This window comes from Pyrus communis, chromosome 3, assembly GCF_041283825.1.
Source record: "Pyrus communis isolate YQ-2024b chromosome 3, ASM4128382v1, whole genome shotgun sequence".
NCBI classification, from domain to species: domain Eukaryota; kingdom Viridiplantae; phylum Streptophyta; class Magnoliopsida; order Rosales; family Rosaceae; genus Pyrus; species Pyrus communis.
Genome location: NC_142567.1, coordinates 9805640 through 9875172, shown reverse-complemented (window position 1 = coordinate 9875172; position 69533 = coordinate 9805640). Strand labels below are relative to the sequence as shown.

At 37.3% G+C, this 69533-nt stretch overlaps 6 protein-coding genes, 1 long non-coding RNA gene, 1 other non-coding gene and 1 pseudogene across 10 annotated transcripts in view; 5 read left to right on the top strand and 4 right to left on the bottom strand.

The window, feature by feature from the left end:
• The first annotated feature begins 9037 nt into the window (after positions 1 to 9037).
• On the top strand, positions 9038 to 10020 carry LOC148697916 (uncharacterized). The gene is made up of 2 exons (XM_088690239.1): positions 9038 to 9287; positions 9509 to 10020. Exons 1-2 carry the CDS (start codon positions 9084 to 9086, stop codon positions 10010 to 10012), a joined length of 708 nt encoding a protein of 235 aa, XP_088546365.1. The 5' UTR covers positions 9038 to 9083; the 3' UTR covers positions 10013 to 10020.
• A 10258-nt stretch (positions 10021 to 20278) lies between these two features.
• On the top strand, positions 20279 to 27819 carry LOC137715831 (uncharacterized). The gene is made up of 12 exons (XM_068455178.2): positions 20279 to 20725; positions 21007 to 21074; positions 21769 to 21852; positions 22017 to 22310; positions 23107 to 23246; positions 23875 to 23962; positions 24277 to 24459; positions 25444 to 25605; positions 26367 to 26560; positions 26691 to 26841; positions 27095 to 27260; positions 27407 to 27819. The coding sequence occupies exons 1-12, from the start codon at positions 20341 to 20343 to the stop codon at positions 27472 to 27474; spliced, it is 1983 nt and encodes a 660-aa protein (XP_068311279.2). The 5' UTR covers positions 20279 to 20340; the 3' UTR covers positions 27475 to 27819.
• Positions 27820 to 28468: 649 nt separating this feature from the next.
• On the bottom strand, positions 28469 to 35540 carry LOC137716290 (origin of replication complex subunit 1A). The gene is made up of 16 exons (XM_068455725.2): positions 34575 to 35540; positions 34332 to 34467; positions 32756 to 32908; positions 32519 to 32656; positions 32284 to 32435; positions 32094 to 32193; positions 31861 to 31983; positions 31616 to 31777; positions 31401 to 31458; positions 31011 to 31189; positions 30800 to 30914; positions 29804 to 29874; positions 29608 to 29703; positions 29379 to 29455; positions 28834 to 28917; positions 28469 to 28695 (listed from the first exon to the last, which is right to left on the bottom strand). Exons 1-16 carry the CDS (start codon positions 35417 to 35419, stop codon positions 28632 to 28634), a joined length of 2553 nt encoding a protein of 850 aa, XP_068311826.2. The 5' UTR covers positions 35420 to 35540; the 3' UTR covers positions 28469 to 28631.
• Positions 32771 to 32848, bottom strand: LOC137716659 (small nucleolar RNA snoR28). The gene has a single exon (XR_011065724.2). It is a non-coding gene; the product is annotated as a small nucleolar RNA snoR28 (small nucleolar RNA).
• Positions 35541 to 37945: 2405 nt separating the features above from the next.
• LOC137715145 (polyadenylate-binding protein RBP47B') lies at positions 37946 to 43089 on the bottom strand. The gene is made up of 8 exons (XM_068454381.2): positions 42533 to 43089; positions 40447 to 40930; positions 40190 to 40269; positions 39969 to 40099; positions 39577 to 39673; positions 39121 to 39282; positions 38813 to 38910; positions 37946 to 38379 (listed from the first exon to the last, which is right to left on the bottom strand). The coding sequence occupies exons 1-8, from the start codon at positions 42716 to 42718 to the stop codon at positions 38289 to 38291; spliced, it is 1329 nt and encodes a 442-aa protein (XP_068310482.2). The 5' UTR covers positions 42719 to 43089; the 3' UTR covers positions 37946 to 38288.
• A 972-nt stretch (positions 43090 to 44061) lies between these two features.
• On the top strand, positions 44062 to 48859 carry LOC137716384 (1-acyl-sn-glycerol-3-phosphate acyltransferase 3-like). Its single transcript, XM_068455831.2, has 11 exons — positions 44062 to 44302; positions 45058 to 45180; positions 45711 to 45750; positions 45908 to 45981; positions 46359 to 46418; positions 46756 to 46833; positions 46916 to 47074; positions 47224 to 47349; positions 47809 to 47901; positions 48112 to 48198; positions 48359 to 48859. The coding sequence occupies exons 1-11, from the start codon at positions 44120 to 44122 to the stop codon at positions 48578 to 48580; spliced, it is 1245 nt and encodes a 414-aa protein (XP_068311932.2). The 5' UTR covers positions 44062 to 44119; the 3' UTR covers positions 48581 to 48859.
• A 4126-nt stretch (positions 48860 to 52985) lies between these two features.
• Positions 52986 to 61676, top strand: LOC137716630 (1-acyl-sn-glycerol-3-phosphate acyltransferase PLS1-like). 2 transcript variants are annotated; one of them, XR_015960671.1, is made up of 11 exons: positions 52986 to 53176; positions 53273 to 53395; positions 53511 to 53550; positions 55282 to 55355; positions 55502 to 55561; positions 55800 to 55877; positions 56117 to 56275; positions 56387 to 56516; positions 57376 to 57468; positions 61014 to 61100; positions 61191 to 61676. XR_015960671.1 is itself a non-coding variant. In XM_088690974.1 (11 exons), exons 1-11 carry the CDS (start codon positions 53096 to 53098, stop codon positions 61404 to 61406), a joined length of 1137 nt encoding a protein of 378 aa, XP_088547100.1. In that variant the 5' UTR covers positions 53082 to 53095; the 3' UTR covers positions 61407 to 61598. The 2 variants fall into 2 exon arrangements, 1 of the variants encoding a protein (XP_088547100.1); XM_088690974.1 differs by having other exon boundaries at positions 53082 to 53176; positions 56387 to 56512; positions 61191 to 61598.
• LOC148697915 (uncharacterized) lies at positions 58216 to 60586 on the bottom strand. The gene is made up of 3 exons (XR_015960672.1): positions 59665 to 60586; positions 59544 to 59569; positions 58216 to 58543 (listed from the first exon to the last, which is right to left on the bottom strand). It is a non-coding gene; the product is annotated as an uncharacterized LOC148697915 (long non-coding RNA).
• A 5362-nt stretch (positions 61677 to 67038) lies between the features above and the next one.
• The window catches only part of LOC137716462 (xanthine dehydrogenase 1-like), a 6973-nt pseudogene continuing 4478 nt past the window's right edge, over positions 67039 to 69533 (top strand). Inside the window, exons 1-4 of the transcript XR_015960384.1 lie at positions 67039 to 67143; positions 67758 to 68095; positions 68257 to 68416; positions 68561 to 68875. The product of XR_015960384.1 is annotated as a xanthine dehydrogenase 1-like (transcript). The remainder of the gene's footprint in view (positions 67144 to 67757; positions 68096 to 68256; positions 68417 to 68560; positions 68876 to 69533) is intronic.

The window sequence follows — 69533 nt, the reverse complement described above, 5'->3', positions numbered from 1 at the left end:
TGCATTGGTTTATCCTTTGTACTGACAAACTCATTTACTCCAAATTTCTTGGCTACAACCAAATAAATAATGTTTTAAGCGAAAATCTGTTTCTATATTTTCCCACTAAATGGATAAGGATCCTCTCCTGATCCTGTTTGTGAGGATCGTAGGGTTCTCACATCCTATCTCTTCATCGTACATCATGTGGTCAGCTTTCGTTAGGTACTTTCTGTGTTTAATTTTAAATAAAAAAATTCAAAATGATTTCTAATCGTATAATGTACGACGAACAAATAGGATGTGAGGATCCTTACAAAGAGGATTTAGATGGGATCCAAATCACAACTAAACTACCTATTAAATCATGGTAAATCAAATGGACAAAAATTATAAAAACCTTTCTCAAATCTCTTGGGTTTCAAGTCAAACCAAATCATCCGTGACCCCCCTAGAAAATTCTTGCACATTCAGCAACCTAGACAATGCATGTATCAGTATAAATAATGAAGGATTTGGGATCAACTAAATTTGTCCAAACTTACAACGAAGCCAACAGCTTCAAGTCCAAAACAGCAATTGAAGATCCTTTTTACGGTTTCGTTTGAAGTGGCACCCAAACTTGATGTTGGAAAAGAAAATATTCAGCATTTCATCAGCTTTGCCTACATAAGTCAAGACAGTAATGTTTTGGGTTTTGGATTTACCTAAATGTTCGTAACGAAAAAGAATTATCGCTTACTTTGTGCTTTATATTTCTGCAAAACAAAAAAGATTGCAATAAATATGCAAGTTACAGAAAGAATTATAGGTATATGCAAGTCGATCATGAGATCCAATTACTTTAGGTCTCAAAATTCTTTGCACTCGGATTCTAATCTTCTTGTTCGATTGAGAGGGGGTAAGCTAAGCCTAACAATGGGCTACCAATAATGTGGTTTAAATTCGACTTTCACGATAATCGAACCTAAGACCTCTCACTTATAAATAAAGAGGAATGCCACTAAACCATAGTACTAAGGCCATCTCCAACTAAAGGTTGGCCAGAGGGCTCGTTTTAGCCTTCTGGTCCTCCAAGAAATTAATATTTTAATGAACAGTATAGGACCATATTTGCCTCCATCTCCAACCGATGGCCATAGGGCTCGTTTTAGCCATATCACAAAAAAGGGTCTCCAACCGAGGGTCAAAGGGCCATAGGGCCAAACATAATTTATTATTTAAAAACTACAATTTAAATTCAAATCTAACTGCTAAGTGATGTCAGCTAGCCGTTGGATTTGAAATTTTTTTTGCTATAAATAGGGTGGATATTGGGCTATAATTCACACAACTTTGAATTCAATCTCTTTCAATTCAAGATTGCAATGAATACCAACTTTGGATCTTTTTCGGATTCCAACTGGGGGTCCTCATCCAATTCCAAATTGGAAGAAAAATGGGCGCAAATGAGACGAGAAGATAAAGAGTCTGATGAAGAAGTTCAAGTAAGGCGCAACACACAAAACAGAGCAGCAGCTATGGCTGCGACCATGGTGTGTCAGCCAACAGAGGAACAACCTCAATGGGGTAGCTCTGTTGTTGGTCGCTCTTACAAACCATGAAATAGAGCAATGACACATGCCAATCTGATGAACAACTACTTCAAGCCTAACTCGGTGTACACAGAAGAGGATTTCAGACGTCGCTTCCTGATAAGGCGTCATGTCTTCGAGTGTTCACTTCGTGATGTCCAACAGGTCAATTTATACTTTCGACAGAAACAGGACAAAGCATGCCGCCTTGGTTTCTCACCTTATCATAAGGTTACTGTTGCACTCCGAATTATGGCTTATGACTCCCCAACTGATTCAATGGATGAAACCCATGGTATGTCTGAGTCTACATGACTTGGTACTCTTGAACAATTATGTGACACAATTGTTCAGGTTTACAAAGACGAGTACCTCCGCAAGCCAAATCAAGAAGATCTGAATCGGCTCATTCGCAAAGCTAAAGATCGTGGGTTTCCGGGCATGATAGGGTCATTAGACTGCATGCATTGGGATTGGAAGAACTATCCCACCGGATGACAAGGAGGCTTTTGCGGAAGGTCGAGAAAGTCAACTGTTGTGTTAGAAACGGTTGACTCATATGACATATGGATCTGGCATGCTTTCTTTGGAGTCCCTGGATCCCAAAATGACATTACAGTTCTTGGACGTTCACCCCTCTTTAATCGCCTGACGGAAGGTAAAGCACCTCAACTTGACTACTACATCAACGGTCGTTAATACAATATGGGGTATTACTTGGCAAATGACATCTACCCAAAGTGGGTGACATTTATCCAAGCAATTCCAAACCCTAGGAATGACGCAGAAAAGTTGTTTACCTTACACCAAGAGGTATACCAGAAAGATGTTGAGAGAGATTTCGGTATTCTACAAGCATGGTGGAAGATCATCAACGAACCGGTAAGAGCATGAAGTCGAGAAAATTTGGACTTCATCATGATGTCTTGCATCATATTACACAATATGATAGTGGAGGATGAGCGGAGAGTCCGATGACGACTAAGAAGATCCAAATAGGTCAAGAAGGGCTCGTGCAAAAATATATGATGGGCCTAATTTGCCTTTCAATCCAAGAACTGGTAGTATCACTATAAATGAGTACATGAGGCGTTATAGAATGATACGTTCCCGTGCCACAAACAAGTACCTACAACAGGATCTTGTTGCACATCTTTGGGCCAAAAGAAGCATAGAGTAGGCGTTTAAGTTTTATGTTGTTAAATGTTTTTAAAAATGTTGTTTAAGTTTCATGTTGTTAAATGTTTTTTTTATGTTGTATAATTTTTATGTTCGTTAATGGTATTTAATGTTGTTTCATGGTACTTAATTTAATGTTGTATAATGGCTTAGGAAGTTATAGGAAAACAATAGAATTTAAAAAAAAATATGAAACAAATTTTGTAAAATAGAAGTTATAGGAAAAAATAGAATTTAAAATAAATATGAAACAAATTTTGTAAAATAGAAGTTATAGAAAAAAAAAATAGAATTTAAAAATAGAAGTTATAGGAAAAAAAAAATTTGTAAAATAAAAAAATTAAATAAAACTGTAAAAAATAAAAATAAAAAATAACGGCTACATGACGTCTGCTAGTCGTTGCATTTGAAAATTTGGCCTAGCATTTCTGACAAGAATATACATATTCCTGTCGGTTATACCAACAAGAATGCTCACATTTCTGGCCAGCCCGAGGCTGACTAGATTGGGCCAACCCTTTGGCATTTTAGCCCTTTTAGATTTTGTGGGGCCTACAAGCCCTTTGGCCTAGCCCTCGACTAGAGATGGTTTTCGGGCGTTTTTTTTTTTTTTTTTTTTTTTGGAAGTGGGTCAATTTCATTACCAAACACAAAGGAACAGTACAAGGTCCAAAGATACAAAAGCATAAACAAACAAAACAGGATCTGCCAAACTAGCCCAAAAGACTCAACAAATAGTAAAGGCACAAGCCCTAAAATACAACAATAGAAACCCAAGGCTTCCCTTGGAGCACCCGCCGCCGAGCATCCCTACCAGCACAAACCTTCTCCGCCAACCAACCGACGTCACGCCGTTGCAACATCCAACCACGAGCACCTGTCCAAACACAGCCACACAGACGAGAACCAAGAACCATGTAAAGGAAGCTCGTGGGATTCCACGAGCAACACTACCAACAAAGGCAGACAGTGAGAACGTGGTGGTGTTGAACACCCGAGCCGGTGGGAACACCGAAACTCTACACTCCATCTCAAAGTACCACAACAAAGCGCAGTTTTGAAGCGACTGCATATCAAAGCAGAGATAAGCAAGGAGTAACGCCGATGGGGGCATGAAGAAATGGGCATATCAGAAAAGAGAGTAGGGAAAAACAATAAAAATGAAGATAACATAATAATGAAAGCATGACCACCGACCCCAGCAACAGCTAGGATCGGCGACATCGGAGTTGATTGAAAGTGAAACCCTCACACTAGCGGTGGTGAGAAAGGTCTCTCAAGCAAAGAGAAAGTCTCTCACAAGGAGAGAAAGAAAGTTTTTTTAGTTCCGAAATCACATTCCTTACTTTTCTAAGATAGTTGAATATTCTACCAAAAACTATAAGAATATTTGAATAAAATATAACTAAACAAAAATATAATTATTTGTGAAAAAAATTAGAGATCGGAATAGGGGTTAATCCTGAAAACTACTGAGTATAATTTTTATACTTCTCTCTATGGTAGAATTGAGAAAGAAAAGAAAAATTCTCAATTCCAATCAAGAAAATGCAAATTTTATGTGGATATTTAAGCTTTACCTATACATAATCATATACAACCTTATAGAAAACAAATTTATTTTTATTAGTTTGAATTCACAGTTGAAAAAATTTAAATACAAGATCAAATCGCTTACCGGATAGAGCGGAGGTGGAAGTGGAGATTGTGATGGTGATGGAGAGAGATGGAGGGAGATTGAGAATGGCAGCTACTGCAAATGGTCTGCAGTTTATGCCTTTCTCGCGTCAGCCATTTCATAAACCTATTTCAGTGTCATTTTGTAAGAATTTTGAGAAATTCGATATGGCGAAGTTTTCATCTTTCTCAACTTAGATCCAGAAACAATAAAGAAAATATGTATGACTGTTACAAGGAAGATAACGATCATACGAATAGAAATGAGACTAGCAGTATAAGTTTCTACGATAGTAAGCAGGACACATAAATAGAAATGAGACTAGTAGTATAAGTTTCTAAAACAGTATAAGTTGCAATAACGGAACGTAATGCACATGTAAAGTCCGAACAAATATAAAATTGATCTACATTACTTTTATGATGTTACACGAAGTTTTCTAAATTGGCATGGTAGTTGTTTTATTACTATAGTTCGTTCCTCAATCATGAAGAAAATGCTTTACAATTCATAACAACAAAGTGAAGTTGTAACAAGGCATCAAAGCAAGTAAATCAAAATTTTGTTTTAACTCATGAAACATCCCAAAAATTTATTAGCCTTAGAAAAATCAATTCTCTGCTTAAGATAGAGCAGAAGGAGGTGGGACGGAAGTTACAATTGTACAATGATTAAATACTCAGTCAGCCCTACCTTGAATGGCAGTTCTGTTCCCGATGTGTTCATAAGTAAAAGTGTTGTTCACGAAAACATTATAGCACGGTCTTCCCAACACCACAAGAGCCTGACAACTATCGTCACCAGTTTTCAGCCCTTTGAAAATATAGTTGTACACGTCGAATGCACACTTTATGTTGAAATATTTTTTACACCCAACCACGGCCGGCGAGTCATCCAAATGCACCAATGTTGGAAGTGCGCAACTCGCTAGAAGAAAAATGGCCACAAATGGAAACATGCTTAGTCCGGCCATAATGGTGGAAAGAGCGAGTAACTTTTGATTTTCTCAAAAAAATGATCCCTTAGATACATATGAACTTTAACATAATGATTTCTACACTTATAAGGGATGAAGTAAAGGTGCGAGTCATTCATGAAATGAAAAACATTTTCCTTTAAAACGACCTTAGCAATGTATATATTAATGTGAGGTATCAAATACAAGAGTTTCTAAATTTGGTACGATAAAAGCAACTAACAATTTGCAATAAATTGTTTAAATCTCAACAATCACGGAACTATTGATTATTTCGCACAATTATTACTTCTTTGCAAATTAATTGATTGACTATTTTATTACAATAGGGCCCTGTTTGGCACATCGTATAAGACACCGGATAGGACTAATAATACGGTGTACCGTGTTTGGTGACCGTTTGGATTAAATAGGCACCGGATTAAATAATTTGGGCCCACCTTTTTTACCCTACGCTTACCAGCTTACTAATACCGTGCAAATGCACTGTACAACTTAGTCAGCCTTCGGTTGGAGAGACCAGTCTTCTGCGCCCACTCTTCCTCTACAGGTGCTCTCCAGGCGCTCTTTCTTCCCCTCATCCCAGGTTCGTCTTCTCAACTTCTTCTTTTTTGTTTGAATCACAGTTCGTCTTTTCAGATTTCTTCTTCTAGGATTCCGCCCCTCCCTCTATTCTTCCCCCTCCTCCTATTTTTCTTGCAATTTTCTTTCAATTGATTGAATCTAGTTATCATTTTCTCTCTAATTATGCAATTGATTATGTAATTTTGTGTTTTAATTAGAATTTTTGAATTTTAGGGTTTGCTATTGGGGTCGAATTTAGGGTTTGTTGTTGGTGTTGAACTTACAATTTTAACTCTCTGTGTGTGTGTATGCTTGCAATGCAAGAGAAAACCAAGGGTAGCGTGCGCAGCTTGTGTGTGTGTGTGCGCGCTTGCAATGTGCGTAGCTTGTGTGTGTGTGTGTGCGCGCGCGCTTGCAATGCAAGAGAAAACCAAGGGCAGCGTGTGTGTGTGTGTGTGTGTGTATGTGTGTGTGTGCGCGCGCTTGCAATGCAAGAGAAAACCAAGGGCAGCGTGTGCGTGTGTGTGTGTGCGCGCTTGAAATGCAAGAGAAAACCAAGGGCAGCGTGTGTGTCTATGTGTGTGTGTGTGCGCGCTTGCAATGTGCGTAACTTTTGTGTGTGTGCGCGCGCGCGCGTGCACGCTTGCAATGTGCATAGCTTGTGTGTGTGTGTGTGTGTGTGTGTGTGCACTTGCAATGTGCGCAGCTTGTGTGTGTGTGCGCGCGCGTGCATGCTTGCAATGCAAGAGAAAACCAAAGGCAGCGTGTGTGTGTGCGCGCGCGCGCTTACAATGCAAGAGAAAACCAAAGGCAGCGTGTATGTGTGTATGTATGTTTGCAATGTGCGTAGCTTTTGTGTGTGTGTGTGTGTGCGCACGCTTGCAATGCAAGAGAAAACCAAGGGCAGCGTGTGAGTGTGTGTGTGTATGTGTGTGTGTGTGTGCACGCGCTTGCAATGTGCGCAGCTTGTGTGTGTGTGTGCGTGCGCGCTTGCAATGCAAGAGAAAACCAAGGGCAGCGTGCGCAGCTTATTCCATTCAAAGGTGTGCGAAAAGAATAGGCAAGCTGTTTGGGGCTCCCTGGGTTTTCTAGATTGGACACAAATATTATACCGTGGGGCACGAAATCCTTATTCGTGTGTGTGTGTGTGTGTGTGAAAAATTTCGACATTTTTTGGATTATCTGCCTATGACATTTTTTGGTAGGACTTATTATCTGCCTATGACATTTTATTATTTGCCTATGACATTTTTTATTTGCGTATGACATTTTTTGGTAGGACTTATTAACATGCTTCCTTCCGTTTTCAGTGTTATTATGCATGCATGCTCCAGTTACTTAATTTTTTGCCACTATCTAATAATGTTATTTTATATTATCACTAGACATGGATCAAAGAAAGATTGTGGCATGCTTCATTGTTAACGTGTGGTACTTGAATATTGTGACTTGGTTGATGATGTGGTTCATCAAGAATCATAATTCAGCTAGAAGGCGGAATCGGCAACTTGCACTTAGAAATCGCACATTTGTTAGGAGAATGGTAGGGTCAGCCTATTTAGATAGCATAATAGGATATGATGATGTTCAATGTGTGAACCAAATTAGAATGGATAGAAGAACGTTCCACTATTTATGTCAAATGCTTTGTGACCACGATAGAGTAAAATTGGATGGTGTAGTGACAATGGAAGAACAAGTTTGCATGTTTTTGCATATACTTGCACATCATGTCAAGAATCGTACAATTGGGAGTAGATTTTGTCGATCGGGGGAGACCATAAGTAGGTATTTCAATTCCATTCTACACGGAGTGTAAGGCTACAAGGTACACTTTTGAAAGTGCCAGAACCCATTCCTAATGCCTACCCAAATCCTAAATGGAGTTGGTTTGAGGTATTCTTCATATTTTATAAAAATTACTTCTAAAATTTATGTAATTAAATATATTAAGCATACTAATGTTAATGATTTTTTTTTAGAATTGCTTGGGGGCATTGGATGGGACTTACATTAACGTTCATGTCCCTGAGCGAGATAAACCAAGATACCGATCAAGGAAGGGAGAGATTGCGACCAATATGTTGGGAGACTGTAATGTGGACATGAATTTTATATTTGTGTACCCAGGTTGGGAAGGGTCGGCATCTGATTCTAGAGTACTCCGAGATGCGATAAGTAGACCATCGGGATTAAAAGTTCCCACGGGTAACAATAGATTATTTGTTTATATTAGTAATTTGAATCCTCATTTTTCTTATATATAGTAATATACATTTTTTTGTGTGTTAGGGTGTTACTACCTTGTGGATGGTGGGTACACAAATGGTCCAGGATACCTTGCACCGTATAGGGGAGTGCGTTACCATCTCTCGGAGTAGAGAAATAGAAGACTCCCGATTAATCATGAGGAGTATTTCAATATGAAACATGCTCCTAGAAATGTCATTGAGAGATGTTTTGGACGACTGCAGATGTGTTGGAGCATCTTAAGAGGTCCATCATTTTTTCCAATTAAAACACAATTTAGGATTATCACAACCTGCTGCCTATTACATAATCTTATTAGAAGGCATATGTCAGCTGATCAATAGAAAATGAAATCCTAAACTTGGACGAATCTGAAAGTAGTGATGATGATGAAGATATGATTGACAGTGTTCAACCTACACAAGAATGGACTGCATGGAGAAACACTTTGGTTATGAATATGTACAATGAGTGGCGTGCACAAGTGTGATTTGATTAAATTTTTTTACATATGCATGTTGTGATTTGGTTATGGTTTGTTATTTGAACAAATAGTGATTTCTTATGTATTCGGTTATGATACTTTATTCGAACAAAGTGCGACCTAGTTATGTATTTATTTAAAAAGTGTGATGATTTGCTTATGGTTTTTATCACTTACTATTAATTATATGCATTATTGATTATATGTCATAATGCCAATATAAAGGGTGTTCCACATGTTGTGTATGTAATTGTAGGAATGGAAAGTGAACAAAGTAGTCAACCAAAAGGAAGTAAAAGGGTTTGGAAACAACATGAAGAAGATGCATTGCTTTCCATACTTGAGGAGGCAGTTGTTAAGAATTTGCAATATGATAACGGTTGTTTCAAACCCGGAACAATGGCTCAGTTTGAAACAGCTATTAATTTGAAATGTCCTAATGCCAATATAAAGGCAGTTCCACATATTGAGTCCAAAATGAGGAGGTGGAAAAAAGATTATGCAATAGTTTATGACATGGTTAATAAAACTGGTTTTGCATGGAATGATGTACGAAAGTGTATTGAGGTTGATAGCATTGAAGTATGGCAATCCTATGTAAAGGTAATTCTCTAACATAATACTAGAATTTAACTTTACATATTTGATTATTTAACATGTTCCCTTACATACAATTTAATAGTACCAAACCATATCCTTTAGCCCTATTCATTATAACAGCTTAATTAAATTAATGGATGCTTGATTATATCAAGACAGGTTGAAGGGAACAAAATAAGATTGTTTGTATTTTATGGATAGTGTGATTTGTTTTCGCATTGCAGGTTAACAAAGAAGCAGAAGGCTGGCTAGGAATATCGTTTCCATTGTATGACAGATTGAATGTTATTTTTGGGAAAGACCGAGCAACCGGAGTAGGAGCTGCAACTCCTACTGAGATGATGAATAAGCCTAAGCACATTAATGAAGATGAAGATGAGGCGGAGACTAGTTCTCCCTCTGTTGCTCAACAGTCCAGTAGTTCAAGTACCCGAAAAAAGAAGAGAGCTACTAATGATAATGATCTTGCTGTGGCATTTAGAGAAATGCTTTCTAAATCAGTTGATAAGTTGGGTGAAGTTTTACAAGTTGCTTTTGGGAAAGGAGTGGATACAAAACCTGAGATTGTTTCAGAATTGTCAAAGATGGATTTGTCTATTGAGGATCAAATCAAGGCACTAAATATCATTTTCGAAAAGCCACAGAATGAGAGGACATTCTCGTCTTTGGATGGTGCAATGAAAAAAGCCTTTGTACTCATGTTACTTGGACAAAGTAACCCCATTTGACATTTGAAACCAACAACAATATATTTTGTTAAATGCTGTAGCATGCATATAATTTGTTAAAAGTAGCATGCATATATTTTGGCTATCTGGACAAACTGTTTCTTACTGAAACCACCTTGCATTTGTATATTTTATGAACTTGGATATGTGGTTGGATTATTTATCGTAATGATTGTAGTTGTTTTTTGTGAACCTTCTTTTATGTTATTGGAAAATATTTTGAATTTGATGTATGAAATTTACTATTTTTCTTTGTTATTTGAAAATTTATGTGGTTTTCAATAGGCATAAATATGAGAAAAGTTCATCAAACAAAGAAAGATTTGTTAAACTTTTTTTTTTCTCTTGTCCTATCCGGTTCAGTAACAAACACAGTATAAATAATACGGTCATTAATCTGATACTACACCAAACGCCCGACTAATTTAGTCAGTGCTATCCGGTGGCTATATATCCTATCCGACAGAAATAGTCAGTACAGTCCGAGCTGCCAAACGAGGCCTAGAGTTGCAAAAATCGTGATCTGAACTTGAATGTCGTGTTTACGACTATCATAGATGTCCGAATATCATTGTGCGAAAAAGAGACGACAAGTAGGAAAAAGATTGCGACTAGCCTTAATTGTTTTGCAATAAATAGACAAGCATATTTCTCGAGCATTATTATTCCTATCATATCAAAATGGAAATGCGACATAAGAGATTAAATTTGTCAATAAGCGAAGAATTGGTGAAGTGCAATTGATTACATAAATGAGCAATCCTTTTTTGGTAAACCCATTTTAGCACAAATATTATATCACACCCTAGTGTGTGTGTGTGTGTGTATATGGTACAATACACTTGTCTCACATGCCGAATATAACGTCAACGAGATACAGTTGCGTCAATGATAAGTGTCAAATCATTCAACAAATATTCTAGTTTTTGTTATTTAGACCGTAAGGAAAAAAAAAAAAAAAAAAGAGATAATATGTGGAGGTGTGCAAAATGAACACACTTTTACGAAATGTAGTATGTGCATGAGAACTTGATCTTCAACAACCTCAGCTTGGGCAACGCCATCCACTGCTGGCCGAGTCTAGGCATCATCCTCACCAATTATCTAGCCAAAAGTGGCTTCGCAAGAAAAGGTTAGTAGATCCTCTAGAGAAACGGATAAAGTCTTGAAGTCTTTCCTGGTAAACTCATAATCCGACGATCTACCGAAGATATGATCTACATAGTCCAACTTGTAGAAATCGGCCTGACCGTGAGCATGTCAAGCCTCGAGACTAACCTTTTCGCCCTTTAGCTACTCGTTCTCTTCATGCAGAACAACATGAACACGCTGCAACTCATCCACTTCCTTCTTCTGAACCTTATTGATCTCCAGTGGACCTTGAAGCACCAACTCCTTTGGTTTAAGCCTATTGACGATCTTCTGAAATTGGATTACCTAATTATAAGCAGTGATCATCTCTTCATCCTTTGCATAGCCGGCAGAACGAAGCTCCGAAATGGCACACTCAAGATCCTGAGTGTAAGGTATGTAGTCCCCAATCTTATTCTTTGCAGCACCCTACTTCGCATCAAGCCTAGCCTTCAAGTCATCAATCTCTTGGCGAGCAGCCTCAAGTTGTAGAGAAGTGGAGAAAGAGACATTGACCCCTTCAAGACAACAACTTCGGACTCTAACTCTTTGATTTTCTTAGTAGTTGAATGAGCTTTAGCTACCGTAAGCAACTTCATCTTCCTAGCAGCCTTGCTTCATTGTGGTTAATACGTATAGACTCCGCTGCCAAAATTGCAATCTTTTGCATCAAAGAAAGAAGAGAACTCCTCCTAGAATGGGTCATATGTTTCGCATAGGAACTCGAGTTGACAACCTTCCCAACGCCATCAACAAACTTAGTGCATGCATCCGTGTCCTCGAGCAAATCAAGTTTCAACTGTGCAACAATTTCAGGAAACTCTCCAACGGCAAGCTTGGTGGATCTCTCACAACTGCTCCCAAGAGCAGACTCCTCTTTCCCAACAATAAGAGGAACAAGCCTATGTGCCATTTTTCCCGCTCTTCATGGCAGCAAGCCTCTCCAAAGCTAAACCAGACTTTTGTCGCAACACAGACTCAAGAACTAGGCGCACAACAAAACCTTTACGCTGTGCAATCATGTCAGCAATCGTTCTAGCCACCTTCGGAGCAGCTGGTTTCACAGGCTCACACCCAGTATCCTTCTTCTTCCTCTTGGAAAAAGTTAAATCAATCACGAGCTTCTCAACAATGGGCAGACCCTCAAGGGTGGTAGAAAAAGTCTTCAACTTTGTCTCAACTGGAAAATTTTGAAAAAGTGGCAACGACTTATTCTTCCCACTTTCGTTCACAGTAGGCTCCACGACAGTGATTGGATAACCTAGCACCTCAGTCTTGATCCGCTTTATCTCCTCCCTCAGGGACAGTTGATGAGTCGATATTATACTATATATTTTACCCTAATGTTAGTATTAATTTATTAGTTATTTTGTAAGAATTTTGATACTTTGAATTATATTTCTAATGTAGGACATTCAACTTTCTCTAGAGCAAAAAGTTGTCAAACGGACGAATTTTAGAGTGATTCAAATTAGAGGATGTTCATGAGTCCCTCAACTTGTTCGTATCAAAGTTTCAGATTTTTCCTCCAAGCGGTTTATTTATGGCAATGAAATAAAGGAGCAGTGCACAGTGCTGTCAAACTGACTTTTTGGGCTTCTTTGGGCTTTTTGGCGTCCAAGATGATGTCTTTTGGGTTCGAGACCTTATGCAATTATGTTCAGGACATTTCAATCTTTAATTCAAGTCGTTTGAACCTGTTTTGGAGCCCTGAAAGTCCAAAAACGTGGCTGATTCGTGGTTGGGCAGATTTCCCATATTTGATTAGGATTATGTTTCCTAATTTCTTTTAAGTTATTATGTTTCCTAGTTTTTAGAAGATCCTTTTTTCTTTTTTTATTTCGAAAAACTGATATTATCTACACTAAGAGCACTTCCACCATGGGAAACCCTCCCCCAGGCTATTCACTATTTAATCCACCCAATAAACAGTAACTGCCCTTAATGAATAGTAACCACATTTTGCATATCCACCGTTGCACTTGAATAGCCCTGGCAATAGGCAATAAAATAATAATAATAATAATAATAATAATAATATTATTATTATTATTATTTTAAATAATACAAAATAATTTTATTTGTAATTTCGGATTGGATTTTTAATCGATCTCGTTGTACCACTTTCTATTAAAAAATTTATTTTTATTTTTTTTCATTTTTTCTTTTCACATGGTGCAAAACCTTTGTTATTTTCACATGGTGCCGATGCACCATTCCAAAACCAATTTTTTTTTTTTCTTCTTTTCACATGGTGCCAACGCACCATTCTGTGTGTTTTTCTTTCTTTCTTTTTCAAGCTCAGCAGCTCTCTCTCACTTGATTTTCAACCCACACCCAGATTTTCAACCCATGTCCCCCCCAACGCACCCAAACCCTCCTCGCCTCCCTTCCTCCATCTTCACCACCCCACCGCCGCCTCTCTTCCTCCATCTTCACCATCCCACCCACCTCAGCCTCCATCAATTGTCCCGATCTTCCTCGCTCCCTAACCAACCTCTCTCTCTCTCCTCTTTCCCCCAAAAACAAATCCCAAATCGTGCGATCTGGGCACGCCAGTGGAAGGAGGAGGATCGCGAGTGTGTGGGGGCGAAGGCGGTGTGGGGTGCGGCGGCAGTTGCGCCGGAGGATGATCTCTGCCTTTTGTCTGTGGGTGTTCATCAACCTCGGCGAGAGCCGTTAAGTACGAAGCCTGGGTTTTACAATTTTTTTTATTTTTTTAATTAATATTTTATATTTTTATTAATTTTATATTATGGCTGACGTCACCCTGACGTCAGCCCACATCACGTTGCCTTCGGGCTCTCTGGCTAGCAACTCGTGTCGGGCCTTTCCCTCATGCCTGCTCAGACTCCATCGCCAGCACACGCTGGGCTTGGTTGGTCGAGCTCTCTGCCACTGTTCGCGGGCCTGTCCCTTGGGGGAGAGCACATGCTGGAAATGCTCTAAGGGGAGGGGGTGGGCTTAGCGTCACAATGAGTTAGTAATAATGTGGTTCAAACTCGCTTTTGGCGAGAGTCGAACTTAAGACCTCTCACTTACAAGTGAAGAAAAATATCACTAGACCGGTGTACTAAGTGGCTAGAAGACATTTTCTAGTTAAGATTTTATTTTGTGGTAGTATAAATAAAGCTTATTAGCCATTAGAGAGGAAAATGAGAGAGAACGCACACAGTAATTTGGAGAATTGCCTTTGATGATTCGAGTTTATTTTCAAGGTGTTTTCTATCCATGTTTTCAATAATATTTTGTTGGGTAAATCTCAGTTTACTACCCTCAAGTTTCGTGGTTTTCAACATTTAGTACATAAAGTTTTTTTCACCCCAGAACCATACCTAAAGTGTTAATTTTGGGATAGTCTCATACATTTATTAGTCTGGCTATTAAGTCTCCCGTTAACTGATGACGTGGCGCCCATGTGGACAATAATTAGGCACCACATGTCATTAAGGGATCCATGTGGAAATTAAAAATTAAAAAAAAAAATTCTTCCCCAAATTTAAAATATTAAAATAATTAATTAAATAAAATAAAGTATTAAAAAAAAAAAAAAAAAAAAAACCCCTTCGTTTTCCCTACCTGACATCCCTCCATCCCCTCCACCCCTTGCCCACCCAAGCCACCCCTTCTCCCGTCACCAACCTCATCCCCCAATTTTTCCCCCCCAGACCATCACATCCTTTTCTTTTCCCGCTCTCCTCCCGCTACAACATCTCCTCCATCGGCAGAACCCTAAACCCCAAAAAATCCAATCCCAGGCTTCTCTCCAACCCAAATTCTCCATCCTCTTAGTACACCACACCCATGGCCACAAGCACTAGTGATAGACACCCAGATCAACATCGACCTCCTTAAACCCCTCACCACACCATTCGTTACAGAGATAGAGGTCAAGAATTATGGCAAGCTTAACATAAGTGGTAGATCAGCCATCGAGCAAAACGGGTCATGTGGCTCCCACCGTTATGGACGTCGATTTGGGTAATCGGAGCTACCCGATTTACATCAGATCCGGATTGGGAAGGTGAAGAGAGTAGAGGAGAGGGGGAAGGTGGGTCAAGGAGGTAAAGAGGGAAGAATGCATCAGAGAAGACATGGGATTTAGGGTTTGGGTTAGGGGAGGGGGTGGAGCCGTGGAGGGGATTGAGGGGTGTTGGGTGGGGAAGACGAAGAGGGTTCTAGTTTTTTTTTTTTTTTTTAATACTTTTGTTTAATTAATTATTTTAATATTTTAAATTTGGGCAGGAATTTTTTTTTAATTTTTAATTTCCACGTGGACCCCTTAATGACATGTGGTTCCTAGTCATTATCCACATGGATGCCACATCATTAGTTAACAAGAGACTTAACAGCCTGACTAACGGATGTATTAGGTTATCCCAAAATTAACACTTTAGGTATGACTCTGGGAAAAAAAAAACTTCATGTACTAAATGTTGAAAACCACGAAACTTGAGGGTAGTGAACTGAGATTTACCCTATTTTGTTTTATGATTGTTCGTAACTAATTTCATTTGTTAGGGCGAGGCCACGAGCCTTAGCAAGAATGTGTAGTTTCTTTTCAATTTACTTATGATATTATGCATGCAAGTTTTGAATTATTAATCACTGTGTTTAAATTATAAATGTTTTAGTGATTGGCCAACATTAGGATATTTAGAAAAGTAATTTGATGCAATTTTTGCGGAGGTTGTCCCTGAAATTGACTAAGGCTTCTTGTGGTTAATATGTGTAACTTCTTAGGATGGACGACACGTCTTAAGGGTTGTATGGTTTTTCAAAAGGCTTTTACAAAACTTAATGAGTCTTGCATGTTCACATTCGATTTAGACGCCACGAACGGGTTGCATGTTAAATATACGTTCTATGTTGGAGGTTCCAAGTGAGGCATATATTAGGAAAACCTAACCTTCAAAATATGCATGGGTAATTCATAAGTGATTGGAAGAACTACGTAGGATTGTTAAGGTGACAGAGGAACCCTAGTGCGTAAATAGATTTTCAAAACTATTTTCTTTTGTTTTCTTTACTTTTCCAATTTATTTTATTGTTCTTAGTTAAATTCGTTTTTATTATTTTAGGTCATAAAATCAATATTTTCCAAACTTTGTTTTCAAATAATTAATTAAGATTTGGTATTTACATAAGTTATTCACTCAATCCCTATGGAGAACAACCTTGCTAGAGCTGCTATACTACAATTACCTTGTACTCTAGCAAGTATTTTAAGTGTTTTTATCCCTACTTTGGTAGGTGGTAAAAATCCTATCAGCAGTCCACCTTTCTCCCGACGAAGATGACTAAGCAACCAGCACTATTCATGGGACTCAACAAGGATACCCAGAGAAATATGCGTCTTCTTCATATCCAGCGAAGTCTTAGGAGTTGAGCCAAATTTCGAATCTGCATAAACAGAGGAGGACATTCAGTAAATCAAATAGTAGCTCAACAAAAAAAGCATAAAGCAGCCTAAAGACGAAACGGTTCACTTCTCATCAATAAAAGCAGTCAGAACGAGCCTAGGTGAGGAGTTGGATTCCCACTCTCCTCCAATTTCTAGGGTTTCCCTAGCCCAGTCATGGTCCCATTTGCTTGAATGGTCAAAGAGCCTATGGCGGGATCTCAGCTACCCAACTTCTTCAATGTGGTCCGTGTCAAAAAAGTATTAGAATTCGTTGACAGTCAGGTCCAAGTCAAAGAACTTGCTCAGATTATGGAACCCCACCATCACGCGAACCGCGTTCGGAGAACAATGAGCAAAAGCACACTTCATGGAGCAGACAGCCTCCTAAAAAAATATATGGCATAGGAAAGTTGAACCCCAATACAAAGTAGTAACGGTGAAACTTGATAGCCTTCCTAGATCCATATGCCTACAACTGCTCCCTTCCTTAGCTCGCTCCACGAGACTCCACACAAAATTGCGTGCTTGTACACCTCTAGGAAGTCCTTAAACATCTCATCAAAATTAATCTTGACGTGAGCAGCTTTGAAGTAGCCCACTTTACTTATGGACCTGCCCTAACGATACCACAGCAAAACAAATTCATCATTCTTATAGCTTGAAAGAGACATGCTCAAAAAATTCCTACAAAAACTCAAGGAAAAATTAGACGGCTACACACAAAAGAAAAGAAAAGAAAAGAAAAAAAATTGCATGGAGCAATGAGCCAAGCCGCAGCCCAACTGGCTGCCTCACGAACCAACCTAGGCACTACTCTCACCTTCTCGGGTTAAAAGGCCTTTGCGGCCCAAACCAATTTGAGGGGGGCTAGCGCCCCCGTGCCTCCTTTTCTCTATGTCACCAGCACAGGCCCGAGCCCAGCAGCCTAGGACCAATGCCCCACACCTTGTCTCCTCTGCCCAAGCCGAGCTGCAATTAGCCAACAACATCAGCATAACAACCTCGTGGCTGCTATGTCCCTCTTCCTCGACCCTCACCGAGCCAATTTTCAAACCCGAAGTTCCCAAAAAAATCAAGAAGAAGAAAAATTAATTTTTTCTTACCTTGGTGCGGCGTGAAGATGAAGAAAAGCAGTGGAAGATGGTTCTTTGCACGGGCATGCGAAGAAGAATGCTAAGGGAGGGGGAATAAATATCTTCTAGCTTTCTCTCTTTCTTGTAGGGATAAATAATTGCTCTCGAAAGTTAATTTAATCATCTACTTAACGTAGGCTTAAATAGGCTTTGGTGGCAATTTATCTCTCTTTCCTAGAAGAATCTAATTCCAAGTCAAAGTGAGAATCTACATCAAATTAGGAAACAATTTTATGTTTCCCTAAGCAGCTTGGGATCTCTACACTTATTGTCATTTCCTACGAGCAGCCCAACAGGTGTAGGGGCATTTGTGGAGCCAAAATAATCCCAAAAATTATGGAGGCCACACGTGGATTTTTAGACAAGAAAAATGAGATTACCCTCATTAGATGGGCGAGGCACACCCGAATTCTCACGCTCATGCAACGCACAATAACGGCTCAAAATCCCTCCATCCATGGAAGAGTTAAAGGTTATTATGAAATTTATTCAAATTCCACTCATCATTCCCTCATTAATTTCATTCAGTAATGTAACTCCCAAAATTCCTTATTTATTATAGAATAAATGTCAAAATAATTTCATGATATTATTTCACATAATATCTTGAATTACTGCAACCAATTTCAGGAAATATGGCCGGCCATTCCCAACCCTAATGGTTAGCCACCCTCCTATGAATAACCCACTTATCCCACTAAAATGTTAAGCCATTGGCTACCCACAAGCTTCTAAAATTATATTCTTTTCAGAATATTAACTTTGGCATCGGAAATTCTTCAGCCAAGAGCCCCTATTCATCTTGGGCACATGAGGCTTTTGGCATTAAGTGGATGTGTTATTATTTTGCAAGTGCATTTTCATCAAAGCAAGAGGCGGAGGAAATTTGCATCCACAAACAATGTATAACATTCACAACACATGTCAATAAGTTTTCATAACAATACATCTACAATGAACAAACCTTCATGACTTAAGTAATATCAACTTAATTCATAAAATTAACATAGATTTCAACGACACAAATCATTCCCAAATCATTCCCAACTCAATAATATAACTTCAAAAAAAATTTGAATGACCTATCCCTTATACATGACCTATCAACAACATTTCATAAACCCACATTCCACCGAAATTCCCAAAAATTCCCCAAATATCCACCAATTTTAGATAATTTTACCTACCAACAGGCATAATTAATCAAATTAATGAATTTTACAAAAATAACAAAATTTATTTCTAGGGTTCCATATTTTCAAAACTCACCAAATTTCAAATTTACTTTGGGGAATGAAGTATGACGTCGACTATTGGGAAATCAACAACTTTGAAACCAACTCAAATCAAACAAGCACCATGTACTTTTCTATGGAACCGACTGCTCACCCTTGAAACAAACTCGCCTGAGTTTTTAAACTTCTGTGTGGAAGTGCAATAAGGCCGGAGATGACAGCACAACAGAACTACGACTGGGTTTCGAAGGGCAACGAAATTTTCGAACAGTAAACAACTTTTCGACGGAAAGGATGTTTTAGGACTGGCGGGAGATCGAGAGTTTTGCAAGGAAAAGGCAAATTTAAGATGGTAACTGTTGATGTGGGGGGGGGGGGGTTGGGGAATTTAAATTCCAAACATTTTGAATTGATGTTGGGTACCATTTTGAATTAGTGAGCTGCACCCCAAGCTCATTTTGATTGATGGTTTTCAGCCGTTCAGATTTCATCCAACGATTCACATTTGGTCTGTACGGGCAGTCCACAAAACTTCATCCACACCTTTAAAACGCGTTGCTGAGTTAGGTGTTCCGTGAGTCATACCATGCATGCATGTCCAATATGTGAACTAGCAGAGCCGTGTACACTCTAGTTGTCGAATGTATCTGCTCCAGTTCATTTCTTTCTTTATTGTTTTTATGTTTTATTAAGAGTGTATTTTTCTCACCGACATTAACCTTAATGCATGTTCACCCTACACTTATTTGTTTGTCATATGTCTCGTCTCTTAATTATTAATCATTAATTAACTTCTTATCTTAAATATATACTATATATTAAGAGAACACACCTTGTCAACCTTTTTGCCCACTTTTTCCAATTTTACCCCTTACTTTTGATACACAATGTTGAGATGCGGAGGGCAAAATAGTAATTTTGTTCATTTTGATAAAATGACAGTCATATCCTCTTTTTTTTCCTTATTTTGCCCTCACTTTTGATACACAATATTTACATAAAGAGGGCAAAATAGTAATTTTGTATCAAAATATTTACATAAGATAAAAATATACACTTATTAAGAGAAATTGTCTCACCATCATTTTTTCATACATGTAAGTGAAATCATGATGTTTTTGTTTGTAGTTTGAATGAATTGAAGCAGTTGCCCTTGAGGAGAACGTGGAAGGAGGTGAGCGGTTGCGGTTGCGCTTTAGGAGAAAGTGGAAGGAAGTGGGCAGTTATTCACACACACAAATATGTGCTCTTTGCTAGTATAAAACTAAAAATAAATATGTTCTAAAAATAAATTTTAAGTTAAAACTCATATTTGGCTAACGATTAATTGTATTTAACAATTTATAAAATAAGCATAAACCCCAAAATGGAATTGGATAAACCTCCCACCCGCCAAACCCCGAAAACGAAGTCTCACACAAAAAAATGGCAGCCCCCTCGAAGCTCTTGTGCTACAGAGGAACCACCACTTCTCCCTCTCTCTCCAAAACTCTCTCTCTCCTCTCTTCCCCATTTCCAATTCCCACATATTTCTCTCGCAGTCTCCGCACTCCTTCCCTTTCTCTCCACACTTCTCTTCACACTCTTCCTCGCTTCGTTTCCCGCCTCCCTGCCAACAAATTCAAGATCTCCTCCACAGCAGATGACCAACAACAACAAGAAGGCGATGGCGAAGAGGAGGAGGAGCTCGTTGACGAGTCCGACGGCGGCGGCGGCGAGTTATTGACGGCCGACGTCGATGACCTGGAAGAAGACGCTCGATACTTAGTTGAAGAGTTCTCTTCCTCTTTGTCCACCCAACTCAGAATTGGTGTGTTTTTTCTTGCGAATGGAAAAACCCAGTTCATAATTTGATTGCATTTGCAAAACCCAATTCGTAATTCGATCGAGTTATTCCGAAAGCTGCTGAATTTTTCCCAAAATTTCTGCTTTAAGTAGTGGGTGTCAAAATATTTATTTTAAAAAGATTTTCATTAAGAATTTTACTCCTTTAAACTTTGACAAAATAGTGAACTTGGGTTTTGGTGGAATTTTCTCGTTTAGTTTGGGATTGTTGATGGCTAAGTTTCTAATGTGTCTTGATGGTTTCAGAAGATGACAAAGATGACCAAGAAAAAGTTGGTCGAAAGCAGAGGAATCAGAAAAGTTCAGTTAAAACTGTGAGTATCTTCTCATGGTTATTTCATTATTTATTTATTCAGAAGAAACTAATGAGAGTTCATGTTTGGTTAATGCTCACGGATAATGGTATTACCGATATCCTTCTAAAATTTTGGTGTTATTAAGATTGAGATGTCAGAACCATAAAGCATATTCGAGCTGCTATTAAGAATGAGATATCAGAACCATAAACTGTAAGAAGTTAGTTAAAACTTGCAACAGATGTAGGGTGCCCGAGGTCTCCAGGCATGACCAAGCTAGTTTAAATGAGTTCAAGATCTTCACGTTACAGTGGTTACCATGCTTTCAGCACTTAGGACCGTAGGCCCTTTATCTTAGGAATTGACAAAAATAAATATACTTCACTTGAAAGATCATAAGTAGGTGGGTTCACTTGAAAGATCATAAGTAGGTGGGACTTCAAAAAATTACTGCAGCCATTGTTTTGATTAATCGTTTTTCGCAAATAGGTATCATGAGCAATTTTTTGGAGTGAGACTTTGCATATGCCCTCAGTTCTGTTTATCTTATACTTCTGGAGAACTTTATTATATTTTTCTTTTTATATTCCAAGTGTACTGTTGATTATAGGATCAAATCAAATATTATTTTCCAATGATGTAAGTTGGGGAGTCATTGTGTTGGAATGAAGGAAAACAATAACTCTCTAAACCTTTCAAATTTCAATTACAGATCCCTGACCATCTTCTTCCAAGGGTTGCAATTGTTGGAAGACCGAATGTTGGCAAATCAGCATTATTTAATCGTCTTGTCTCGGTACTTACCAGAATCTGCCCTTTCATTTTCTAGTCATCATCAATTCTTTTATACAATTAACAATTTCAAGCTTCCAGATGTAACTATATCTATGTTTGTACCTCTATAAATTGACTTCCCTTCTGCTTTCCTTTTCCTATTTCTATATTTGTTATGTATCCCAGGGGAACAAGGCAATTGTAGTGGATGAGCCAGGGGTTACTAGGGATCGCCTGTATGGTAGATCCTTTTGGGGTGACCATGAATTTATGGTGGTGGATACTGGTGGTGTACTTACAGTTTCAAAGTCCCAGGCTAATGTCATGGAAGAATTAGCTATTTCAACAACCATTGGTATGGATGGAATCCCACTTGCCTCAAGGGAGGCAGCTGTTGCTAGGATGCCCTCAATGATCGAGAAACAAGCTACTGCTGCTGTTGAAGAATCATCTGTCATTATATTCCTCGTTGATGGCCAGGTACAGTTTTTGGTAACTACATGCAGGACAACTGCAATGTGCCTTTTAGTTTCGGCTTTCTGCTTCTTTGTGTTGAAAAAGAATATAACCTTAAATTCCTTTGAAATTCTAAATATATTCATATTCAAGCATTGGCAAGTGATACTGGTCCGAAAACTTTTTAAAAGTTAACAAGTACATTTTAATATTGAAAATACTGAATAAAGTTGATCGTAGAAATTGTACAATAGTATAAAATTACACATGATACAGGTTTACGATAATAAGGTGGAGGAAGTCAATTGACCTTTTTTTTTTTTTTCAAGACTTGACTTTTGGATGTCATTAAATAGCTTGGTTTTGGCGATCTGTGTGAAAGACTTTTAAATTTCTTTTAAGTGCAATTGATTTGATTGGTGGGACTTTGAGTTGAGTGCAACGTGGTTTTGCTTGAGTTATGTCGTTTTGATTATGATAGATTTTCCCATCATGCTACTTGTACTGTTATTCCTTTTTTCTTTTTTCTTTTTTTTGACAAAATAGATATTGATATTCCCAGGAATAGTTGAATTTGTCAAAAACTGTTCATGAGGTTGAGCAATATGATTACAAAAGTTCCTAAAACTTTGTTTTCAATTGATAACCATTTTATATTGTTTCAATGTCTTTGCAATGATAACCATATTGTACAGATGATATGAGTTTATATAAGTATGTATTTGAACTTTTGAAGGTTTTTAAATTAAAACATACTTTGGTGAATATTGGGTTTATAATAGTAAAGATTTTAGTACATGGTATTGACAGTGTTAAACAGGCAGGTCTAACTGCAGCAGATGAGGAAATTTCAGATTGGCTACGTAAAAACTTCTCAGATAAGTACATCATTCTTGCAGTTAACAAGTGTGAATCTCCACGTAAAGGGATCATGCAAGCATCAGAATTTTGGTCATTGGGGTAAGCTAAACTCTTGTCCATTTTGTTCACGTATGTTACTTTACTAAATTTTGAGAAAAGGGTTCTGGTTAAATGTTTTTATTTTCTTGTAAAAAGTAAAACTGATAAATAGTAATGTCTTCAGGGTACCTTGGTTTTTCTTCAATACATAATAACATAGGATTGGATAGTAAATTTTTCTATTTCTTTCTTACTACACCTGGGGTGTGGATTATAGGTGTAGGGTTGTGCTAAGGTGATGCATGATAGCATTATCCTGGGTGTAAATATTTTTATTTTTTTGTTATGTCTGATACACTTTTCACCGATATAGTCTTGTAAATGTTTCAATTTGGCCCTGCTTTATTACCAACTTGGACAAGACTCTAAAGACACAAGAAAAAGGGTAAATAATCAAAAGGAAAATTTGACATATCTCGCAAGTTTCAAGCCGTACTAATCTGTTTGTTTATAATTAGGCTTGTGAATATTGAACTGTCCTGATAAGAAAAAACAAGAACTAATGCTAGGATAAATCTTTATTGTTCCGATAAAAAAAAACTCAAGACACATTTCAATTCTCTAGTGGACACAGAATAGGATACTAATATTAATTTATGAAAGGTACGGTTTTTGGTTGGTTGACCAGGTTTTCACCACTTCCTATATCTGCTATATCTGGAACTGGAACTGGAGAGCTTCTTGATCTTGTGTGTTCAGGGCTGAAAAAGAATGAGGTTTGTATCAGTAATCACAGAAATTTTAATGTGGGTATATTAATAATTAAGTTTGACTGTCTTTTGTTGAATATTGAATTTCAATTGGCAATTGGCTTTGGCTTAACTTTGCCACATATTACTCACTTTTCAGAGTACTATGAGCTTGTGAGTGAACTTTTCAGTTTCAATAGTAGAATCTTTTCATGCTTCTTGTTCTTTACTTGAATTTTTTGGTGCTTTTCGTCATCTATTAAGCCCAAAGATGAATTTCTTACCTTGTTTTATGAATATTTTCATTTCTTTATGATTTAGTTTATTATGCTTCTATATAGGACCCGGAGGATTTTGCTGAACAGGAAGAGTATGTTCCTGCAATTGCAATTGTTGGCCGACCAAATGTTGGTAAAAGTAGCATTTTGAATGCATTGGTTCGAGAGGACAGGACAATTGTTAGCCCAGTCAGTGGAACAACCCGTGATGCTATTGATATGGAATTTACTGGACCAGATGGACAGGTTTGATTGGTTTACAATTTACATTCTACTATACCACCTATTGTTGACAGTTATTACAAAAAATCTGTTATGTAACATGATTAATCTGAAACTGAAGAATCAGCAAATAACACTTCAGATTCGGTGATTTTAATACCATTATTTATCTCCATATTAACTGACGTTATATATAAGTTTCCTTTTTGGATTTCTGCCTAGGAATGTCGAGAGACTTTGTAATGAAATCAATGATTAGCAAAACTTTGACTGCATACTTGTATGTCGAGACTGAACCATGAATCTGATCTCTAGCATAAGCTGTTCATTTACTTGAATTTCATTATTCTTCTTTTACTGAATTCAAGTACTGATTTTGTTGACTGAATCATGGAATTGGGTCTACAAAAGAGCCTTGCCACTTTCAAGTTGTTCAAGCTCAGATAGCTAAAGCTTGTTCGTTTATTTTCCTCTGCCTGTTGGTGTGTGCTTTTATGCTGGATTTTCATTCTGTTTGGTATTGACACATGGAAATTATTCTAACAGTAGGCGGTCTAGAAATTAATTCTTTGCCGATAGATATATCGAAATCCTTTTTGCCTCTCTTTTAACTTCTCTGTCTTATCTGTTTTCCCCTTCCCTTTGTCTTCTTCTCTTTCTCTCCATCTTCTCCTTCTGTCTATTGATTCTGCATCTTGATCCTAGGAGTTGCATCAAGGCCAATTTTGAGCCTGTTTACGCAAGCTCAAGTGTAGGTACAGCTCTGTTATCGACATACCAAGCCGAGCTCAAACAAGTAATAGCTTGGTTCGGATCAACTTATATGCACTCCTAATTAGGATCCTAAAGCTATTTTGGTTCACATGCTTGAAATATTAGCGGACAACTGTCAGAACAATTATCTATTACTGATTCCCTCTTGATGTTAAGACAATACATTATTGATATTCAAATTTACTTGGATACTTATAATTGCAACATTATTTTTTTTTTTTCCTTATCTTGCAGAAATTCAAACTAATTGATACTGCTGGAATCAGAAGAAGAGCCGTCGTTGCTTCATCAGGTAGCATGACAGAGGCTTTATCGGTAAATCGAGCATTTCGTGCCATTCGTCGTTCTGATGTTGTGGCTCTTGTCATTGAGGCCCTGGCTTGTATCACAGAACAGGTACTTTGTCCATTCTTCTTGAGTTATCATTGCCTACAGTTTCCTGCCCGCGTGTGCGCATGGTTACAAAAGTACAAACTAAGTCAGATATTGATTAATGTTTGAAACTTTAGTTTGTACAAATCCAATACATTAATCACATCCAAGCGAAACCAAAATTTGAAAAGAAAAATTAAGTTAAGGTGGACAAACTTCTCAAAATAATCATGATATAACTTTATGGATGTTTTAGCTATATGCTGAATCTTTTTCACAGGAGGATTTCTCCATTTTCTAGGAATCTCAGCTCGTCTTTTCTGGTATAGTAATTGTAAGAAAAATACTGTGTAAATGGAATCACATTCCTCTCCATACCCTAGCAGATTTGAAAGGCAGTTTCATTCATGCCAATCTAGCACTTTGCACATGTGATGCATGTGAACGGAAATAGAATTTCTATTGAGCTTAAGGAAGTTGCGGTTTTCTTGAAATGATTTGAGCTTTTTGTGTGCCTTCTTGGTGGCTGTTCTAGTTTTATCTTGTCGGTGGTTTTAAAATAAGTTTCAATGAACAAACTTTTGCATATTTTTCTCTAAATCTTCAAGAGTGAAAAAAGCTTTTCTTTTCTCAATTTTTAAGGATTTTAATTTTATTTTTGTAGGTATAGCTTCTATATAAAATTTGAAATTTAAACGGCATCTTGGAATTTCAATGAAATGAGATGTTTACTTTCCACAAGTAGATTTCTTTTAACTATATTTCCTTCTGTATTGAACTCCTAGGATTGCAAGATTGCTGAGAGGATAGAAAGAGAAGGCAAAGGTTGCCTGATAGTTGTAAACAAATGGGATACCGTACCAAATAAAAACCAGCAGACTGCAACATACTATGAGCAGGATGTCAGGGAGAAGCTTCGTATCCTTGGTTGGGCGCCTATTGTATATTCAACTGCAATAGCTGGTCAGAGTGTTGATAAGTACGTTCTGAAACAGCATCTCTTTTATAGCTTAACTTGCATCATAGTTGCATTCTTCAGCTAACTTCTTGTAAACCCCAAGAATTCGTTTCATATTTGCTGATATTTTTGGCTTGTGGAGTGGCTTTAGGATTATTGATGCTGCTAGCACAGTTGAGAAAGAAAGATCAAGAAGGCTTAGTACTTCTGTAGTAAACCAAGTGGTCCAGGAAGCACTAGCTTTTAAATCACCACCGAGGACACGAGGTGGCAAAAGAGGCCGCATTTATTACTGCACTCAGGTACTTGTTTTGTGCAGGACTCTTACATTCCTGTTCATTACATATCTTCCCAAGTGACACCCTTGTTTATGAAAACTTTGGATGTTACCGTCCACAAGATTACGAGAAGTTATTGGAATAAACATTAACGATGTGCCTATCTTTATGGTAGTATCTGTTCTTTTGAACTTGCATTGCCTGTCATAAACAACATATCCGGTATTTTCTTATGAACATAGCAATAGATTGTGTATTTACTTTGTTTCATGTACAGGCAGCTATAAGGCCGCCAACATTTGTGTTCTTTGTCAATGATTCAAAACTTTTCCCCGAGACATACCGGCGTTATATGGAGAAGCAACTCCGTTCAGATGCTGGGTTTTTAGGCACTCCAATTCGGCTTCTATGGTCTAACAGGAGAAAAACAGAAAAAGAGGAAGGTCAGTTCTGATATAGCCTGTTGTAACGCTCACACATACATTTTTCTTGCATGCATGCCTACATGAATTTCCTTGTTTTTGTGATGATTGAATGCCGAAGAAGACAAATAATCACCTTTAAGGACCGTAAAATCATATGTTTGCAGGAAGAGCTGCAATGCGAGCACAGGCAAATCTTGTGCCAAGTGACCAAAAATTGGAGTTAGCTACATGAAGCATTTGTCATATCATCTCATAACCAGCAAGGGATTTGTTTTGGAAAGGCTTTGTGCACAGGGGAAACTAGTTAATATCAGATGCCGAAGTAAACTTTCAATGTGGTTGATGTAAAACTGTTCTCCAGTTCATGCTTCGGACTTGGTAGTAGGAAGAATTTTCGATGCAACCAACCCATCCTACGGAAAAGGACTGTAATTTCATGTATGTACCCAAGTTTTGATGGCTTGGACCTGTAAGTTAGGCCTTTGAATTGTAATTTGAAATCAATGTAAATAACAAATATGATACGAAGATCCAGACGTAGAGGATGTCATCGATGATCAGCGCATGCTTAATCCCATCTCCTCCTGATCCCGTCTCCTAAACTATTTAGACATTTAACATCGAATATATTGTGTTCCATTAACTAATGGCTTCAAGGGAAATGAAAGTTAAACTTAACCAAATGGTTTTGACATGTACATGCGATAACCTATCAAGTGCTGATGGTGAGAAATGAAGGAATTCCACTTCCAGGCGGATATATTTTGACGATATTACAGGTAGCCTCGTTATGAAACATGGCCATCAGATTCCGTCTGAAGCCGATTATGTGCAGAAACCTGAGATCGAAAACTAGGTAAAGGAAATGCTAACTTCTGGCATGTATTATCCGGGCAGAGCCAGGCAGCAGTCTTGTTGCTTCTTTGGGCCTGTCCTATTAATTCACAGTTGAACAAATTCAGCTCATTCCTGGCTTCAATCATCGATTCATAAGAATAAAAACAACAATAACAAAGCCTTATCCCACCAAGTGGGGTTGGTTGTATGGATCCTAAAACGTCATTGAGCTCAGTGTTGTGCCATGTCTTCCGTTAGATCCAAGTACTCCAAGTCTTTTCTTAGAATCTCTTTCCAAGTCTTCTTAGGTCTTCCTCTACCCCTTCGGCCCTGAACGTCTGTAGGCCTTCGTTTCGCATATCCAAACAGAAGAATAAAAACAAAGATGCTTTCGAAAAAGTATGTTCCTTCTGTTTAAACTTCTCAAGTCTCACTCAAATAATTTGAACAAATGTAGTTTAGGAAAAATAATAAAAGACGATAGTCAGTCCCGAAAGGAATTTATGACAAGAATTTATGTAAATGAGGAGGTTCTGAAATTGAATCTGAAAATCAGAGATACTTGGCCAACCAAGGTAGCTCCTTGTTGTCTTTGAGTGCAAACGCCACATCGTCACTGAAACACAGACATTTCAAAATCATATCAGCAACGAGGCCGTTGCAACTACTAAGGTCACGAAAGCCTACGGACAAGCAACCCGAGTCTAACCAGTTGCTGCAATGCTAGGACTGGGCAGTGGACAGACAAACTAACCTTGGAAAGTTGAGCTGCAACTTCTGCAACCTGTGCTTTGCTCCTGATTCACACAAAATAATTCTGCATTCGCCGAGCTTACAACTGCCAAAAACAATACAAATGAGATATATCACATAATGTAAGTATAAAAAAAACTAAATCGGTGCTAACTCTAGAAATTAAACTCCAATCGTTCGTTCTCAGTGAATATTCTTAAGAAGACAATTGCAGATACAAATAACATCATCCTTTTGCAAGGATCAGTCTGAACAAAGGGCCTCAGTCATAAATGTTACGTCCAAAATGCACAAGAAACAAAAACACTTGTTTTAAAACGGAATATATCATATTTTGACCATTGCTCCAAATGAAAGGCCTAAGAATAAGCTTGGGATTGCACTAAAAAGTTTGTAAAACTCGCAATATTCTCTTAGTCAAAAGCCAAAACTGGTGCAGTTGGACAAACACTCACAAGACAATAAGAAACAGAGGAGATCAATAAACAACTATGTTCCTACGTATGAATGTATGTAGAGAAGAATTAAAATCATAACACGTCTTACCCTATCCTTAATAGTGTGTCATGTCCAGGAAATGCTTCTCCATTGCTGGTACAGAGACATGAGACAGTCATTGCCAACTGCAACGAAAAAAACATAACTAGAATGAAAACACTATTACATACAGATTAATCATAAACCTCCAGCACTGAAAGTCTACAGCGAAGGCATCAAAGAGACTGGCAAACTAAAAAATAAAAACAAAATGATGTCTACTTATATTATACTTCACCTTTTCAAAAGTAGTTTCTCCCATTCCTGTTTTATACAGTTCATACACCATAGCAGTCAAAAATACTTTACTCAGTTTGGAACAAGTTTTCATCACCTGCAAGGACAAAAACAAAGACAAGAGTTAACATTAATATAGAATAAGTTTGAACAGCAGAAATCATTGTTTATCAACAATTTGGCATAAGTTAACTCACTTGAATATGAGGTGCCTGGAACATTTCTTGGATGGCTGCTTCAACCTCTGCCATACCAACAAGGGTTTTTCCTGCAAAGTGGAAACATATAAATCCTGTAAGCGACGAGAAAAAAGCTTCACAAGAAAATTAATAACTTTAATTCCTTGGTTGAATTATCTCAAGATTATTGGTTAAGAGGCTGCTTATTCAATATGTTCCAGAATGATACATTAGGAATATAATTGAATTTCCTGTATATTTTGAGGAGGTCCCAATATGGGGCCATTTTGGAGGAGAGAGGCAAATCAAAATTCCCTTGAGAAAGAGCTTGTGTATCTCTAGAACCAAATTATCCACTTCAATGCATCAATTAAAATCAAATGTTTCGTGTCCTTGATCTAACAAAGGTGCAAATTAAAATATTCATACCAAGCAAATCAAATTTACAACTATTGTGCATGAATGATTGACATATCTTCCCAGTTCCCAGTTTCTAGTGATCAAGAAGTCCTCAAGTAGAAACACAATACTTATATTTCAAGACAGATTGGAGAATGAAAGGTTTTTAGTTTTACTGCACAAGTATCAAGTGATGATCGTGGATGGTTAAAGTATCACTCTATGTTCTGTTCATGTGGTAAGTGGAAACTAAAAGCCGAGATTAGTTATTACTTATTAGTTTGAACTAAATGAAAGCAATAAGTTGAGAGTTCAAAAGTGTGAATTGTGATTGAAAGCACTCACTGTTTCCAAAATTTGCAGGACATTGACAAATACGAATAAGTTAAGATATTTCTCCCTACTAGATCATTCCAGGAATTGAAGCTTATCAAACATAGTGATAGAAGTTGAAGGGAGAGCGGGGAGTGTAGGACAGATTACCAAAATAACAAAGCAAGGATCTTTCAGTTCAAGTTTCCTACTTTAAAGGAGTTGTTCCTCATTGTTTACCTTGCACCATCAATCAATTTACGAATACGCTAGCCTGATAAATCAATGGTTAAAGTTCAATACCTTCAGATGCATCATTAGGGGTTGAGGCTAGTTTCTTTAGTCGATAATCTGTGATTTCTGCTGCACGCCTGCATATCTCCAGTGCACGACGTGCATCCCCTGAAATAGCTGCCACCTGAATATACATTCAAATCATAGGCTGAGTGTCCAGTGCGAGCATCCAGTAATGACTTTATAAAGTTTATGATGAAACAGAGAACATACGACTCACCTTTCTTGAAGCGAACTCTATAGCTTGTTGTTTAAATGCATTAATTCCTTTAAGGCGGCTCGAAACTATTTCTTGAAGTTGTTGGTAATTATAGGGGCCAAAGCAAAGCCTTTGGATTCCCATACGACTTGAAATACGAGGAAGCAACTTCTCAGGAAGATCCATGGTATTTGCTATGCCTGAACCGGTTTTTTATTATGACAAGTTAATGCTCCAGTCATATAAAATCTCATAGTCATCATCATTATTTTTGCAAGAACTGTTTCTTTTTTTTTTTCAACTTGCCTTTCTGTATTTGAGTATCCATTTATCTCAGAAAAGAAGGATCACTGTGAGATAAAAGAGTGCAATCATCATTCAACAAGGATGTGTATTGGAGATAAAGTTTACCTATTACAACTAACTTTGAGTGTGGCTTAGTAGGCCAGTCAAGAATGTTGTATAGAACCTGAAACCAAAAAAGAACTTGTATATTTCAAGAATACACATAGTAAAACAATCTATACCATATATAACTGCATGACTGGGATAATATTTAACAAATATTCACATCACAAAATGCAGAGACTGCTAACTGATAGACTGATAGGAGAAAAAGTAGTTACCGACTGGTTTCTGGTCAGGAGAAGATCGAGTTCATCAATGAGAAGAATACAAGGCTTGTCATCTTCTTTACCAATTTTCTTGCCTTCAGAGAACCGCTCATTTAGCAAGTGGAGAGCCTTTTTCCAACCAACTCTGTGCCCACTTAACGCTTCATATATAACCTGTGAGAAACACAACAAGTATTACAAGGTAACAATGGCATGCCAGCATGATAAGGTAATACAGGTCTAAATATAATTTTTACCCTGTAGATGTTCTCTGGTGATGCCAACTTTAGACCATTTATCTCCACAAAACAGTAGGGTCTTATACTTCCGGCATCAACTTCAGACCTTAGATTCTTCATTACTGCTAGCACACTCATTGTCTGCAGTTACAGAAAGATACAACAAGAATAAGTGAAACTCATATCATGCATCATAAGTACATAAAAGAAATTTATAGGCAACGTCACAAACACTTATCAACGGATCGTACTTTGCCAGTTCCAGGAACACCATGAATGTACAGGCAACGTCCCAAACACTTATCATCAGAGATAGAATCTTTGATAAATGCAGTTATTTCCAACATTTCTCTGCATGCAAGCAGGTCATTATTACAAACAATGTTACAATAATACAAATAAAAGAAGAAAAAAAACCTTTAACGAATGACTCTCACATACTTATCCCTGCAAGGCAAAGACTTAGGCAAGGATGACAGCAGAAGTGCTGCCTTTGCTATTTCAAGATCAGTCTGCTTGTGGCATCTTACGTGCTCTGGGATTTTCTTCATTCCTATCTTTTGAAGTCCAAAGAACCGCCCCTTCTGTGAATTCTGTAGATACACAATTGAATAGTTTAGTTTGAGGGAGAATACAAACTAAATCCCAGGTATGAGATGGAAGGTAGGGTCCATACTGCAGCCAACTCATGAGCTCGAAATGGTTTAGCTAGTATACTTTTTATGCTTTCCTCGTCATAGTCCATGTCTTCTGAATCAAAGTCCAAGTCTTTGCCAACTTTCCAATCTTCATCACTTCCAGCTTCATCATCCTCCTACCAAATTGTTAAAACCCGTAAATTTCAACTCAATTTCAATCCATTTGGATTTATGTAGTATGTTCAATGCTGCTTCTCATTGCCTGAAACACTTACCCCTTCACCGTCATCAACTTCAGCAAGACGCTTGAAGCTGTGCCAATGAATATCATATTCATATTCACATAGAAAAACATCATCCCCTTCATTGCTTGCTTTGGCATATTCTTTAGGATTCATCACAAAACAATGTCGAAGAATAGATTCCATCTGTGAAAATATAAATTCATCATAGAAATTTTATAAGTTAATGAAATAGCTACCAAAAATGTTGAAGAATAGATTCCATGTTAGACGGCACAAAAAGCATGCCCTCCAGTGCAGAAATGAAAGAGGCACTTCACCAAAAAGTTACCAGTCAAAGACATACCACTTCATTCGCATATCGAGTTGTTAAATTGCAATGGTTCAGTATAGGACTTCTGCTAAAAATTGCACCTATTGCTTAACCTTCCAACTTTCCAATGTCTTCTAAGCTCCAAGAATGCAAATCACCGCAGACTAGCCTTTCCCTCTTAGAAAAGCCCAAAATAAATTTAGAGATATCCAGTAAGAACCCCACCTTTAGAATGTTCTGCCAGCTTTAAATATCTTTAGGAGCTATCTAAAGGAAGGAAAACTAGTGGTATACAAGCCTATTCGACTACCCTAGCTGCTTCAGCTTCAGCACTCGAATTTTTGATATTCCTTTTTTGGTCTTAAGAATGTTGGTTTTAAGAATGAGTGATTGCCCTTCTCCGAACCTTACTGCCCAACCTGAAAGCGGACAGCTAATGCAGTCCCCAGAAAAAGCTGATTTGAGGATGAGGAATTTGCACTCCAACCAGCTTTCTTCCTTTACCTAAAACTAGTGGTATACAAGCCTATTCGACTACACCGCCCCCCCCCCCCCCCCCAACACCCCAAAACACAAAAATAAAAAAATAACACTAAACTTTACTAAGACCACATAGTCAATCGTTTCTCTGAGATCCTTTCAAAATTATAAGTTACCTCTTAAACAAGAGAAGTTGCTTGATATATGGTTCTCATCTTCTCATTCACAAGTTTTTTCAACTTATTCAGCATGATCCTGTAAACTTAATCAGCATAATTCTATGAACTTAATCAGCAAAGTTTTGCAAACTTAATCACCACAATATTATAAACTGAGTCTGCCTTTGCACCAGAGTATGACTTCATGGAAGACCAACTCCAACTTTCTCCATAAGGAAAATGAAGGTATACTCAATTTTGTACTATTTTGAACTCATAAGATACTAATAGAAATCGCCTGCCAATAAAAGTAGTCAAAACTGCACAACCTGACGCGTTTGAAATGCAGGCGGGTCACAAGGAAAAAGAAATTACTGAACATCAAAAACTAATGTGAAAATCTGTGTGCATCACTTAACTTATAAAACCAATGTGCAATCAACTCCCTTGAAACCAAGAGTTAATCCTACTTTATATGTATTGGTTTTGGCTAAATATGTTTTTATTAATCTATTTTGGCTTCTTTTTTACTCTCAGTCTAAGCATATGTCCCATAGTGGTTATTCAAACAGAAAAGGATCCTTTCATGAAGCAATCACAGCTATACAAGAAATAATTCTTACTACAACAATAATCAAGATTTGTTAGTATCTCTCACCTCAATGTCAGCAAAATCATTTGTGCGATAAATTTCTCTCCGCAAATTATGAGGTTGTCTTCCAGTTGCAGTCTCTTCTGGGATTATATACCAACGTACCCGACACCAATAGCTTCCATCTACTTCTTTCCATATGCTGCACAATTTCAAATACACAAAGCACCAAAGTCCACATGCATTACAATCAAAAAACTACAGCAAATGTCACACCGTACACAAAATTAAATCAAATTACAAATCTACCTTTCAATGTGGGCAGCCCACAAATCACTGGAGAGAAGCTTCTCCCTCAATGTTCTAACCAGCTTCTTCCCCTCTGGAGGTGTCGGAAGCTGGACCTTTCTACCCAACTTGCGAGCCTCACAAAACCAGCAAATCCAATCCCCTTCAGGAACATCCTTCAGTGGAGGTTTCAAGCATTTCAAATGAAACCCACCTAAGCAATCATCACACTCAATCATCAAAACCTTCCCAGACTTAAAGCAAACCCTACATTCCTCCACTTCATCCAAATCCTCATCCGAACTCGCATCCTCTCTCCTCCTCACATACACGTTATCCCCCACCTCAAACTCACCCCCATCATACACAACCTTCTTATAATAAACCCGTCTTTTCGGCACTGACTTAACGCTCATGCTCTCCTCAAAATTGACATTTTTCGAGGCCCTAGAACGTGTAACCACCGTGCTTTTCTGCTCCCTTTTCCTCTTCTTAATCTCCGACTGCCCTGGAGTCACAGGAGATATTGAAATTTCAACCTCGGTCAAATCAGCCTCCTCTTTATCCTTCCACATCTTGCCCTTCTCAGCAGATTTTGGGGTTTTTGCAGTTCCCGCATTTCCCCCTTTTCTTCGTGTTTTGCCCGAATCATTTCCCAATTCAAGTTGACGCGTCACGTCTTTCTTCGGCGAGTCTTCAAATAGCTTCTGGGGAGTGGCGGAACCGGCCTGCAGCGAGGCCCGGCGAGCCGACCGGCGGGGAGTCGGGGTTTGTGGAGTTGTGGGAGTTAGAGGCGGCGGTGGCTTGGAATTGGAACGCTTGGATTTCTTGGGGGACTGCAGGACCCTCTTCGGAGTGTCTGCCATGGCTGCTCAGACTCCAAGCGTGCAGAAACGAAGCCAATGTAATTGGAGAAGAAATGATTCGAGACGGACAGAGAGAAATAATTTAGGGGTTGAAAAATGGCGGGAAAATTGCTACGGAGGGAAAGTATGAGATCTGAATCTGATACGGTAACCTTGATGGCCCACCAGCTACTGCTACTTGGCCCGTTGCTCTCTTTCCCCATTTTTCAAGTCACCCTTGGAATGACAATTTTCTCCGTCGTGAGTACCCAAAGGTTACAGACTATTTGTGAAAAAAATATATATATTAATATCGTATCACAATTTTTTTTTTTTTTTTTAAGAAAACAACTAGTGATATCTACAGTTATCCATCCATTTCGAAGGTCTGGAAGACTCACAAAGACATGTCAACCTTCTCTAGTCACGAGTCTGACATCCACACCAACTTAAATCTCAATTATTTTACTGGTCACAATTGAATTTGACAATATATATTACCCTATTACATAATTACCATAAAATACAAAATAAAATTAACAAGAAAAATAAGATTTATCTATAAACTCATACCCAATAATGAAACCCCAACCATCACTTAATTTTTCTCCTTCGTTCTGCTATAGCAAAAATCCTAAGACGCTCGCATAGAGAAAAACAAGCTCTTTTTGTTGGATAAACGTTAATTTTGAAGTTTTGGATCATCTAACTAAGGCATGAATCGGTTTATGCAAGAGTTGAATTATTGGTTTATATGTCATATACTAACGTTATGATTGTTGTGGGCTGTACAAGTTTCCCAAGTCTTTTCATGTTCATTTTGGACACTATTTACCAAGGCTTCTACTTAATTTACATAACATAATCATGACATCCCGCTTTCTTTTATTGGATAACTACAGCTACATACTTTGTTTCATTGTTTTTGCATTCTTCCCGACTCTTTTCATTTGATTCTTCAATTCACCACCATTCTAACTCTCTTCATTACCCCACCACTTTCACTCTCTTCATTGCACCGCCTTCTTTTGGTTAACTTTCTTTGTAGGTTCTTCTAAAATTGAAAAAGCCAATAAAAAAAAATTATATATATATATCAACGTTTATATTTTCCATTTTTCGTTTGTCTCTCGATTTAAATTTTGTCATTTCACCTTTGTCTTAGTTTTACTTCGCAACTTTATTCCCCAAAGTACATTATTTATTACAAGAAAAGGAAAAAAAGAAACAAAAGACTTCCTATCATTTCACCTATAACCTATATATGCTTGTAGGTTATAACTTACAAAAGTCTTTAAATCATCTAAAACATAAAAAACTCAATTCATGTGCAACATACATCGTCACGCAAGGCAACTAGAGATTATCGAGCAACGCTGTAGAGGATGATGAAGACTCCATCAAAAACAACTATTGGAAGGAGAGAATGCTTTGATTTTGATTTTGATTTTTTACTTTATTTTTTTAATGGGTGTAAAGATAAGTTAACATATATATTGAAGGTTGAAGGCTTTTTAGCTAAAATGATTCCTAAGATTTGCATAACTCTTCACTTTAGTCCTTGAGATTTGAAATTCATAGAAGTGATCTCTGAGATTGTCTACCATCAATCATTTTGGTCCTTGGATGAAAAATTATGTTAAATAAGGATCAAAATGACAAAATTACCCCTCAATTTAATAAAGAATAGGCCAAAATGATTTGACCAAAATTGAGGGTATTTTTGTTATTTTATCCTTATTTTATGGAGATTTTTCTTGAAATGACCAAAATGATTGATTGTGGACAAACTCAGGAACCAATTTTATTGATTTCAAATCTCAGTGACCAAAATGAAGAGTTATGCAAGTCTCAGGAATCATTTTGGCTAAAAAGCCTATATTGAATTGGGTTTGTAAGGGTAGTTTAAGTTGTAAAATTGGGTTTAAAGAGATATTGATTGTTTAATTGAAAATAATGAGGGTGTAAAGAGTAAGTTGGACGTAGAAAAAAATTATATGATAAATTTTACCTAACTAAAAGTCATATCTCTAATGTTAACTGATCATAATCAAATATCAGCAATATATTAATTAAATAATGATGATATATATCAACTAAAATAATCAAAAATCAAATCAAATCTCAATTGTTTAATTGGTCATAATCAAATCCAACCGCATAGCAATAAAAATTCACAAAATAACAATCAAATATTGACAATTATAGCAATCAAAATCAATTAATCATATTTTTTTTGGTAGTGCTTTCAGTGTTTTTTTCTTTCAAATTTTGAAAGTTTTGGTAATAATAATGTCTGGCTTCTCAATGTTGAGGAGGAATATCTTCTAAAAACATCTCGTGACGGATTTCAAACTTCGTAATTATAATCAGAACCGTTCATAACATAAGTTAATCCCTTTTTAAGAGGCACTCCTCATCTCGATTAGCCAAGTTAATTCCAAACTTTGAATCGGTCACAAGGTATTTTAAGTGGTACTCCTCATCTGGATTAGCCAAGTTAATCCCTTTCTCCCAAAAATTATATATAATAAGAAAAACAAAATCAAAAAATCCGTCTTAATACTGTTTTAAACTTAACAATCGACCTTGCTCACGAGGATATAGATGCAAAATGTTTGATAATTAAAAAAACTTGAAACAAAGAAAAAAAGGTCCCATAAATCTCAGAAACAACCTAAACCTATGCCATAAGCACCAGGTCTTAACGTAACACAATTTCATATCGCCACCCATATCGCCACCCTATGATTAGATCCTACGGAGTACTGGATCAAAGCGGAGTGCACCACTGTACTCTTCCCGGCCTCGGTTTCGCTCCATTGTTTATAAAGGCGAGCCATATCCTGATCGCTTCTTCTCTTGGAACCAAACATTATGCGAAACATGACTAAGCTTGCTGCGTAAATGATGATGTTCTCAGCCACAAAGGCCGGCATAAGATGGCCCTTTCGTGGCGGGCGAGGTAAGCTGCATTTAACCTAGCAATCAACCAAGAGAAGAGAACAAGTCAATACACAGTTATGTATAAAAATATATTGGTTTCCTCTGTGTACAAATGGTGCCAAGAGAATCTAATATGACAATTCACAACTTCGGTCATTGAAAGTAGGGAGTTTTTGTTCGGTTCTTTCATGCCTTAGAAGAACCATTAATGCAAGTAATGTAATAAAAAAAAAAAAAAATGTCTATGCATTTTCAACAGAGGCAATGCATGTCATGCGAGGCCATTTTTTTTTAACAGTTTATGAATATTTCCAGAATGGTTGATAGTTGATACAATGACCTTTTCACATGGTTAAAAGATTAAAATCGACAAAATATATGTTTATATATTAACTCGTTCAACTTTAATTTACTAATTATAATTCAGTTAAAAGATGTTGCATTAACAGAAAAGGTGAGCAGATGTACTTATCAACATCCGGTGTAGCCAAGGGATCATCCAACTCTTCTCTCTGTTCAACAGATGGGATAGCACCTCCCGCAGCTGCAGCATCTTGACCTTCAACCTGAAAGCAGAACATCCAAAAATATACTCAGAAAAGAAAACAAGTTGCAATCGTTAAACTATCACGTCAATTCCTAGTCCCAGTTGTAGATGAAGTACTCCAGTACTAGTTTGCTTAGCTGAACACTATGGAAAGACTACAAGTTGAAAGGTCTTTAAAGAAACAATAACAGATAACAGGATATATGCGAAACTGAATTTATAGACTAGCCTGTTGAGGATATTGGCCATAGCCAGCATATGCACCATATGCATATAATGATGGATCAGGAGTCGCCGCCCCGTAAGCATAGGCATCATAGCCTTGTCCATAACCATAATATGCAGCCCATTGGTTTGGATCTGCTTGCTGACCCCAGGTACCAGGTACGTCCTACAATGAGGCAGTTTTTCATGTTATGCTTGCAACTATAAATGTCTCTTTTATGCATCTGTAAGTGGATGTAATAAACTCGAGTTCTCTTCCATGCATTGTACATCAAGGAAAGAAGAAATAAACAGAGAAAAACGATATCATGCAAAAAATTAAAGGGAAAATTTGAAATAGGTCCAATTTTATAAGTCACCTTTTGAAATAGGTCCAATTTTTAGTGACTTTTGACTTTTGAAATAGGTCCAATTTTTAGTTACTTTGGACCCATATCAAAAGACCCCAAAATTAAATCACCTGTTTAGCTGTTGGGCTCCTGCCCCAAGAAATACGGACTACTTGTTGACCAATCATCTTTCCCTGCATCCTTTGGATAGCTTCTTCAGCAGATGCCCTGTATGGACAGAAGTGAAACCAATAAACAACAAAAACTAGCATTTTGTCTTTCTTCAGGAAGTTGGATGGCCAGACAAAGACATTGCAACATTCTTTTGCCTCTTTCCTGCATACTTATGCGATTCCGTTTGTTCAAGCAAAGGAGAAACTTGACAAGGGCTAGCCTAAATAACCCAACAGTGTAACTCTATTTAGCCATGTATTTGGAAATCAGTAGGAGGGACCAAGATGGAGGGCAAACCATTTCTTAAGAAAATGGAACAATCAAGGCAAGGCCTAAATGCTAAACGAACCTTGTCCCAAACTGTACAAAACCACATCCTTTGCCGACAGGAATCTTGACATAGAAAATATCTCCAAACTGCATAAAAGTTTGCTTGAGTTCATCCTCCGCCACATTAGGATCCAAGTTACCAACAAAAATCTGCATGGGACATAATCGTGTAGGTCATAAGAGTAATATATTAGACACAAAAACGAAATAAAGTAATAAAGTTAAGCATGTCAGACTTACAGTAGTGTTGTTTACGTCATAATCTGCTGTAGGAAGCACGGGAACTGCTGGTGTAGTGTATGCTGGGACAGGATATACCGCTGCCAGAAAAATCCACAGGTAAGTGCATTGAGTCAGGTTAACTAGATTTTTTTCAAGAGAGCATTGTGGAGGCAATAGAAATAATACTACGTAAGCTTAATCCATGAAGACAAATAGGAGCACATCCTGTCCACAACTTGAATTTATTGCTATACCAGATTATGATATGATCTTACCTTTTGCAGCAACATATTGTTGCTGAAAACCAGTGGTTTTCTTCGGTGTTGCTGCACTGATACGCATTGGTCTACTTGAGCAATACTGACCATTCATTTCTGACATAGCTCGGTTCCTTTCAGTCTCATCAGCAAACTTGACAAACCCATATCCCTTTGGGCGTCCAGTGTTAGGATCAGTCACAACCTTGGCACCTCTAACTGATGGATAATTAGTTCGAAAGGTTTCTTGCAGCATATAATCTGTAACATCAGGGGCTAAATCGCCTACAAAAATAGAGTGCTCAGGCCCAGCATCAGGACGTCTTTCCCCAATACCAAAGGAAGCCCAGTTAAGCCTAAAAGTTTGTTCAGTTCCAGGCATTTGTGTCCCATTGTAAGCATGCAGAACCCTTTCCGCTGCAGCATGAGAAACAAATTCCACAAACCCATAACCCTCCGGCTGGCCAGTGATTTTATTACGTATTATCTTTATTGAAATCACCTGCATAAAGTAATCATCTAACAGTAAAAAATAGCACACTGTTATAGAATTGCATACTTAGTTTAAACTTTAAATTAAGCCACCTATCAAGCTTGCTTTGTTTTCTTTTGTGGATGGGAGTCTGGGACACAAAAAATTTCATTAAGCAATATAAAGAAGAAATACAACCAAAGATGGATGAGATGTCCAGCTATGTTGAGACCCGCAAAACTAAATTCTTTAATATAAAATATCCACGTCCATCACCCTATCATCAGACTCTATTATTTCATTCAAACAAATTTAAACAGAATCCAAAACTAGTGTACCACAGAATTTCAACCAATATAGCCTGAAAAGAACCATCACTAAATTCTGAAGCTACCGATGCTGAAGGGGAAGCCCAAAAACGACGTCTACCCCATTGAAGGTCCAGCCTCCTCCTCTCTTACTCCCAAAAATTCCTTCTATTCCTCTCCATCCACACCCCAAAAATATTTCCAAGGACCGACATTTCCCTAACATCGTGCCCATCTTTTTTCCATAAAAAATTATACCTTTAACACAGTAAAGCAACGCAAGAAGCTGGAGTCACAAGCTTGAATGGACCTCCCTAAACAGTTTTCTCCACAAGATCAAAGGATCAAAACAATAGAACAATGAAAACCACCAAGGCCGTTTCCTCTTTACCGTATTTACAAGTACGTATCCTCCCATGAGCTATGATCCAAGCAAACACCCATACCTTGGGAGGTACCTTGGCCCTTCAAATTGCATGAAGGGGATCGAGAAACAATTGCCAAAATGTTAAATATCAGAAGTGTGGCTTGCTCTCTTAACTCTTCTAGAATAACCACAAAGTTTAATCTAGTAAACTGAATAGACCCGTCGAAATCAAATTGGCAATTTCACTTGGCCTTTTCAAAAAATGGACTATTAACCATCTAGTGCTCACAAGACTCCAATCACATGATTTGATAATCATTTAGACACCAGCCATGCGCTCTACACCAACTTAATTTCCAATTACAAAGCGACAACATGCAACATATCCTCATCCTCACTGAAAAATGTCAGTTCCCTATTTTTTGTTTTTTTTCTTTCCCTAGTTTGGGTTACAACGGAAGGGAATCGAACCCTTCACCCAGCCTAATCCAAACACCTTTCCTCACCCACCCTCATCACTTCAGTTAACAAAACAACAATAGTCAGCTACAAAGACGATAAATTTCCGTGTTTCTCGTAGATTCAATGCCCCACCCTATACCTATAAATTAGCCCGAAATATGTATTCACAAAATCCATGGTTTATCAATAACCTAACAAACAACTTTTGAACCAAAGACATGTCCTACATCAGTCCAGTCTGTAATTGTAACACATATATACTTGTATACTCCAAAAAATATAATCAACCCTTGGAAGAAAGCAATTCCAGGCAACCCCAAACAACACATAACAACAAGCAAAACGTGAAATACCCATTTTTCTTCCAAGTGAATAATGATTAACCATTTTTCTTCCAAGTGAATAATGATTATTAAACACAAAATTTCCAAGCAAAACCCTAACAGATAGTATACATGAAGAGAGAGAGGGGGAGGGGGAGGGGGAGAGAGAGACCTCGCCGGTGTGAGCAAAGCAGGTATTGAGGTAGTTTTCGTCGACCCAATACTGTAAATCCCCAATCCAAAGGGTTCTGACCTCCTCCACTGAAGTTGGCTGATGATGATGCTGGTACCCCTGAGAAGACGTGGTAGGAGCCGCCGCCATCATACTACTCGGCGGCTGAGGCTGAGCGCTCATCATTTTTCTACCGGTATCGGGAACAAAGAAGGACCCAGCAGCACCCCGGGAATAACAGCTTCGGCGACAGCGTATCGTTGCCCCGACTAAATCAATCCACACTCCGTTTTTGCTTCCCCCTCCGAAAAGTGAACCCCTTTCAACTTTCTAGCCCACGAAAAGGATCCAGAATTTTTTTTTTATTTTTGTTTTTTGAAAGAATGATATTATCTACCTTAAATAAAAGAGAATGAGCCTCACAATGAGTTGTAATAATATAGTTGAATTTGTGTTTGTTGATAATCGAATTTACGACCTTTTATTTCTAACTATGATTGATAAAAAGTTAAACAATCTTTTTCTCTCTTTCTTGTGATTATATATTTCATTCAAGCGGTGATACACAAAGAAGAATGAAACGAAGTGAGAGGTCAGGGGCTAGGGATTTTTTTTATAATTATTTTCAGGTCTCGAGGTCACCTTTTCTTAAAAGAAAAAACAACTTACATGAAACATGTTCATCATTATGTGACGTCCAAATTTAATAATACAAAGCCACATGAGAAATTTACATATTGACACATAAGAAATTATAGATACAAGAGATCACGAACGGTCACCCTTGAATTTCTTTAACTTTGATTAATAGTATGATAGGATTACAACCTAAGGGCAAGATGATCTATTTGTAATGTACTTAACCCTAAAACTCTAGGAATCCAAATAGGGAAAAAAATAACAAAATATAAAATAGATCCTAAAATACTAAAATCTGGTTTTGGACTGGTCGTTTTCTTCGTATCCATATATAATTGGTCCAAAATTGGCATGTCAAATGAAAGTTACTTCGGATAAAACTGGTAATTACGGGTTAAAAGGTTATTTGTTGCTAGCATCTCTTCAAAGTGGATGTTTTGGACTAGTAAAAGTTACAATTCGGCCGAATTCTGACTAGGCTTATTGCAACAAGTCTTGTCATAGGCCCAAAATTGACATTCCAAATAAAAGTTGCGTTAATGTGAACAACCCAAAAAGTCCAAAACATCCACCTCTGGGATATGCTAACAACAAATAACCTTTAACTCATGTATTACCAATTCTTCAATCACTTTTCTTGATTAAATGTGTCCTCCTTTTAATTATCCAGCCCTTAAAATAACACTAATTTTATCCTACGTGACAGATGTATTGTTTTATTGAATCAGGACACCATGCAGTGGTAAATCGTTTTATGTAAGTCATTCTCCCTTTAGAAACTTGATTAGATTTGTATTTTATTTTTGCTGGAAAAAGAAAAGTGACTAGATTAGAAATTGCCAAAATGCATGCGCTTCATATAATAATGGTTCCTTTGTAATTGTGTAACGACATGGAGCGTTTGAAGCGGCTTCCAGTTCGCGTCTCACGCCGTGTTCTTGTTTCGTTATGACCCCAAAACGGTCTCCTCTCTGTCTCCCGTTGAATCTGTGTCTCTTTGTCTCCAAATTCAAAGCCAAAACCGCCGCTGCCGGCGCTGCCTCACAATCCATGGGCATCCCAGCTGTAGTTGCCATCTTACCTGTCGGCGTTCTCTTCATTCTCTCTGGCCTCATTGTTAATCTCATGCAGGTACATACGCAGACCCGTCTGATGACATTAACTAAATAAAACTTGCTTCACTTTTAAGGAAAACAAAAGTTGTCATCCATTTTGATCGTTGCATGGAAATTGAATGATCCAATTGCTTGTTATTGAGAATGTTGAGATTTTTGAAACCTAATATATGCCATAACGCATGATGTGAATGATGAGTATTTGTGGTAATTCAATGACTTTATTTCAAGAATCAACTTTAATTTGCATTCATTATACAGCCGTGGGGTTTCTATAATGCCTCCGTTACTTCGAGTAATTTGATCGTAATTGTAAGTATGAAACACAATGGTACAAGTTTGGAACACAATGGTACAAAATTATGAGTTGCTGAATATGTTTTAACATGAAAAAATTGCAAGGATGAATTATTAGGACACTAATTTATATCTCAATGAGAAAATTAATTGAACAGAAGTAACTACCATAAGGCTTAAACCTTCGACCTATTTATCACCGTCAGAAAATAATGCCATCAATGGGTGCTTGCTTCCAGTATGTTTTGGCTCAACGTATGGCATCCTTGCTGCATATAAGGCCCTGCACTTCCATGCCACATGCACACGCAGACATGGACGCATACAAGAATGTTCAAATATCTCGCGTTAAATAATTGTTAAAGAAGCGCACCCTGTTCTAAGTTGTTGGATGAAAATCCGACAAACATATCGTTTACTTACATGCTCTATGCTTTTACGTCCTATCTTTGATTATTCAATATGTGCTTGCAGATAATGTGTTTCCTCCTTGTTCGTCCTGTATCAAAGGGTATGTATAGAAAGATCAACAAAGTAGTAGCAGAATTGCTGTGGTTGGAGCTCATATGGCTCATTGATTGGTGGGCAGGAATCAAGGTATGCTTCCTTCTTAAAGTTGTTCATGTTTATGCCTTTAAGTCTCATTTGCTCAACAATATTATCAGACCTATCTTTTAGCAGTCGTAGCTTTTTCGAGATAAATGCACAGTGTTAGGATCTATATGATTGATCAACCAATACATACACATCTTGGGACAAATTGATAATCTCAAATTTTTAGTATGCTTACAATTTGTAGGGGTTGTTGAGTTATTGGAAGAGTGTGATTGTATGAATAGACAAATTAAACGATTGTATGAAAATCTAAATCTTTGTGGTTCTGCAAAAGCTAAATATTTATTGAAGCTTCAAAATGAGCAGCGAAGGAGGAAACTAACGTACACCATGAAAAATCTACTTTGAAAACCATGTTCTATATACTGATTTTAGAATGGTTTTTCTTTTTACATACTCCAAGTTGCCTTGGATTGCCATATATGCAGAAGAAACATACTCGTGACTACATTTCTCCGTGCTGACCTTGCAATCTCAAATCACGGTCTAACTGGTTGGAACTTCTTCTGCAGGTTGAGTTGTATGTAGATTCAAAAACTTTTCAATTAATGGGTGAGGTGACAATTATTAATTGGTTGTATGCCAGAATTCTTTCAGTCAAATAGAGGGAATTAAGATTTTGATGGCAAAAGAAAGAGAAATTGAATTTTGTTTACGTTTACAAATCTCTCACGTCGACTGACTGTTTCCTTGTTTGAGGAATTTTCAGGTAAAGAACATGCACTTGTCATTTCCAATCACAAAAGCGACATTGATTGGCTTGTTGGATGGCTTGTAGCTCAGGTGCTTATTTTCCAAATATATCTCTAGCAGTCATTTGTATGATGTTAAACAAGCATATTAACTGTTGACAGTATTTTAAAAGCATATAATTTTCTGACTTCATGAAAAACAAGCTACCATCATGGGGTCTGCGACCTTCCCTCCCTCCCTTTGTGTCTTTCAACTGTTAACCTCAACAAAAATTTTCAGAAAACAATATACTCACGTTGTATCTTGTGTCTTTTTGTTTCCCTTATTCAAAACACCTCAGACTGCACCCCTATAGTGAAAATGAGATTTGAAGTGAAGTTGGCAGAGTCAGAAATTTATGAACCTCCTATATGTTTTCGATTGTGTTATTTCTAGTTCACTGATCGGTATCAATATGTTGCTAACAGCGCAGAGGTTGCCTTGGTAGCGCACTAGCCATCATAAAGAAAGAAATAATGTTCCTCCCAGTGAGTTTTCTCTCAACATGTATCTTTCTGTTCCTATTGAAGTTAATGATGGATTTATGCTGCATGTATTTAGTTACGCTTTCCATAATTAGCAGGATTAAGAAAACCAGAATCTCTGCTGAATTACTAATTATGCCAGATTAAGCTATTTGCTTCTCCAACTAAGATTTATCAACTTTCTTAATTTTTTTTATTCGATTATTTAGTTGAATTCTTGTCACTCTCCTCATTCCAACTGTTACCAACTCATTCAGATTGCCCTTTTTCTACTCATTCATCTAATTTGTATTGTGATAAATCTTTCGGTAAGGGTTGATAACATGGTACATGCACACAGGTCATCGGTTGGTCAATGTGGTTTTCTGATTATGTCTTCTTGGAAAGAAGATGGACAAACGATGAAAGCACATTGAAGGTATCTTTAAATTTGTTTACATGTATATGTTGACACAGTCTTCTTCTTTGTCATGGTATAACTCATGGGTTCTCCACTACAGTCAGGTTTTCGAAGACTAGAGGACTTCCCCATGCCTTTTTGGTTGGCTCTCTTTGTAGAAGGAACACGATTTACGCAGGCAAAGCTAATGGTAGCTCAAGAGTTTGCAGCTTCTAGAGGGTTGCCTATTCCTAGGAACGTCTTGCTTCCACGGACGAAGGTAAATATGCTGTATTTAGAAGTGAAGTCTGACAGAATCCTTAATATGCGACCTACTTAAAGTAAAAGAAAGAGCAATGCATCCTTGCCACATTATATGTTTTTAGCTGCACCATTTTTTTCTTTTCTGAATTTTTTCTGTACTTGCAGGGGTTTGTTTCATCGGTAATCCATATGCGCTCTTTCGTTCCAGCAATTTATGACTGTACACTGGCCGTCCCCAATAATCAGCCATCACCTACATTGTTGAGAATATTCAGAGGGCAATCTTCTGTGGTAGGAACACATAACTCTTTCTTCATATGCTAATAAAGTTACTTGTGATTAGATGATATTAACCTTATTTTGTTCCTAACTGTAACTGGATGTATGAACCGTATGCATAACACGTGAAATGAACTTTTAGCATATAACCACAATAAACATCAAGGATGCTACCAGAACTGGGGAACCAAAAAGGAAGATACAAAGTACTCATGAGTGTGCAGAAACAGGACAGACATTCTGTAGAAGGTGGCATTTCGTGCTGGCCTGGTGTGCCGTTGCATCCTTATGCATGATCTTGTTTATGGGACTTATGCTTCTGTTAAAATTATAGGCCATAACTTCTGGAAAAATGCAATGGGGCTGACATATTATCAACTGTATCTGCTTCCATGTAGAGCTGAGGCCAACAGTTGTGCGAATAGGTTCGGAAATAATGTTACTAACTATAAGGAATTCCGATTGTTGCAGTTAAAATTACAAATCAGGAGACACTCAATGCAGGAGTTGCCAGAAACGGCTGATGGAATTGGACAATGGTGTAAAGATGTGTTTGTTACCAAGGTATAGTAATCGATGCAACTTTTCTTTTCTTTTTCTCTTCTTATCTGGAATTTTCCTGTGCTTGAAACTTTTCATACAAGCAATATTTGGTGAGAGCGGAACCGAACATAGGACCTAGAGCCCAGGGGTGAATGATTGAGCTACAATGCCCTTCGTCGCGACTATATATTTGATGTTATTTTCTTCTTTTTTAAACTCTCCAACTACCAGGATGCCTTATTGGAGAAGTACTTTGCCAAAGGTTCATTCAGTGACCAACAACTTCAAAACATTGGCAGACCTATCAAGTCCTTAATTGTAAGATCTTTTAACTGACCAAATTACCATTTCCCTCTTTCTATCTTTTAATCTATGGAGGAAGAGGCTTCAAACTCAGTTACAATTAAGGAACCGAATGGGATACATTGTCTTGACCAACTGATTTAATAACTCACATTTTCTTATTACAATTATATAGGTTGTCGTACTTTGGTCGATCCTCCTCGCCTATGGAATTTACAAATTTGTGCAGTGGTCTGCCCTCCTAGCCTCATGGGAAGGCATTGCATTTTCAGCAACATTCTTGGTCCTTATTGTAATTGTCATGCAAATTCTCATCCAATCATCTGAGTCAGAGCGTTCTACACCTCTCACGGTACCCCCAAAAGACCCATCAGAACAGCGACTCATTCAGAAATGATCTTCATGTGTATATATATTTAGGACTAACAACAGCCAATCCACATGTATGATCATGTATTTCTTTCTTTCTTTATTGGAAATATATAAATATAAAATATACAGATTGTTGTAAAACTAACTTTGAGAGGTGGTGAGAGAGAGAGGGTCGGTAGAGAGGGGCTCGGGTGTGTGAGAATTGTATATTCATCACCGGCCTTGTACTTTTTGTTTATACTAATCATGATGGACTTTTTTACCTTATAAGTAATACAATGCCTATAAGGATTTGATCTCCAAATTCTATTGGGATTCTACCTTAAGTTTCCACAATCATATTTCTAATTAATAATAGTATTTACAACACTCCCCTTTGAGTGTGAACAACTTAAGAAGTAGTTGCATTAAGTCTTCATTGATTTGGAGATGGCGGTTGTTGTTGTCCGTTCTTAGCAGGTACAATAATTGTTAACCCGAGTGTCATGCGATGGATCAACTTAAGAAGTTGTCACATCAAGTCTTCAAGAACACTATCATAATCTAGAATAATCTCATGAGGTAGATCAAATGAGATAGCGCTAGGATCCGAACTAGTTTGACTAGACTGTAGGTTGTTTTTTTTCTTCCTCTTCCTAGGATACGTGTCACACTTCGATTCTGAGATACGTTAAGGATCGATACACGACATCAAGATTACGTCATACGCCAAAGTAAGAATCAAGTTAGACTCGGTACTTCAGTAACATAAATACGCAAGGCACCTACTAAAAAAGGCCAATAGTCTCACCAAGTGATAGTCTCACCAAGTGAAGTACCAAAAAACAAACCATTACTTCAATGTAGCTTCCGTTCGTTTGTTTCGTCTCGTGGCTGCATCTAACCCTTAGATTAGACTGCCTACGTACCCTAAGACGAGATCAAGCAATTCACTATGTTGTTAAGCTCAAAAACTTATCATGGCATTAATTGGTTAGAAACATAGAGTTCCAGACAACTCTAAATGTGAATGATGTGCCAATAATATATCATTTCATCTTAAATAGCATTTCAATAAAAGAGTTCCGGAGAGATATGATATGACATAATGTTATCCAATTTAGTAAAGGGACAAGTTTAGTTTTTGGAACATCAAATTATGAAAATGATTTATTATGCGTTGTAGAAATTGTGGCTTGCTTGCTCTGAGACCACAGTTCATGAAATCTAGTTGCGAGTTTTATCTTAGGACTTGGTACTTATGTTTATTACCAAGCTGCCGGGAACTATGGTAATGTCGTGGTTACCACTTTCTCCAATATTGACAAATATTGTAAGGAATGCTAAACATAACAGAAAGGAAAATACCTGGTCATTATAAAGGAGATTCAGAAACAATAAGTGTCTATAATGACAAAACCTGTGTTTGCAAGGACATAAATGACATATGCTTCAAGAATTGCGGTCATAATCATGACAGTTCCAGTGGGTGAGAAAATCTTTATTATGATCGGAACACGAGTGATACACCACGTGTTTTTATATAAATAGTAGAAAATTTTATTTTTTAAGTTATTAACTTTTTAACATCCATATCCCACTTTTTGTATAGTGATACATGATGTACCATCTCGTGTTTCCGTCACATTGAAAAATCTCTTAGTGATTGGGTGTGTTGCATGGTGTTAATTCTTTAATGGCGTGTTTGTTTGCACTCACTAAGTCTCACTGGACAAGACTAGCTTAGCTAAGAATATTAATCCGTGTTTGGTGCAAGCCAGGATTGAGTTTAATGTGACTAGCTTGGACTCGTTCCAACTAAACTCTTCACTAGCTGGGCTTAGTGAGGCCGGGCAGAAACGATGAGATTGCTAAGACCAGCGCTTCGCATCATCATCGTGCTGAGGCTTCGACTTTCTCAGTCGTCTTCCACAGATCTCCAACCCACGACCATTCAGCTTTTCTTCTCCGACCATCGCATCCTTCTCGACGTCGTTAATCACTCCGTTAGGAAGATGCGTTTGCAAGTTTGTCATTGATTTGCTGAGATCAATAGAAATCGATTTGCAAATCCGACGATCCAAGCCTCTGCAAATTGAAAAAATAAAAATAAAAATAAAATAACTAAATAATTTTTTAGCATGGCCGGCCTCCCCGTTTTAGTTAGGTTAATTGCTCATTTCATTTTAGTTTTCATACAACTTAAACTCTATGTGCCTTGTGGACCAAAACCTGAAAGTAACTTAAAAAGCCAATACAAACATTTCGTATGATTAATTAACTAATTAATTAATCTTGACCAAGCTCAATTAAACTATTTAATTCCTTATCCATCTCATTGATATTTCTTCACATTCATCGTTACTCGGTGTACGATCTATTAGGTTCCAATTAGCGAAGGAGTGGGGGAGGGCTACCCCATCTTAGGATTAGGGCATACAACAAGCCTCTTTAAGGACTCAAGTAGGGGATCTTAGTACCTTTTTGGATTTTCTACAAATCACTCATCAAGAGAGATTGTCGGCAGTAAGACTCAAATCTAAACTTTGGTCTGGTGAAGAGAACGATCTTTACCAACTCAATTAACCCTTGTTAACGGCAGATAACCATTGTCACTCTTCTGTTTGGCTTGATAATTTTCCTCGTACAATAATTACTAGGTTACTCTTTGATAAATTTGATAATTGAATCCGGGATGATTTATTGAGCGTGATTATATATAAAAGGATAGGAATATGTATTTACACACCAAGGGAAAATGGTCACCAAGTTACGAATTGACCGAAATTCACCGACCACAATACTTTAATTTTTTGGCCAATTACCTAATGCACAGTAACTCCAGCACGCAAAATTACCAGAAAAATTAAATCTTTTGGTGTTGTTTAATAAAATACAGCAGTGGGTATCATCATGGTATGCTATAACCTAGTTACCAAATTGCCTAACAATATTTTATGTCAAAGTAGGTGCAACTATGTCACCTTTGGTCTAGGACGATTTTTTTGTGACAATATGACAACCGTAACAATATTTTGAAAAAGTATCGACTCCTGGTCAAAATTTTAAAAGATACTAGGTACTAGTAGGATGGTGAATTATGACCTAGTGCTTAGGCAGTTAGGCGGAATCTAGGTAAATTTAAGTAAATTTATTATATATTGTAAAATAAGTGCTTATTTATACTTAAAAAACACATAATTGTATACATAAATTGTAAAATAAAATAACATATAAATTATAAAGTACTAGAACATATTGAAAATATGGGAAACAAACATATAATGAGTGTTCATCCAAGTATTCAACAAGTCTCTTACATTTTATTGAAAAATAGAATGCAAAAATAAAAGTTATCGATTTTCTGTCTAAGTGAGAGTCGCGACGTAGACAGGTGCCTAGATGGGTTTAGGCGGACACCTAGGCAGGTTTAGACAAGCTAGGCGGACACGTCAGTAGGTGTAAGCACATTTTCTTAATTTTTAAATGCCTAAGAACTAATTAGGACGGTGACCAACTCTTAGTGCCAGCCGCCTATATTTTTAGAACAGTGCTCCTTGATATAGGGATCGCAAACCCTAGTGCGAGCTAGATTTTTGGTACGTCCAGCCCAATCGCACGACATTTTTATAGTTATAGGTACGTCCCAAAAAGTTTACAATTATATTGAGCTAATTACTGTACCTAAATTCATAAAGGAAATTGAACTGTACCAAGCCAATAGACTACGTTATGTGAGGTCCCTGCCAACCCATCTTACAAAATATCAAGGGAACTTTAACGAAAAACTCTCGGTACTATTTATTTTAATGAAAAATTATATTTTTATACTAAAAAGTCAATCATGATATTATTCACTTTACCCTTTATTTTGTCCTTATAGTTAAAACTCAAAGTTTTCAAGCCTTTTTCATTAGTTTTCCTAAATATCAGTGATCCGAAAATCAATCAAGTTGTTATCTTCTGGATCAAGTTCAAAAAACAATATAATTAATGCAAATATCTTTTAACGGTTTTGAAAATCTAACCAAAGAAGGAATCTGGTTTTCGATGAGTCGCTTCTATATGAGATTTTAAATATTTACTTCTGAATCAATAGTCACTTAGTACTATGGTTTAATGATATTTTTTTTTTAACTTGTAAGTGAGAGGTCTTATGTTCAATTCTCGCCAAAGACGAATTTGAACACATTATTGCTACATTAGGAGGTTTAGTCTACTCTCTCACCCCCTTAGTATAAAACTCGCCCCCTCCCTCATTATAGAATATATTTTGTTCAAAAATAAATACATAAAAAATAGTTTTACAGGTGAAGCCGCTTTTTCTTTGTTTTTTTTTTTTTTTTTTTTTTTTTTCTAGAAAGAATAAGTAAAAAAAGATGAGTAAATAAATTGTGCATGTGTCATATGGTGATTTGCCGATAAAATGAAATAACAGCTTACATATTCATACCTACAAGTATCCTTTCTCTTCTTTTTATAGGACCCTCGATCTCTTCACTCCGCCTCCGCTCTGTGTCTCTTATCTGCCTGCAATTGTAGGAATTGTGCGTGTGTGGCCATGGAGGTTAGAGCTGTATTGTTCTCAATTCCTTTTGGAATGACCTTTCTTCTCTTTGGTCTACCTATTAATCTTATCCAGGTCCTTATTCTACCCTAAAATAGTCGTTTAAATCCTTTCTACACTATGATAGTTGTGATGCGTAAGGTGGCATAACTAATCATACTTTACATTTAGGCGATTTGCTTCCTCACCATTCGGCCTTTGTCGAAGAGTGCGTTTAGACAGATCAATGGAGCAGTTGCATCATTCTTATGGTTAGATCTCATTTGGCTCATGGAGTGGTGGGGAGGCCTTAAGGTATACGCAAATTGCATCACTTGTTGTAGAGGTTAACTAGAGCTACCATAAAAATTTCATACATTAGTACTACTACTCATTCTTTTGACTAATAAATACGGACTTTTGATTTCAGGTTAAGTTGTACACAGATTTGGAAACTTATCGACTAATGGGTAACAAGAATGTATTACTTTATGGATAATGCTTGCATTCCCTTCCCCACACCCACCACCACCACCCCACACCACCCCCCCCCCCCCCCCTCTCCCCCCCGGCAAAAAAAAAAAAACCATCATTTGGGGGATGAACTCATTTTCTCCACTTGCAAATAACATATTGTCACGGTAGAAACTTCATAATCGAAACTGTTCAATTTCTTAAGATTCATTTGAACATCATCCCTACGAAAATACGAAAATCATTCGAAATAGAGTTCATTTAGTCATTCAAATGTATCCAGTGGTGAAACTACAAAGGATTTGGGAGGGGCGGCTGCCCCTCTGCTTGTTGGAAATCAAGCCTAGAAGCGATGGTCCGTCCCTCCGGTGTTGTCAGAAAACCTGCAAGGTGAAGCCATGGCTGCTGCAGGCTGCATGTCTGTGTAGTGGCTGTGTTTTGTTATACGCAATGCCACAAAGAAGACTCGTCCTTTGCCTTAGAAAAACAAAAATAATAGACGCCTAACGGCGTCGTTTTGGGCATTGAAAATATCATGAAAACACACAGATGGGTGACCACTCATTCCCATTAACTCTCACACATTCACTTCCCTACTTCCCACCACAATGCCGTGCCTTCTGCCTTTTTTTTTAATTTAAATTATTAATTCATAATTTAACATACATTTGCTTAATTGATATTCTTTATAAGAATTACAGCATAATATACATATTAATTATTGATATGAATAATTGATAATTGATGAATAAGTGGATATGTTTGTTCCTGCTTGGAATTTAAAGAATTGAATATTGATGCATATTTTTACATGATTTTTATTGCAATTTGATATTTGATTTAGACTAGATTTTCACCAAATCCTTCGTTTTTGCTACTAATTTCACTGTGGGAGTCAGATTGGTCCTCAAAAATGTAGATTTTTAGGCAAACTTTAGCTGCCATTATTCGAAAGAGTTCAAATTTTGTTAAAATTTGATGCTTGAAGGGGGTTGACACATTAGCTATTGGTTAAGTTTTTTTTTTATCTTGAAAGAAAAAGTTAATAAGGTTCATTGTTTTCACATTTGGCATAACACACTAGAGTTTCTTGTATCAAATATAGGCTTCATTTGTATTCTAGGATTGGATTTGAATGGACAAATATGTAAATTCAGTCATTTAGACCAAATGAGGCCATATAGTATTATGATCAAAGAGATGGGCTTTGCAATGCCCCCTTCACTTAAAGCTATCAACGAGTAGCAAATTTACGACATAAAGTCTCGTTTGCAACAATTGTGACTTGGTAAATATATGAACGAATTTAATGTTGTCTACTATATAGAAGAATTTGGTTACATTTAGTTTGGAACCTTTCTCTTTTAAATTTTGCAACCCCCCTCCCCGGCCAACAATTCCTGGCTTTGCCACTGAATGTATCCAATAAATCAATAGTGTCAGGATCAGGTAACATATTCATGATGAAACCTTCATTTATTTGGTACATTTGGATAACTAAACGAACTCCAATTAGAATCATTTTGTAGGGATGATCTTCAAATGAACCTTAAGAAATTGAACGATTCCGATTATAAAATTTCTATGGTGAAGATACGTTATTTGCAAGTAAGAAAATGAATCATCCCCCAAGAGGGAACACAAGTACCATCCATATTTCATTTCTGTGATATTCTTTGTTAATATATTTCAATTTTGAAAAATTATTAAGTTAGAGAAATTCACAGGTAAGGAGCATGCGTTGCTCATGCCAAACCACATCTGTGATGCTGATATACTGATGGGGTTACTTTTAGCTAATGTACGATATTGTACCTTCTTGCTTGTTAACTGGAAATAGCTAAAAATGTCAGCTAGCAACTTTCTTACAGTGTGCAACCTTATCAGTTGCAACCTGCGAAATTTTCTTATAGAACCCTAATTTAATGTGGATATTGCTTCCTACAGCGCTCGGGTTGCCTTCGTAGTGCGCTTATGGTTATCAAGAAATCTTCAAAATACCTTCCTGTGAGTTTCTGAGGCAGAAACTATACAATCATCTTAACTAGCTAGCGTGCTTGCTTTTTCTAGGGTTTAGTATAGATGTGTAAATAACATTTTGTTTATATATATTTCGTTATCACTTCCAAAATGGAGCAAGGTTTTCACTGCCTTCAACAAGTATAAAGCAGCATCAAATTGGAAAGGAAAATTCATCAAGGTTTAAAGAATTTAAATATATATTAATTGCAACTAGTTTGTGCAGGTTTTTGGGTGGACTTCTTGGTTCCTAGAGTTCGTTTTCCTCGATAGAAGCTGGGAAAAAGATGAAAGCAACCTAAAGGTACAATTTTACAAAATGAATTATTTATACCGCAATTGATCAAATCGATTTCTCGCTGCCTCATAGATGGGATCCATATAAGACTTAATAAATTACCTTCGTCTTATAAGAGATATGATCAACAATGCGGTCATTATTAAATATGGATGTGCTTGTAAAATTTCTTGTAAACTTTCTGATAAAAAAGTTTCACTATACGCACTCTTGCATGCAGTTGAGTAAATTTGGTGATGGTGCAGGCAAGTTTAAAGAGGTTAAGGGATTTTACAATGCCTTTTTGGCTTACCATTTTTGCGGAAGGAACACGCATGAGTCCAGACAAGCTTTCTGCAGCTCGAGAGTTTGCTGCTTCTAGAAAATTGCCTATCCCTAGAAATGTCATGATTCCTCGGACTAAGGTACGTAAAATTCCATGCAAAAATGTCAACTAAAAAAAACACTTCCACTAAAAGGAAAATATTCTAGCTTTTCCCCTTTGAATTTGATTAGCGATCATTTGTTACTCCCAGGGTTTTGTTACAGCAGTAAAAAATTTGCGCTCGTTTGTCCCTGCAATCTATGATGTTACCCTCGCTGTTCCAGAAGGATATTCTACTCCTTCACTATATATGCTTATGGAGATCGAGGCAACATACAGTGGTAAACCATGGAGTTCCAATAAGTTTTAAATCCACTACAAATTATTTACGGTTCTTTTCTAATTGAAAAATTGGAAGTTTTATTTAGTGATATTAAATAAATAAACAATTTCTTATTCATACTGTTGCAGTCTTGCGTATCGGTAAAATTTGAGTGTATCTCTATCTTTAACACTGACTCGCTTGGTGTGAGAGATAAATACTTTGATAAATTTCCAATTACATGAAAGAATGTCCCATGCACATGAGTGGAGAAATTTGTGTCGCATGAATTTTAATTTTAATACAATGGGACTTGGGGACTAAAATCACCACCTCCATGACCATCACCACAACTATGGACTTTTTGACGCCATCACCCATTCGGGTAATATATAGTGTCTGTTTTGTTATTATTTTTAGATGACTAAAAGAATTTTCAAACATTTAAATAAAACACTTTTAATTGCCTTTGGTAAAACTCATTTGGAAGTGCTTTTAAAATGATTGGAAACATTTTTAGAGAAAATGTTGTTAGATTCCAAAAGTTTTTGAAGTGATTCTTGTATATGCTTCTTCCGGAAAGCACTTCTAGTGTTTTTGCAGAACTCACTTGCGTTTTTACTAATTAAGGAGTGGTACCAAAAATATTTTTACTAAAATTGCTTTTAGCAATTTTAAAAGTACTTTTAAACGAGCCCTTAGAAGTGCTTGTGTGCACATTAGTTGATTAGTTACATAGTAATTTCTGGTGAAAACAAGTAATGCTGGATCGAGATAAATAAATAAATTTCAGCTGCCCATCCGTGTAATTTCTATTTTTCACTTATATTTATTGTTGGTTTTCTTTCCTTAGTACTAAGTCTTTACATAAAATTTAGGTCAAAGTACATGTAAAGCGATACTCAATGACTGAATTGCCAGAATCAGACGAGGGCATTGCCCAATGGTGCAGAGATAGATTTGTGGCCAAGGTACGCATGAACTTTGAGCATTATAGCACAAATATGTTCGTATAATGTATAAACTTACTTCATACTACAAAAACAAAGACTTTACCCTACCTACTTTAGCATATATGTATATAAATGTCTTCATTTTTAGTATGCAAGTTCCGAAAAACAAACCCTGAAACTATATATATACATACACACTGCTCGCGCGTTGTTTAGAATTTTAACTGCCACTCTTAGGTAAAAGTATAATAAATATACAACACAAGAAGAAAAATTCCAATGCACACCATGAAATATAAAGCAAAAGGCCTTGGGATTTAGATTTCCAGATAAGCTAACGTTGGCCCTTATTAAGATTTTTTACTTTCACTACAGCTAAGGGAAAGTAAGATAAAAATAATCCGTGCAAATGGAAATAACTAAAGAATGAAAAATAAAAACTAAGAAAACAAATAATAAGTCTAAAGATGAGAATAAACTTACAACAAATAAACAAAAGGTAGTAGATTCGCGTTTAAAAGTTAGTAAGTAACTAGCAACAGTGCCCGTGCGTTGCTGCGGGTCTTAAAACTACTAGATGTAAAAGAAGAAAACAGGCGGTACAAACTTGTAACGGATAGTTTGTAATTAACAGGTTTTTAGTATGTTCATGCTATTTAAACACAAAATATAATAAGAAAAAGAAGCAGAGTGTTGATAGAAAGTGATACACTAAAACTTCAACGCGGTCGACTATTACAAATATATAAATTAACAAAATGCAAATCAAAACTAACCAATTCAATTAGATAATACTGCAGATTTCATAGGTATTTGTTAAGGTGTAAGCTTAAGGCATTAAATTTATGCAAACACGTTAAGTATGTGCGTAATCTATCATAAATCAAATGTACACAAAATATGAAAAAATAAATAGGTGAATATGCTTTAAAATAAGTTCACAAAAAAGGGAATTAACATGCCATCACAACTTTTCAAACCGCTATTTTATTTCTTAGGTCTCACCTTCAAGTGTTCTAAAATCATGGAAGGTGTTGCATATGTCCTTTACTTTGCAAAAATGAAACGTGCAAAACGAACAGTCAAATGAAACCTGTAATCATAAATTTTAGAAGCATCAGAACCATAATAACTTGTTGTTTCATACACCTTAATTCCCTTAAGGAAATAAACCTTGAAAGAAATGGAGCAACTCGAAAACAGCAACTAATATTTCTAACGAAAAACCTCTTTGCTTACCAGCATAGAATATATATTAAGGTATACTTTACAACATTTGGTTATCGGCAGTAGAAACACAAAACACTCTTCAGTAAAAAGCATTTAAGCATCTAGAAAAGTCATTCTAATCCATGTAATTTCAGACTTAAACTTTTTAATGCATATTTCCAATATGTATAAATTGTTATATTTTATATGATCAAATTTTAATCTAATTTAATCAGAAAATTCTAATCTAATTTGATATAATATACATGTCCCCAAGGATTGATCATATTACCAATTATCAAATCACATTCTCTGTTTCTCTCTCTAACATTTTTCTACTCAGTTTCCAACTCATTTCAAACTTATTCAAAAGGCCAATTCAGTCTACTTCTCTATATGCTGCTGGGTTTTCCTGTGCGAGCTTAAAGCAGCTAGCTTACCACCAAAGTTCAAATCTTTACCAAAATCCCAACACAATTCTCTCTCTCTCTCTCTCTCTCTCTCAACATTTTCCACTCAGTTTCCAACTCATTCAAATGCAAAGGAAAGCTGCATCTGCATGCAGTAGCTAAAGCTCAAATCTTTACCAAGTAATTTTCTCTTTATTCATCTAATTATATACCAAAATAAGAAGCTTTACCAATTCAATTTCTTCTTCTTCTTATCATTTCTTCCCAAAAAATACAAATCCATTTTAATCCAACAATTATCAATGCATATGCAAACTGGTTCCTTGAAAACCATTAAAGTAGAGTTGGAAAAAATGGGTCAGTCATGACGAAATTTAAGAACTCACTAAAACGAAAGCTCATACAGATAACAAAGTTCAAATGTTGTGCAAATAATTGAAAATCGTAAATGTGGAAAAGTGTGAAATTGCAAACCTCCTTGTATTCCATGTATCCAATGACTGCAAAAATAATAATAAAACAAAGATCGATCTCATGCACTAAAAAAACAACAAACAAATATCAGAGCAGCATTAACATAATAACAACGACATACCAGGGGAACCAGCAGAAGTGGCAGATATTAAAAAAACAACAAACAAATAGGAAAAAAGAAGTAAGCAGTCAATCTTAATTTCCAAAAAAATCTATAAAATAAATAAATATATAAATAAATAAAAAGAGAGGAGAGAAGAAAGACAAACATCCACAGTCGGCCATAGAAGGAGAGGAGACGTTGGAAGCAGCGGGAAGGGAGGCGGCTCTTGTGATGTTCAAAACGACATCAAACGGAGCACTGCTCTTGAAGACCACAACTAACCCAAAACAAAATTATTACAGTTTCATCCAAACTAACAAAATTACAGAATAAAAACTGAAAGACAGTAGTTATGAATCACACCTCAGCTGTATAAAATTTATTTCCCAACAATCTAAAGACAGCCGACGCTCAAACAGAGAAGAAAATAGGAAACAGATCCGGCCAAGATTCGCGAATCCCAGACAAAGACGAACGCAAAAATTGCGAAATATTTGCCCCCCGATCGCAACTCTAGAAATAGAGACCAATTTTATGAGGATGGACAAAACACCCACAACTCTAGGTTTAAAAAGATGCAAAACCCTCCTCAAATTAGAGACCAGAAATAAGATCCCTTAAAACACGAAAAGCAGGAACTTTCCCCCAATATTTTTTGATGCAGAGACCACAATATTTAAGAAGAACAAACAATCGCAGAAGAACACAGCCAGAATAAGGCAGGAATTAGAGAAGGACCAGAAGAAACAAAGGGTTAAACGCAGAAGAAGACCCTCGAACTCGAAGCTGAGATATCAACGATGACGGATGCGTGGAAAGAACGGGCAAAACCGTCTTTCCACTGTACGAAGAGGGCGACAAAGCGGGTGAGCGAGGAGAAATCAAGGGGCAAAAACGTCTGCCCACTGGTCATCCACAGTACCACCTTACTGAGTTTTAGTATATAGAGATTTCATTTATCAGCCCAAGTTAATGGACATTTCATTTTCTAACATAGGTTAACAGAATCATTTTTCCTAGGACAATGAAAACAATTGTTCTTTCCAACTATGATCATATATCGAGCTAAAATTTATCTCCATTGACCTCTCTTTGAAAGCAGAAAATGTTAATTGACCCAATTTTAGTATTGGAAATATTTTGCGACCTCAAAGAAATTAGTTGCTCCTAAAATTCTAAGAGAAAGAAAAGCATAAACGTTTTGTTTGTAATTTAATATGTTGAGGTTTTAAATCCCAAAGACTCTCAATTTGGTGTGCGTGTGTGCGTGTGTGTGTGTGTGTGTGTATCAAAGATGCAAACAAATGATTAGTTTTCTTTGCTCTTTCTAAACATATAAAGTTTTGTGGTTTTCTGTTTCATACAAGGATTCCTTGTTGGACAAGTTTAAAGCTGAGGGTACCTTTCCCGGCCAAGAAATTCATGAAACTGGTCGATCTATTAAGGCATTGCTCGTAAGTTATTCTCTACTATTTTCCTTCCTTGAAATAAATTTGTATTTTTTTTTTTCTGAATAAGTTCTCTCTCTCTCTCTCTTGTAACAGGCTTATACCAGCAGTTTTTGTACACTCTGCCTCGCGATTTTCAAGCTGTTCCAAAAGTTCTCTCTTTTATACACATGGAGAGGGGTGGGCTTGTTAACAGCTTCTTTTCTTACCAGTATGCTCATCGTGCATATTTTCATCGAATACACAAAGTTGCCGAAACAAAAGGGAGTTAGGACCACTCCATCACGAAAAGGTCAAGCTAAAGGGGAGTAGTACCATGCTGCAGCTTTTGCCAAATTGATGCAGACATAGAGTTGAAATTTTTAATGATTTTGATTGTGAGAAATGATCAATTTACATTGTGACCCGAGTAATTCAATAAATGGGGTATGTTTCAGATGTGGGTCTTGTGAGTCTCTCTCTTGGTAGTCTAATATATTCCGAAGCTTATAAAACTTTTGACAATATACTTATTGTTGCAGTCCTAATTATTGTAGTAATGCAATTGGGTAATCCTTATGGGATTTTGTCACATTTTTTAGATAGTATTCTATATAAGTGGTAATACCTAAAGGCAGGAATTTACTTGTCCTACTACTATAAATAAAGGCATAATGGGGTGAGAAAACACACCTCAGAATTCACTCCATTCTCTCTATGCTTGCCGCACACTTCTCTCAATCTCTCTATAATTCTTCAGTCAAAAGGCCCTACAATACGTTATCAAGATGCTCTTGATGATGCGATAAAGATAGTTTGTTCATCTTTCATGAAAGTATTACATTCTAATCATTATAGTTTTGATTAGCTTTTTATTTATTGGATTAATATACTTTTATTGATTCAATTTACTTTTTTCGTGTTGAATGTGATACAATGCATTGGATAGCCAATCAATCTGTCTTAACCTAGAGCACGACAAATCACTCGATTCGTAGGACTCATTTCCCCAAAAGATAAAGAACACGTCACAAAATGAATCCATATTTGATTGCTATCTCAATAGTTTCTATCTCATGAGATTAATCCGGTTACGCCCAAGACTTGAAGTTCTTGGCCCCGTATATTGGTTTGGATGAGATATGGAATTGGAATGAGATTATCATCAATGTTGTGGGGCCCTTTAGAAATTCGGGATCCTATGCCACTACACCTGTTGCACACCCCCAACGCCCCCTCATGGTGCAGAAGAGGAAATCTTGTTGGTATTTTACTCCTCAATGGATGCTGAATGTGACACGCCCCAATCCCGATATTCCCCGAATACCTGGATAGGCAAGTGATGGCCGACATCCGAGGGTGACGAAAGCCATTTATTGAGTACAAATGCTGAAAACAAAGGATAGATAAGACTTATAAATATAAAAGAATAATGAATATGCATTTAAGAAACGTGTTCAGAGCGTACAACAAACTAGAACACTCAAAGAAATAATATAAAATTGAATGAAACAAAGGATGGATCATACACCGAGAGGAGTCGAAGATGCCAATGCGGAAATGCTTGGATGCCGGGATTGTATGCCTCGATTCTAAGTCCTGAAGGGGGTGCAAAACAAACATGAGTGGATCAAGTTGATATATATATATATATATATATATATATAATAAAACAGTTATCAACGTTTTAACCCCCAGGTTTTATAAAAACACATATATATCATGATAAACATAGGTTTTCCGCATGTCGTGCAATGTCTCAAATCATAACTTGTATATATAATAATCATTAGTGAATGTCCGATAACCCCTAGGCCCCATGATAGGAGCATATTCATGCAACTTAATTAGCTTGTTCTCGTGCATTTATGTTGTGTTTACTTAGCTATTTTAGTGTTTAAGGCTACTTTTGTGTATTTTCAGATTATAAAGCCAAAGTGTGCAAGAAGATGCAAATTGGAGCCTTTTGGAGCAAAAGAGGAATGAATGAGTTGAAGACTTGAAGAAACGATGAATTCCTACCAAAACGAGGATTTTTACTCAAACAAGGATTCCTACTTGAAGTATGAAAGTTAACCCTAGGTTTCTCGTTTTGGTAACCTTTCCTAAACTTAAACGTCCGTATTTTCTAGCCACTTTGAAGGCCTTGTAGGTACTTTAGGACACAAAACCAAGGCCCTAGCCCAATTACACAACCTTGCCGTGCCTTAACCTTAATTCCCTTCCCTTGCCGTGCAAGGGGGGCACTTTTGTCCAATGTTGTGAAATTAAACCCTATTTCCCTCTCCTAACCTAACCCTAGCCGCACCCCTTAATTATTCCCTCTTAATTTCTGATTTTATTCCCTAATTCTAGCAGCCTTTAGGTGAATTTTAGTTAATAAAAATAAACTAGGGTTTGAATTTCTAAAACCCTAGGGTTTCCACCATTTAGCCGCACCCTAGGGACCTTTCATCATTTATTTTCATATTTTTCAGCCATAAAAATGATCCCAGCCGTTATTCCCTTTCAAAAAGACCCTAACTCCCCTACTTTTCATTCATATCATGCAGCCACCTAAAAATCTAATTAAATTCCTCTTGCCGCAGCAACATATCCCATTAGCCTTACAAAGCCGTGGCCCCCCCCATTTATGAAAAACCCTAAGAAACCAAACAAAAATCTTCACGCAGCCACCATATATTATTATTCTTCTCTGCCGTGCATGAGAGACACCAATTCCAGCTTTCCCCCATCTTCACGCAGCCAATTCCCATTGATTGCCGTGCCTTCCCCAGCCATATCAGCGACATTCACATTTTTTTTAACCTAAGCCGTAGCCACCTTCACACACAAAAAGCCCGAAGCCGCAACTCCCCTTATTCTCCCCCATCAACCGTGCATCCCATCAGCCAATTCCCATTATTGCCGCAGCCTCCCCACTCCATTCCACACCTTCACACACCTTCCACCAACCTTGCCGCACCACCAAACCTCCCTAAATCCATCCCCACCCCAAAATAACATCCAGAAATTCCCTAAACCATCTCTGCCGCAGCAAGGAAAGGAGAAAGAGGAGCTTGGACGCGCAGAAATTCAAGTGGATTCGTTGTGCGTTCTAGGTGTAATCAATCCTTTGTGCTTTATGTTTAAATTCAATTGTATTTCTCTTACTGTGAACATGAGAGGCTAAATCCCTAATTAGCTAGGGGGTGATTCAAAACCATGTTTATGCTTGCAATATGATTTGATTACTTTTGGTTGGAATTTCATGTATTGTGGATTCAATTTGTTTAACTGCTTGATTGATAACTTATTTGTGTATGTTTATTGAGAGTGCACGCTTAATTTTCATGCATGAATATGACGCTAGAATATAAGTGAATTTCACCTAATAGTTATGAACTTATATTCACAAGTAGTGGAGGTTGCTTATAAACAATCGCGTTAAATGAATTCCTGGCAAGAGTATCATGCTTTTCATAGTTACAAATGCCTTGTCGATGCTTATGATTTCCAAAGAACGTAATGATTCTAACTTGTATCTTTATCATGCTGTTCATATAGAGAACTTGTTAGGAATAATTTGGTTGCAATGCATATTCATCCAATTCAATGATTCTAGGGAAATCTGAAGGTTAATTTAAGCGGACCTAATTAACTTGGAGTGTCGAGGTTCATAATTCATCGAAAGACCAACTGAAAATCAAATTATATGCAAGTGTGACATGTGTGGAGAAGAACCTTCTAGCTAGCATTCATCCATATTTTCATCACATTCATATTTACATTCTGCCTTTAAATTACAATCTGTGCATTTAGTTTAATTTCGTCAAAACCTCAATCCCCCTTTACTTTAGTGTCCAATTTAGTTAGAAAGTGTCTTAGTTTGTGTTTTTAAGTGTTTTGATTCGAGTTATTACCCAAATTCGTCCAAATTCACCAAAGTGCTCAAAATTGCCCAGAAAGTGTTTTTAAGGCAGTTTTGAGTGTTTTGGTGCTGTTTTGAGTCTTTTGATTTGTTTTATTGTTTTTATTGTTTAGTTTTGCATTCTTTGAGTCTAGTTTAGTGTTTTAACCTTTGTTTTACGTTTTTGAGTCAGTTTCCAAGTGATTTTGCAATCCATCCTAATCCCCGGTTAAGAACGATCCCTACTTATACTTATACTACAATTGTCACAAGAGGGTTTTAATTTGTGTGCTTAATTAGTTCGCATCACCCCATGCTGGCTCCCCGTCTCTGAGCAGACAGTCAAAGGAAAATACACTCCAGGTCCCATGCCGGCTCCGCGTCCCTGTGCTAATAGCTAGAGGAAACACACTCCAGGCCCTATGCCAACACCAAACCGTCGTCCGGGACAGACCGGAATTTATCCCTACGTCCCGTAGTGGAATAAGGACCACTAGGTAAGTACAAAACCATTGAACATACATATATTGAAAAACAACTTCATAGTATAAAGTCGTCCATCATCTATACTATAAAGAGGTGTTCTAAACATGTTCTAAATATCATATCGTTATCCACCAGATATTCTATAAGAACACGGGTTATAGGAAAAATAGTAATAATTCAAACTAGCCTCAATAAGCATGTTATCTCAAAGCGTTTAATAGAACATAATTTTTAAATCATGCTTTTCCATGTATGCAATTCTACTATTAAAACATGCATTTTTAGAAGAGGTCCACTTACAGTACTTAGCTGCTGAAAAGCCACGCAACTAGCGAAAACGAAAACGCCACAAATAATTGCCCCTAAGCACATAAAGGGTATATTTAGTCAAACTCTACTCAAATGATTGAATTTGGGAAAACGGACTTCAAAAACGGGTCTAGGACGTCGAAATTAGCCTAAGAGGGGTCCCGAACGAAAACCCAAAAAGTCAACGGTCAAAGTCAACGTTGAAACATCATTTAATGTTTTGTTTTGTAAATCCCGGGACAGGTTGTTATAGAATGAAACATCATTTAATGTTTTGTTGGTCCCTGTCCTTGTGGATGAGGCTGTTTAGGGAGTTGAGTTTGAGTTTGTGCAACCCCGGAATCTTGTAATGCATTATTTTGTTAGAAGCCTAAAATTTTTGGAGGCAGGAAGGGGGAATGATGTTGAGAAGATGTACTGTCTTGAAGATATTTGGGTTGTTTGGATGAAGAGAGTAATAGGAAATTTTTAGGTGCACTCAGATCGTTGGAAATACATACCTTATTTTTGGATATTCTTATGGACTTCATTTTAATCATGTTTTAAGGTTCTGTATCAGTTTGTTCTTTTGTTTTGTTTTCATTGGTGTCTTCTGCTTTCTCGTTCTTGAGTTGGGAACTCAGGCGTGGTTTAGGGATTGCCTTGTCCCCTGCGTTGTAGTTTCATTTCACTTGAATGAGAATCTCGATTTCTTATATAAGAAAGAAGAGTATTATTGAGCTACGGACCTGATTATTGTGAATAAATGTCAGAATGGATAATTATTTTTTGTGCTGCATATCATCTCTTATGCATTCTTCACTGCTGTGTTCTTCCAGATTTTGTTGTCCATCTTCTTGTACAGTCGCTTTAATGTAAGCGATGCGCACTTTGGGTTCATACGTTGTATTAAAATCTTAATTAGAATTTCTATTTCCTTTGTGGCAAAAAAGATGTAGGTTTGACAGGGACAAAGCTTGGATGTGGTGCTTGCACTGTTATGGTTTCTCATTACAACAAAGAACTGAAGAAAAGTTTGTGAGTCTATCGTGCTCTTGAATATAAATGCACACGCGTAAATTTGTATCAAACTGAAATTATTTTGTTTTTCCGTGTAAATTTTTTTATGCAGCCACAATGCTGTCAATGCATGCTTGGCTCCTTTGTACTCTGTAGAAGGGATGCACGTAATTACAGTGGAAGGACTAGGGAGCCACAAAAAGGGCTTGCACCCACCCAATTCAAGTAATATATGCTGCCCTTTTTTTCCCTTCCCTGTATCCGTCATTACTTAATATTACCATGGTAGCTGGTAGGATCACTTGTTTGGGTAGAGAAAGGCTTTCTCTGTGTACCAATGATCTGCAACGTGAAATCAAGGGGCGCCTTGAGGAGCACGTACCCAAGGTTTTCCTCTATTTAGTTAAATTGCGAAGAGGATTAAGCATCTCGGCACCTGATTTGTTGTGTACAGAGTCAAAAGTTGTAAAGTTGGAGTCTCATACACTTAGGAAAATTTGATAGAACCGAAAAAAAAACCCTAGAAACCACCTCAACGTTAGAGGTATCAATACCACTGCATCGACTGATGCAGGCGCGGTTTCTGTAAAGGTATTGAATAAAAGAAGAAAGTTAAAACCAATGTCAGACCCTATGGATAATTACAACTAATGCAACTCCAATTGAACTCAATTAGTTGTTATGGAAGAAGTGCAGTTCTCGGAAGAGGTTTTAGGACAGATAAGTTGATTGGCCATTTCATGCACCAGATTTTTTCTGATTTAATCACTCTTTCTTGGGCGAAACAGAGGATATCACAATCGGAGAAATACCATATGTTCTATCCGACAACTTGTATTATACTGAATTGCTTTTTTGAGATTGGGGAGGGTCCTGAACGGGGGAGTCCGGAGTATGGAATCTCCTTTAATGGAATATTTAGTCATATTACGTGCTTCTTAAGTTCGTAACCTGCCTTATTGAGATGCTAACCTATGCCTATTTTCTTTCATGTTAACTAGGAATCGTTGGCACGATCTCATGGTTCAAAATGTGGATTTTGCACCCCCGGTTTTATTATGTCCATCTACGCCTTGTTAAGGCCAAGTCAGAAACCCCCTAGTGAGGGGGAGATTGAAGAAAGTCTAGCAGGAAATTTGGGTAAATGCACAGGTTACAGACCAATTGTTGATACTTTTCGTGTCTTTGCCAAAACGAATGATACACCATACATTAATACATCTTCACTAAGCTCTGAAGGAGGTGAGTTTGTTTGCCCTTCGACTGGAAAGCCCTGTTCATGTGGATTCAAAAGTGAAAGTTCATGCACCACTCATGAAAGTGGTACTCATGATGAGAGGTGTGCACCTGTCTCGTACAGTGAAATTGATGGAAGCACATACACAGACAAGGAGTTTATTTTTCCTCCTGAGCTATTATTGAGAAAATCGACTTATTTAAGTTTGACTGGTTTTAGTGGATTAGAGTGGTTCCGACCCTTGAGCTTTAAGCAAGTGCTAGAAATTCGACTCATGCTCGTATACTTTCAATCGATGATTCTGGAGCAAAGTTATCATCTGGGTTTGCAGGCTTATATTTAGCAAAGGACGGTCCAGCTGATAATAACATTGGACCAATTATTGAAGACGAGGAACTATTTGCTTCGGAATTTGTCAGTCAGGTATAATGGTTAAAAGATTAATCTCTCTCTCTACATGAATTGAAAGCTGTGTGGGATTTTTTCTTGCGTGCTACATTTGGTGCTATGTTATCCTGTTATCCTCTTTTATGACTTATCTATGGTGTTTTTCAACATTTTATGCAGGTTATAGGAGTGGTAGTTGCTGATACACATGAAAATGCAAAATTAGCAGCAAGGAAGGTTCATGTTGAGTATGAAGAGCTCCCAGCCATCGTATCAATACAGGATGCCATTGAAGCCAAAAGTTTCCATCCTGATACGGAGAGGTGTTTAAGGAAAGGGGATGTGGACCTCTGCTTTCAATCAAGTCAATGTGACAACGTCATAGAGGGGGAAGTTCGAGTAGGCAGACAGGAGCACTTATATTTGGAGCCAAATAGCAGTGCGGTATGGACAATGGATGGTGGCAATGAAGTTCATATGGTCTCATCCACTCAGGTATGTTAGAAACCTTGAAAGAATTGCTTCTTCAACCAGTTCAAATATGGCAGGAGTGCCAGTCTTAAGTTGTACCGTTTTCCTTTTTTGATAACTTTTTGTTTCTTAAGAAAACTCTCCCGTTTTACTCAAGGGCGCTTAAAAAATCACTTGATCTTCATAGTTGCAAAGCATTGATTTATAAGCCTCGTCTTCCATTGAATACTACAGAGCATCAAGTGAGTGGATCAATTGAGTCAGCTCCATGCTGGACATCCTCTTCCTTTTGTGATAGCAACTGACCCGACCTATGTAATTTGCATAACCATGGGTTATCCCTCACCCTTACGTGTGTCCCATAACATGAAGCCCTGCCTGTAGGACTCTTCCTTCATTCTAATAAACTATGGTACCTGATGGGGCCTTGTTCAGAAGCCAGCCATTAAGAGGTACCACTTGGGGAAGTATTTTCTTTTGAGCAGCCTATGTAGTGGGAGTCTGGGGTTTTGTGACGCTCTGTCCAGGCTGGGCAATTAATACAGAATTAAAGCAGGATAGCTCCCTGAAACCCAGCTCCTATCTGCTGTCACCTTACCCTCGCGTCTCTAGTTGGCCCATGCAACTTTTTCTTGGTAAACTTGAACCCCCACCAATATGGAGCCATCACCTTGCCTATATC

Coding starts and splice junctions, on each gene's coding strand:
- LOC148697916 (XM_088690239.1), top strand. CDS start 9,084: ATGGCTCAGTTTGAAACAGCTATTAATTTGAAATGTCCTAATGCCAAT. Junction 9,288..9,508: donor TATGGCAATCCTATGTAAAG/GTAATTCTCTAA, acceptor TTCGCATTGCAG/GTTAACAAAGAAGCAGAAGG.
- LOC137715831 (XM_068455178.2), top strand. CDS start 20,341: ATGGCAGCCCCCTCGAAGCTCTTGTGCTACAGAGGAACCACCACTTCT. Junction 26,561..26,690: donor GCTGGTCAGAGTGTTGATAA/GTACGTTCTGAA, acceptor GAGTGGCTTTAG/GATTATTGATGCTGCTAGCA. Junction 26,842..27,094: donor GCATTTATTACTGCACTCAG/GTACTTGTTTTG, acceptor TTTCATGTACAG/GCAGCTATAAGGCCGCCAAC.
- LOC137716290 (XM_068455725.2), bottom strand. CDS start 35,419: ATGGCAGACACTCCGAAGAGGGTCCTGCAGTCCCCCAAGAAATCCAAG. Junction 32,436..32,518: donor GAGCTCATGAGTTGGCTGCA/GTATGGACCCTA, acceptor GTGTATCTACAG/AATTCACAGAAGGGGCGGTT. Junction 31,459..31,615: donor TCCTGACCAGAAACCAGTCG/GTAACTACTTTT, acceptor TTTTGGTTTCAG/GTTCTATACAACATTCTTGA.
- LOC137715145 (XM_068454381.2), bottom strand. CDS start 42,718: ATGATGAGCGCTCAGCCTCAGCCGCCGAGTAGTATGATGGCGGCGGCT. Junction 39,283..39,576: donor GGAGCCCAACAGCTAAACAG/GTGATTTAATTT, acceptor GCCTCATTGTAG/GACGTACCTGGTACCTGGGG. Junction 38,380..38,812: donor GCTACACCGGATGTTGATAA/GTACATCTGCTC, acceptor GTTGATTGCTAG/GTTAAATGCAGCTTACCTCG.
- LOC137716384 (XM_068455831.2), top strand. CDS start 44,120: ATGACCCCAAAACGGTCTCCTCTCTGTCTCCCGTTGAATCTGTGTCTC. Junction 44,303..45,057: donor TCATTGTTAATCTCATGCAG/GTACATACGCAG, acceptor ATGTGCTTGCAG/ATAATGTGTTTCCTCCTTGT. Junction 46,419..46,755: donor AAGAAATAATGTTCCTCCCA/GTGAGTTTTCTC, acceptor ACATGCACACAG/GTCATCGGTTGGTCAATGTG.
- LOC137716630 (XM_088690974.1), top strand. CDS start 53,096: ATGGAGGTTAGAGCTGTATTGTTCTCAATTCCTTTTGGAATGACCTTT. Junction 53,177..53,272: donor TACCTATTAATCTTATCCAG/GTCCTTATTCTA, acceptor CTTTACATTTAG/GCGATTTGCTTCCTCACCAT. Junction 53,396..53,510: donor AGTGGTGGGGAGGCCTTAAG/GTATACGCAAAT, acceptor TTTTGATTTCAG/GTTAAGTTGTACACAGATTT.